The sequence below is a fragment of the Amborella trichopoda genome, chromosome 4, assembly GCF_054954075.1.
Source record: "Amborella trichopoda isolate Santa Cruz 75 chromosome 4, AtrichopodaSantaCruz75HAP2 v2.0, whole genome shotgun sequence".
NCBI lineage: Eukaryota > Viridiplantae > Streptophyta > Magnoliopsida > Amborellales > Amborellaceae > Amborella > Amborella trichopoda.
In genome coordinates, this window is record NC_142339.1 from 10401840 (window position 1) to 10473928 (window position 72089).

At 35.1% G+C, this 72089-nt stretch overlaps 2 protein-coding genes and 1 non-coding gene across 3 annotated transcripts in view; all 3 read right to left on the reverse strand.

Moving 5' to 3' along the window:
* Positions 1-7436: 7436 nt before the first annotated feature.
* LOC18437475 (7-deoxyloganetin glucosyltransferase) lies at positions 7437-21939 on the reverse strand. Its single transcript, XR_016053300.1, has 4 exons — positions 21301-21939; positions 15386-16191; positions 7850-8275; positions 7437-7677 (listed from the first exon to the last, which is right to left on the reverse strand). It is a non-coding gene; the product is annotated as a 7-deoxyloganetin glucosyltransferase (transcript).
* A 7393-nt stretch (positions 21940-29332) lies between these two features.
* Positions 29333-36380, reverse strand: LOC110006411 (7-deoxyloganetin glucosyltransferase). The gene is made up of 2 exons (XM_088863796.1): positions 35751-36380; positions 29333-30681 (listed from the first exon to the last, which is right to left on the reverse strand). The coding sequence occupies exons 1-2, from the start codon at positions 36353-36355 to the stop codon at positions 29544-29546; spliced, it is 1743 nt and encodes a 580-aa protein (XP_088719922.1). The 5' UTR covers positions 36356-36380; the 3' UTR covers positions 29333-29543.
* Positions 36381-66105: 29725 nt separating this feature from the next.
* Positions 66106-72089, reverse strand: part of LOC18442968 (7-deoxyloganetin glucosyltransferase) — a 10948-nt gene continuing 4964 nt past the window's right edge. The window contains exon 2 of the mRNA XM_088863637.1: positions 66106-67012. Within this exon, the coding sequence (XP_088719763.1) occupies positions 66867-67012 (146 nt within the window). The 3' untranslated portion in view covers positions 66106-66866. The remainder of the gene's footprint in view (positions 67013-72089) is intronic.

Below are 72089 nucleotides of genomic sequence, written 5' to 3' on the forward strand. Positions count from 1 at the left end.
AAAAGATATGTTATATATAAATTGTTATATTATTTAACAAAGAGTGTGGTTTTCAATAAGGTTGCAAGCTTAAATAATCATGGGAGTTGTAAATGTCACAAATTTTATATATATATTGCAAAACCTTCAATAATACCCAAAATATTAAATAAATTATTTATAAGTTCAATGAATCCCCTGCAAATCTACGTGACATTTAAGTAATCCTTTGTTTATGGCAGTTGTATATGGGAGTTGTATCCTATTTGCTGTTGTAAATGTCCCGAATTTTTTTTATATGTTGCAAAACCTTCAATAATACCAAAAAAACGTTAAGTAAATTATTTATACGATCAATGAATCCCCTGCAAATCTACATGGCATTTACCTAACCCATATCTTTAAATGATATGTTGTATATAAGTTATTACATTATTTAGAAAAAATTATGTAAATACCTGTTATATTTTTTGCTATTACGAAAATACTAGAAACATTATGTTATTACATAGATGATCATTTTTTCAACTTGATAATATTTTTTTAAAAAAAGTCGAAACTGCTTTTTTTTTTGTTTTTGAAAAACCGAAATTATTGTAATTTTGGTTTTTGAATAACCGATTTTGTTTTTTGGTTTTTGAATCTCTCTCTACCCTTCATCCCGCAGTTTTAGGATGCCGATCTCTATGGTGACGTTCAAGGATGCCGATGCTGCCATGAGGGCATGCCTTGATCCTTCACTTGATCGACGGCAAGAGGGCGAACTGTAACCTCGCATCGATGAGCATCACTCGATCCTGACCATCCACTCCCCAATACGGTTTTTCACATTTTTTTCTCCCCCTCTCTCTCCCCTCCAGGTCAATATGTTTATCCATTCTCTATATACATTACATTAGGTGGGTTTTCTGAAATGAAGCAATGTGGCGATCATAGAGATCCCTTATAAAGAAACGTTCTTCATTAGTATTAGAAGAGACGACATACTAGTTCAGATAATTTGAAAATGTATCGGGAGAAGCAATGAATAATAGATGACTCTTTCTCTCTGTTGGTTATTCATTGGGAGAAGCAATGAATAATCTCGACTGCACGCTCACCAGTGTCTTGGTTTTCTTCCTCCCCTTCATTGTCAGGGATCGAGAGCTTATAGCCTTCAAATCTGTTGCCTCCACCATAGAGATCGGCATCCAAAAACTGTGGAGTGAAGGTAGAGAGAGTTTCAGAAAAAAAAAAAAAAAAAAAAAAGGTTATTCAAAAACCGAAATTAAAAAAATTTAGGTTTTTCAAAAACCAAAAAATTTGCAGTTTTGTCTTTTTTAAAAAAAAACATATTATGAAGTTGAAAAACACAGATATTTGTGTAATATCGAAAAATTTTAGGTATTTTTGTAATAACAGAGAATATAATTGATATTTGTGTAATTTTCCCTATTATTTAACAAAGTATGTTTTGCATAATGTTGCAACCTTAAACAATCCAATTAACTGAAATAAATGCATGAGATCATGTGACTTTGACCCAGGTACAACTTTGGGAGCGGACTGTCAGAGGTCCAACACCATTGGCAGTGGCGTTGGCGCCATTTGGAGCTGCTTCTTGACAAAAAATATGCCACGTGTCACCCTCTGGTTGACTAATCAGAATTCACCGCACTTCCAACCTGTTTCGACGCCTTTTTGAATGGAAATCGTGTCAACTGACTGTTTGGTTTTAAAATACAGTTTGCGGCTGATTTGACGTTTCCTCGATGAATCCGAGGTCAACAACCCATTTCGGATTGACATCTAACACGTGTCAATCCACACTGACACTCAATACATGGCCATACATCCAGGCTGTTTTCTCCTTTTTTACTATCAGAAGCGTGGCACTAGTCTTAATGGTGTCCAAACTTTCTAGTTCCTGGCCGGACTTCTTACTTTCGGGCACCACTGAGAAGGGCATTGGCACCATTGGCAATGCCATTGAATCTTTCTAGAGTCATTGACAATGCCTTCAGAACTTTCTTCATCCTTACCGAAAATTCTTGCCTATTGGCGCCACCGGGAGTGGTGCTGGCCCCGTTGATAATGGCTTAGGACCTTTCTGGTTCTTGACCTAAACTTCCTGCTTCTTAGTGGGGCTAGCACCACTGATAATGCCTTCAGAACATTTTGCTTCTTGGCACCAGTGGGAGTGACACTGGTGCTATTGGCAATGGTTTCAGAACTTTTTGATGTCATTGGTAATGCCTTTGGAACTTTCTGCTTCCTGATAAGAACTTTTTGCTTCTTGATCAGAACTTTCTGCTTTCAGCTTGGTCGTTCTTGGTTATGATCTGCCTCGTTTTTTCTTTAGGTTTTTTGGGGATCATTGGGGCCAGTTTATATATGTGCTAAGATGATTGTGAGTGGTTCAAGTTCTAGGGTGGTCGCCTCGATGTACTTTAGTCTTCTACGGCTTCCTCAATCAAGATTGAGGTGTCTACATATAGTTAGATACTACTTGAGTACCATCCTCATCATCATAGAAGCGATTCATCTCAAACTACAATAGATGCATATGCTTCATGGAGGCATAAGAACATGCGTGGTAGGCATATCTTACTTTGCTCAATGAGTAACTCATACACATGTGAGTATGAGCCAATCAAGACTTCAAAAGACATGCATGAGAGGCTTGAGAAGGAATATGCAAATCCTTGTCTCATGGGGAAATCAATGACTATCAAGAAGTGCAACGATCTAAAAATGATAGAAAGTACAAAAAAATTGGAACATATGCATACTTTCTCAGCACTTGATCAAGAGATACAGGGAATCAATATGCGACCCTAGAACCGATGCAAGTGGTTGACATGCTGAGCACTCTCCCTAATTCTTGGAAGACCTTCGTCATGTCTCTCTCTCCCAAGAAATGGCTCCAAGGATGGAGCAGCTCATCACGATGCTCAAAGGCAAGGATGAATGGAGGAAAGTGCGCAATGTACCGATATCGGAGGATGTAGTACACATAGTAAAATCTCAACATTTCTTTAAGCCTTATAAGGGAAGAGAGGAAAAATAAAAGAGAAAAAGAGAATAAGGGAAGGAGAGAGACTAGAACATGCCAACTCTTCTTTTTCGCAGTAAGGTCAATCAGGTGAGATCAACCCGATTTCAATCTGGGTTCGGGTCTAGCTTTTTTACGCAAATGGTAGAAATCAGGTCTAGAAGTTTGGACTTGAGAGTCCGATATAGGTCTAGTCATGACGTAATTGATTTGGTTTGACTCAAGCCCGACCTGAAATATTGTTTTCCATATATAAACTTATGTTTAGGGCGTGTTTGATAACGAGAAGTGTCTTCCTGGAAGTTTAGAACTTCTTAATACTGTTCAAGTTTCGTGTTTGATAACAAGAAGTGTCTTCTTGGAAGTTTAGAACTTTTTAATATTGTTCAAGTTTCGTGTTTGATAAAAAAATTGAACTTCAAACAAAACTTCAAGGAACTGTTCAAGTTTCAATCTTGTTTTAAAAAAAAAAAGTTCCAACCCAAGGGTTGGAACTTAAACTTGGAACTTTTTTTTTATGAACCCCTCCCCTCCTATATATAAAATGTATATATTTTATTGCATAATATACAAAATAATTTATTGTATAATATATAATATATTTTATTTATATAATTGATAGTTATAATATTATATAATAAAAATATATACAATGTATAATATTATATATATATATATATATATATATATATATATATATATATATATATATAAAATACAAAAAAAAAGATTAATAAAATAATTTGACATGGATTCAAACTCAACAGGTTGCCTTAGTCTCATTGATCAAGCATGGAGAGGGCGCAATGAGACTTGAGTAGGTCCAGCTTGTGTCCGAATCAAATATTGGCTTCGAGTGTAGCGCCGACTCGAACCCAACCGAACCATTTACAGCCCTATTCTTCAGATGTCAGAGATTGGTCTCTCTCTGCGCCCCCCCTCTCTCTCTCTTAATTGTCCACGTTGTGCTGAAGATGCCAAAACAAGAAGCACGAGTTCTTGTATTTTGGAGTCGTTCTCGTCTTTTTATTACTGTTTTTATCTTTTGGCTAAATCGATGCGGAGGAGAAAACCGAACTAAATTTAATAATAAAAAATAAATTAGCCATGTGATAAGTATCCCTTGAAGAATTAAATATTACAACACCCACAATATGATAGTTTAGTTTGATAGTACACCTTCCATTTCGTTGTCACTCCACACTAAGAAACTAACTTCTTCCCCACCATCCGCCCTTTAAGTACTAGACATATACATTACGTAGGGGCGTAAATGGTTCGGGTTGGGTCCGACAGATCTAACCTGTGAAGTCCAAGTTCAGACTCGAACATGACCTAGACACAATCGGGTCTCACCACACTTGGTCCAATCTAGGTCAATCAGACTCGGATTCAAGATGGGTTCTTTAAGGTCCAGGTCAACAGATAAAAACAAAATAAATATTACGTAATATCAAACATGAATTTATATATAAATTATTTACCTTAAGATTTTCAGAGATGTATTTAGTCTACGACAACGAATCCTGCCCTTAATTTTTCTTGGAATTCAAAAAGATTATAATATTTGGATGATCAATAAGGGCGACCGTTTATGGGGAGCTGTGTCCTATTTCTTGATGTAAATGTCATCAATTTGGATTTTGCATTAGGATAATCTCAACATTTTGCGTCTGTGACTAAACCTTAATCTTTCTAGTTTAAATCATAGCTACCGGGAGCGGGAGCAGGAATGGCTCTGGTTCTAGAAGCGGAGCAACATTTGCCCAAAGAGTCGGAGCTCAGGGAGCGATTTCCGATGAGGGTAAAAGTAGCGGATCGAGATCCTGTATGAACAGGGAGCGCGTTCCCAATACATTGGGATCGATATCCCTATTTAACGGGAACGCTTTCCACATCAAATGGGATCGGGTTCACATATTCATTAGGATCGTGCTCTCATCGACAACAGGATCGTGCTCCTATCTAGGAATGATCGTGTTCCTATTTGGAAAGGATCGAGCTCCATTCAAGGAAGGAACGCATTCTGTACATGATTAGTCCACGCTCCCATCGCAGAACTCCACTTTTATGAAAATTTGGTTTAAAATATAATTATTTTATTTTAAAAATTAATTTTATTTAAGAAGTTCTTTTAGGATGTTTCAGGAAAATAGGGATAGAATTTCGGAAATGTAGGGATTGCGCTCCTAAAACTCTTGGAGTGGGGATCTAATTTATTCAAAAATGAGATCCAAAAATTTAAGGAATGTGTTTCGTGCAATATTGGGAGTGAGGTCCATTGTGAACTGGACCGAGAATCCTAAAAATAGGAGCGAGCTCCCAAAAAGTAAGGAACGAGTTCCGGTCGAGATCCCGGTTATAGTGCGTCGGAGCTGGGTTCTGGAGCAGAAGCACCATCAGTAGTTGGTTTTAAACCTCTCCTTGATTTCAAAATTTGCTAAAAAAATGTTTTTAAAAATGAAAGAGTCATATCTACACCTGGTAATGATGATTTGATCACACAAAAGACTGCCTTAATTCTAACTAGGGAATAAGACGCGAGAGGTACCATCTGTCTGAGACCTAATATCGCTTCAAACCTACAACCTTCTTAAAAGGGGCCCTAAACCTAGGAAACACCCTGGGTCACTCGATTGCCTACATTTCACTCGGTTGAGATATCTCCACTTTCCCACCTAAAGAACTCTCACCTCCATTTTGAAAACTCACCTTTCCTCGTAATTCTAGCATCACGACCTTAACCGAGAAATAGAGGGCCTACCGATCACCTTGTAAAATGGGTTAAGTTTACCTGCAGGTCCCCAAAGATTGGAGGCCCTACACACTGAATGATGTTTGACTTTTGAGAAACTAGGATTTTTACACCGCTCGTGCCTCCTTTTTCCCCTTTATAGTGCCCTAACTCTGTATAACAAATGTCTACTTTTTTGCTTCCCTATCTAGCATCGCGCGCAAACGATACTAGTGATAAAGCAGGTCAATTGTAGACACCCTGATCCCGATCAAAAATACCTTACGGAAACCAAAGTCCCCCAGGATGACCAGTTCATGACCTTAACCACCCAAAAAAACCCAATAGGACTTATCGAGCCACCTAACAAGAGTCTGAAATGATCCAAAACCAGAAGTCTGGAATCAAGGACTACCAATTTAGGATAAACGAGACAACAAATAGCATTGACTATACTGAGAACCTGGACGATGAGAATCCTAATGGTGTTGATAAGGAGGTCTTGGACCACCAAGGTGACACACCAATAGATGCCTTAGAATGCAGACACTGGCAAATGAGGACCGAAGGCAACAACCATAGCAACCTGGCCAACTACTCTCAATAGAGGCCGCTTCTTATTGGCCGAAATGGTGGCCCATCACTTGAAATTGGAAGGCACGAACTGAACATAATATTTTCGTCATTGCAATAAGGATGGTATCAAGCTAGTTGACATAAATAACTGTAACATTGTCTTTTCATTGGTCGAATCAACCGCCAATCGCCTAACATCGGAATACAGGGACTAAACAAAAGATATTAACGGGTGTGACACTCTCATCAACACTGTTGCCATCAATGATGGCTTCTGGCTGGCCCAATCAAGCACCCAAAGCCAAGTTTCTTAGTGAACTGATGGTGGCAGGATACAATCGTCATTACTTCGTCGAAATGCCCGCTGCATCAACAATAATGCTAATGGTGTCACGCCCGAGATTGCACACTGACGAAGCTCCTATCCCCGCCCATGATGGTCTCACTTGCGTTACACTTCCAACAGGCCCGTACCCAAAGTCATGACCGGTGACGTGTTTGGCAACCTGTAATGGTAATAGGGCAATCTGACTACCATTGCCGTTGACGGAATTACGACTGTCGTTTGCGTTAAATGGCGAAGTTGTGATCCTAGAGTTCAACTGTGATGAATACAACTTATATTTTACAAATGGGTTTCTTTCTTTTTAATAGTCAACAAATGGGAGTTTTTCTCAAATTTACAATCCAAACGTCAACACTAGAACTGGCCCAATTCAACAGCTAAGAAAAAGCCTCTGATGAACGTAGTGATATATCGATCTCTCTCTTTTTCTAAAGGAATGCAAATTGCCTGAATCTTCAGGATTGTGACCCACGATGTTGAATGGAGACCTTTGCTCCCTCCATTCCTATTTTTTTTATTTTATTTTATTTTATTTTAAGTTTTTGCTTAATTCGATGATGGGCATGAAAACTAGAAAATAAATGAAGAATTATCATAGAAAATAAAAGAAAAATCAAGTTAAGTTTCTCTCAAAACAATTAATTGAATAATTACATTAGAATTCTAAAATACAAGTAGACATAATCAAATATGCATAAAAAAAATTGATATCAGGATAATATAAAATGAAGAAATAAAAAAAAGCAAGGCAAGGTCTGTATTCAGAGTTCTAAAAATTTGAGTATTTGATTCCTGATTTGTCAAACATATTCGTCATCCACGAAAGATACACATTTCCAACGAGCTAAATAGGACCTAAAAAAAAATGTTACATAAGAATGTACTTTTTCACACTAGACAATATGCTTCGAAATTGCTTCTCATTCTCCACCTTGCTTACATATATGCAGCAACATCTTTCAATGCTCCAAATAAACTCCACGCATTATTTTTACCGCATGGGAACACCTACACATGCAGAAACAAGTGTCACACATCCATGGAATTTACAGGAGGACAGAGTTTTCATACAAGCTTTTAAAATCATTCCAGTAAAATTTGTGGAAACATTTAGATTTGATTAGTGTTTCTGTAGAAGCACTTCCTTTTATTAGCCTCTCTAAGTTATTATAAGAGCTACCTCCAAATTGAAGAGCACTTTTTGAGCTCTCCTTCCACTTCTTGGCCTTTAACTGCATCTCTTTGCCCTTCTCTCCGTCCATCAACTCTCTCACCGATGCTTCCACATCCTCCCTCTTAACATCATTGTTTATCTCCATCCCAATGCCCCAATCCTTGCAAACGTACCTGCAATTTCTTTGTTGATCGTTAAAGAAGGGCCAACACATTATCGACAGCCCACTGCTAATGCTCTCAATTATAGAATACCTGCAATTTCTTTGTTCATCGTAAAAGAAGGGCCAACACATTATCGGCAGCCCACTGCTAATGCTCTCAATTATAGAATTCCATCCATTGTGAGCTGAGAAGCCATCAAATACTCTCATTTGTAAAAAAAAATTAAAAATAAAATAGTATAGAGACAGGACATTGTGATTGGGGCAATCTTAACTCTCCATTCAAATTAGACGGTTGGATAAGGGAAGTATATAAGTTTTATGCTATAGGAGAAGCATAAAAAGCTGGCCCTAGACTATGAGCCAAACTCAACAGGTTGAGTTTGAGTCTCATTTAATCATGCCAAGAGCGGGTGTGGTGAGACCTGAGTGGGTCTAACTTATATCTGAATCAGAACTTGGGCTTATTAGTGTAGCGCAGACCGGAACCCAAATGATTGGTCTCTGTCTATGCCCCCTCTCTCTCCACATTGTATTGTTAGAAGTGTAGAAGATTCCCTTGTTTTTTTTGCAGTCGTTCTCGTCCTTTTATTACTGTTTTTATCTTTTGGCTAAATCGATGCGGAGGAGAAAACCGAACTAAATTTAATAATGAAACATAAATTAGCCATGTGATAAGTATCCCTTGAAGAATTAAATATTACAACACCCACAATATGATAGTTTAGTTTGATAGTACACCTTCCATTTCGTTGTCACTCCACACTAAGAAACTAACTTCTTCCCCACCATCTTCCCTTTTAATATTGGACACATACATTACGTAGGGGTGTAAACGGTTCAGTTTGGACCCGGGCGGCTCAAACTAGTGAAGTCCAAGTTCCAGACTCTGACGTGACCCAAACCCTCTTCGGTCTCACCACACCTGGTTCAGTTTAGGTCAGTCAGACTTGGATACAAACCTGATGGGCTCTTTAGGTTCCAAGGTCGACCTAAAAATAACATTAAAACTATGTAATATCAAACATGGATTTATATATAAAAATAATAGTTCAGGTCGGCCCAAGTTAGATACGGACTCAACTCTTAAGTCTTAGCTAGATGCGGACTTGACTTTTAAGTCCATACTTGTAGACCTAGACCCTACCCACGCAGGACCCAAACCCCTCTTTCGATCTCAGGCATTTGTTTTCCTTTGGCATTGACTAGATCTTACCCTAAGATTTTCAGAAATTTTTTTACACTAAGATGACGAATCCTACCCTAATTTTTTCTTGGAATTCAAAAAGATTATAACTTTTGAATATGGGGCCATCCTGATATTATGTCTCAAGCACATGATGTTCATATCATAAATTATAACAACCACTTGGATTGTGCATTTGGATATTCTATGAGACCGCCCGTTTATGGTGTTGTTATTTTTCTTGAATTCTCGATTCTCTAATTTCAAGGGATTGATTTCTTCTAATTTAAGTTTCCTATTTATTTTAGTAGAGCCCATTATTTACGATCTAAGTTTATGGATAAGTCCTACTTGCATTAGAATAGAGCGTTAGGTCCACATGGATAAGGATAAAGTTTGGTACTTCTTTTTAGGCTTTATTATCTCTGTATAAAGATGTTTTTCTAGAGAGAGAGCATGTGTGGAAAAGTAGGTCATACATAGGTATACTTTTGGATTTGTTCTCTCTCTACAAGAGAAAGTGCATAGGGAAAAATAGAAGGAAAGTTTTGGGAGTTTTGCAGAGAGAGAAAATTGTAGAGAATAAAGCTTTGTGAGAGATTGAGTATCCGGTTCTCAAGTAAGTTGCTTTGTAATTTTATTTCTTTGATTTAGTGAAAAACATCGATCGTCTTCGCCCGTGAATGTAGTCACAGTGGTGACGAACCACCCAAATCCTCGTGTTATTTTTTCTGCAATTTAGTTCTTGCTTTATTTTTGGTACTTGCAGCTTGTTTTTTATCGATTATTTTTCTTGTACTTAATTTGCCAAAAGTCAACCTGTCGGGTTTAGAGTTCCCGCGCTCAACAAGTGATATCAGATCCAAGTTTGGAGTTGTCGAAATGGTGATAAAAGTTTTGAATGCAAAATTCGAGGTAGAGAAATTTGATAGCAAAAATAATTTTGGAATTTGGCAAATCAATGTTCGAGATTTGCTAGTGTAACACGGTCTACATAAACCGTTGAAAGGAAAGTCGAAGAAACCAGAATCCATGTCTGATGAGGACTGGGAAGACTTAGATATGAGGGCTATGAGCACTATTCGATTGTGCTTATCGAGTGAAGTGCTATTTAATATCATCAATGAGGATTCGACATCAAATCTTTGGTTGAAGCTTGAGAGTTTGTATATGACGAAGTCCCTCACAAATCAATTGTTTTTTAAGCAAAAATTGTACACCCTGCGGATGAATGAAGGTACAGATATCCATGAAAACCTGAATTATTTTAATAAAATTATTTGTGAATTATTGAAAATTGGTGTTAATATGGGTGATGAGGATAAGACAATACTTTTGTTATCCTCACTCCCTCATTCGTATGAGCATCTAATCACAACATTGCTCTATGAAAAAGATACCATACAGATGGAGGATGTGACATCCACTCTTTTCTCTAACAATTTGAGAAAGAGACATGATAATGCTCAGCCACATGCAGATGGTTTAGTGACTAGAGGGAGATCTATTAAGAGAAGTGGAAAGAGATATGAAAGATAGAACTGGTGTAGAACCAAATCCAAATCAAGAAAAAGAAATATTTATTGAAATTATTGCAAGAAAAAAGGGCACGTTACGAACGATTGTTAGACCATCGCACCCTATCGTGGTAGAGTAAATGATACATAGATTTAACTGAATAAATCTCATTTTTGTCAATCTCCCAAACTACCTCATCAATAGTCTATGAAGAACAGCAAATTGAGAGAAAACCAAATTAGAAACCCTATTATAAGGCAGAGTAATATTCTACTCAATATTACTACCCCTGCGAACAAAAAACTCAGCAATAATGGCTTCTTGATTAGTCATCAAATGATAAATAAAAGGAAAACTTAATTTTATTGGGCAGTCCCCCAACCATTTATGATGCCAAAAAGAGTTATTGCAGTCATTGCCCACACACCACCAAATATCACGATATAAAAAGCCTTTACACGAATGGATAGCCCTCCAGCTGGCTGACATGCCCTTTACTCCATTCCTATTCGCCACCCACATACCAAACCTATCTGTTCCATACTTTGAAACAATCACTTTGTACCAAAGGTGGTCTTTAAGAGTAAGACATCTCCACCACCATTTACAGAGCAGAGCTTGATTAACCAGTTTGATTTTCTTAATCCCAAGCCCCCTTCTTTTTTAGATGTACACACTCTATCCCAACGAAGGAGATGAAAGTTTTTCTTCTCCACAGAGGACCCCACAGAAAGTTCCTCATTATAACCTCTATTTTCTTTGCTATCGAAGCAGGGATTTGTATAATAGGCATCTGATAAATAGGCATGTTTGACAGGCATGCCTTAGTGGTAATCCTCCCCCAAAAGATAAATACTTCAATTTCCACAAATCTAGCTTAACTTGGATACGCTGTAAAATTTTATCTCAAACTGCAATAGGGAGACGACCATTTGAAATACCCAAGTAGATCATAGGGAAAAATTCAATCTTACAATCAAACTCCTTTGCGAAAGCGGAAACCTCTACATCAGGGCAATTTATACCCACCATACCTTTTTTAAAAAAATTAACCTTTAAACCCAATGCAACTTGACAACGCTTCAAAAAAATAGCAATATTTGCAACCTGCGCCTGCTGTGCTTACAAAATGAAAGGTATCAACAGTATATTGCAAGTGTGAAATACACGGTCCCCCCATTGGGCATTTGAAAGCCTGCAAAATGACCATTCCTCATTACATTGGTAAGCATCAAACTGAAGCACTCTGCATATATAGTAAAAAAGAAAGGGGAAAGCGGATCCCCTTGACGTGAAAGTGTATCTTTAATTATCGATAAAATGTTACACTTATAGATATACAAGATAGTTACAGATATATATACTCCCCCTGCAGCATAGAAGATCTATGATTCTCCTACCATCCAGCAATCCAATTTTAATCAAGAGAGCCACTCACCGTTTGATCTTAAGTAAAGCCATCAGTGTTGTTTTTTTTTTTGCACCATGAGGCCAACAAATGCTATTAAGACTGTAAAACAATAGCAAACATGACCTTCCCTTTTTTTATACACATAAGCAAAAAATAAAATAGGAAATAATCTACAATTATGAGGAAGATAAAGTAAGAAGTCCCTAAGAAAAAGTAGATTTTTTATTTTATTGTTTGTTTTGTTTTAGATTAGAATAGAAAATAATAGAGGGTAATTAATAAAAGAAAATCAACGAACTAATTGACGAAAATTGAAAGAAAATATTTTTTATAAATATATTTTTTTTTATGGGAACAAAAAATGAAAGATGGAAAATTTTTATTTTATTTTTAGCGAGAATAAAACATAGAAAGGAAACAATTGAATAAAACTAAAAGGAGAAATTTCGTTTTATCTCTATTTTATTTTATTTAAGAGAGCAAGAAATATAGCAAACTAACTAAAGAAAATCAGAAAGAAGTTTTCTTTTTGGTTTTTATTTTTTCAAGAAATAAAACAAAAAAAGAAATCAATGATGGCAGTTATAAATAAACTAATTATTTTATTTTTTTGTAATGCAAGATTAAAACTAAAGGGAAAGAAAGTAGGGGAAAATATGCTAGAAAACAATTTTAAAGTGAAAGTCTAAACAATGAAAATTAAGAGGCCAAGTACATCGACAAAACAGAGGAAATACGAGCTTACATAGGGCAGAAAATGTCAAAATACAGGCACAAGAGACAAGGAACAAGTCCAAGGGAGGTCTTGGGTGCCTGTGTCAATGGCAGGGTCCCCTGCCCCACAGTCTCCTGTACAAAAGACTTCCAAACCCTGGAAGGGTTTGTATTGTGCCAAGTTGCTTCTTCGTTACTCATATGTTCTCTGTTAGGCCTCTAGCTGCAAAACTCCAGACTTTCCAAAGGAGAATATGATGTGCTTTTAACCGGACCTTGCACAAACCCAAGCTTGACGAGCCTCATGGTGGCACCAAATCGTATATACACGAATCGGACACCAATTAGACAAAGAGAAGTCCGATCCGTCTAAGAATATCTGCACAACTAGTTATTTAAAAGAGTCGTCCCATCAAATTCTGAGCTATGAAGAAATCAACATCAAAGAGGCCTATTCCTCACAAATATGTGGCCGACCCAGCTTAGATAGTGTGACATCCGAAATAAACACTAAAAACAAAAGAAAGGAAATGCAAGAAACAAGAATAGTGAATCCATAGGGATATCCAAACCATGTAAATCTAATAACTTAGGAAAATAAAGAAGAATGAAAATAAAAAGAAATTTTTTAATTAAACTAAAATAAATAAAAAGAATAATAAAAAAAATAAGTGAAAATAGGAATAATAGGTCTATTGAGAAAGTAAAGCTAAATAACTAAAGAAAACAAAGCATATAAAATCATAAAAGAAAATAAGAGGAAAAGAATAACTTAGAAGCCGGGCCCTTGGCCCTGGCATCTGAAGTTGGGCTCCGATTAGATGGCAGAGAGAAGTCCTTACTCCTTGATATTCAAAATTAATGATCCTGATTGAATGAGAGTACACCAGAGCGAAGAGAAATGCAAGGAATTCTACATCTAGTTTTTATGATGACTGAAATGAGTCATTCTTTATCTCTGAAGATGGCTGGAGTAGACTCCTGTAACTAGGGTTTTAGGGCTGCAGGGTTTCTATAACTGGAATTAGGGTTAGGGTCTTGATCCATAAAAATGGTTGGAAAATGTCTTTTTATAGGCAAAATATGCCCTAAGACAAAAAGGTAATAGTCGGGTACATAGGTGCCATGTGACATGCGACGCGATGTGAGACAATAATTTCTCTTTCCTCCTTTCAAAGAACTGCACGCCTCAATTGAATCCCCCTCTTCTTCTCCTTCTCTCTTTCCTTATCAAGATTTCAAAGCCAGTTTACGTCAACCCTTGCTTTCTTGTTGCCGCAATACTCCAAATGCCCCCTCTCTCTAACCTACTTCATTTTTTCTCTATATTTATACAAGAGACAGAGAACCCACAATTCGCAACTTGTTTCTTCCATTGTTGCAGCAGGAGCAGCAACACCAGAGCCGCATTGAGTTCTAGCTCTAAAGTAAGCTATATAGTAAGGCAAAAACTGAAAAACCCATTCAACCAATCTCCCTCCCTCCCTCCCTCTCTCTCTCCCTCTCAATTAACAGAAATGCAATAAAGTATTAAAACCAAAACAAGGAAACGGCAAAAAGCTACAGAGGGCAAAGGTGCAGGCCCACTCTAGCAGCTTCTCTCTTCCCATCATGTACATTTGCACTAAATTTAGGAGGACCCTAAGATGACAATCACAACACATAATTTACAAATGCGTTTGGTTAACAATTGGGTTTCTCTCTCTAATTTACAATCTAAACTTCAACACTGGACGTGACCCAATTCAACAACTGAGAAAAATGCCTCTTATGTAGTGATATCTCGAAGTCTTTCTCTCTCAAAGAAATGCAAAGATAGCCTGAATCTTCAGGATTGTGACCCACTAGATGCGGAATGGAAACCCTCTCTCGCTAGTAGAGGTTCCGTCCCTGTTTTTCCTTTTTCTCAATTGGATGATGGGCATGAAAACTAGAAAATAAATGGAAAATTATCGTATAAAACACATGAATAATTAAGTTACCTTTCTGTCACAAAATAAAAGAATAATTATAATAAAATCCTAATTTACACGTAGACAGTAAAATATCCAAAAAAAAAAAAAAAAATGAAGATAATATAAAATCTAGATATAAAAAAAAAAGCAACGTAAAGTCTTTATTCAGATTTCTAAAAATCTAAATATTTGTATGGTGTTTTCCAAAACATACCTAACATCTCCCAAGGATACGCATTTCCATGGTTCTTAATAATAGGGCCTAAATTTCAATATAATATGAGAATGGACACTTTTCATATTTAGTAGTTTGAAGGCAATATGAGCCAAAGTGCTTCTAATTCTCCAAATTACATACATAGATGCAACAACGTCTTTTTAAGCTCCAAATAAACGGCACACATTTTTTTTACGGCACGGACACACCGACACAAGGACAAACAAATCTCACACTTCCATGCAATTTACAGGAGGATGAATTCTTATAAATGCTTCTAAATCATTCCAATAAAATTTGTGCGAACATGTAGATCTGGTTAGTGTTTCTCTAGAAGTACTTCATTTATTAGCCTCTCTAAGTTGTTATAAGAGCTACCTCCAAATTGAAGAGCAGTTTTTGAGCTTTCCATCCATTTCTTGGCCTTTAACTGCATCTCTTTACCCTTCTCTCCTCCCATCAATTCCCTCAACAATTCTTCCACATCCTCCCTCTTAACATCATTGTTTATCTCCATACCAATGCCCAATTCATTGCAAACGTGCTAGCAATTTGTTTGCTGATCGGCAAGATACGGCCAACATATCATCGACACCCCACTGCTAATGCTCTCAATTTTAGAATTCCACCCATTGTGAGTTAGGAAGCCACCAATTGCCTGGTGTGACAGTAATTTCATTTGGTTACACCAACTCAAGATTAACCCTCTTTCTTTGGTTGCTTCGACAAATTCTTTTTCTAACATTGCGGATTCGCCAGCTACAAGATCGTCGTGAATGACCCATATGAATGGTCTTTGGCTATTAGCAAGAACCCAGGCAAACTCATTGATTTGATTGGGTGTTAAAATTGCCAAACGGCCACAATTCACATAGAGAACTGACTTAGGTTCCTTGTCATTGAGCCATTCTATACAAGCATCCTCTTCTTTCCAAAGACTCCTTGAAACTGAGTTTAAGTGGACATTGGATTCACTTTGGCTAAAGCTTACAACAGGGCCAATTGTATAGAATGGGCATGAGATTCTTTCTCTCATGGCATCGAGAACAGGTTTCTCTAAATCTTCGAATGTGTTAAGAATGAGAGCTGAAGCTTTGAGGGCATCACGGCATTTAACCTTGCAAAATTGTAGCACGATATCACTAAGAATGGTTGTCCTAATAAAGGAGGGTAAATCTCTTAGACTGATATTCGGCATGCCAGGTATCCAATCCACAACTGTTTCGAGGTCGCCGTTGGTCAAGAAATTCTCATATGCATTCCCCAAATGTCATTAAATTTTAATACAAAAATGTGCTTCATCTGAATTTTACTTCGACAAAATCACCATAAGCAATTTTGAAATATTTATCCGCAATTTGGATTTTAGTTTTATGCTTGAATATTGCATTTGACACTCTAGGTGGCAGTCTAGGGCACTACCAGTGGTGAATTCACGCACCACGAGTTGTAAGCTCCAGAAAGCTATGATGAGGTTTTCGAATTTCTAGAAATACAAAAAATGTATAGTTGTTCATTATGGAATGTGAGCCAACCAAGTTTATCACCAGGCTCAAGCTACATAATAATAAACATACTTATTATTATTAGTATCGTATTTATTAGTATTATTATTTTTTGTTTTTTATTTTATTTTTATTTTTACAAAATTACATACGAATGAAACTTGGGATATAATGCCATGAAAACCAGCTACAAACACCTTACCCCAAGCCCAATTCCTAAAGGTACCTCTTTAAAAACCATTGAAAAAATGAAACAACGTGGATAAGTTATCCAAAAAGCATTGGTAAAAAAATCCCCAATATTAGAATTTGCCAATCCAAATTGAGAAGCTTCAAGACCTTGCTAGTTGTCAGTCACTGTCAACAATTTATTTAAGGGAATTTGTTTCATCGGGCTGGATCTCATTTCTACAATGTGCGATCCAAAGATATGAAGCATCCTTCTTAAAGATGGATGCAAATAGGTGGTCCATCTGAACACAAGTGTAATTAACAATCAAAAAGTTTCCTAATATAGTTATTATTTATAGTATTCAATTTTTTTTTTTTTTTTTTTTTTAATATTAGTGATCTCCATATTAAAATTATATATTCTCTGAAAATTAGGATCATATTATATTTAATGCTGAGCCCGCAATTCTACAATATGCAAGCCAGCGACATAGAAACCATGTCCTTTATTTAATATTATACATTCATATAGTTTTTTATTACAAATAAATCTAGAGTTCTTCAAAATTTGAGGTTCATCTGCACCGTTAAAAAAGCATTGTTTTTTGGAAAAATTGCATATAACCCCAAGAATAGATTTTTTATGCACGTTACCCCCAACCAAACTATCTTCGCACTTTTTATCCCAAAATATACTTTCTTAGCAAATGCCCCCCAACCAAAAAGAAAAAAAGTCTAAATTACCGTTCCTTATTTTTACCCATACCTCTCTCTTCTCTTTCCTACGAAAAGGCGGTCCGGTAGTGTAATAACCGTCCGATAAACAACAGTGGTGCTCTGGCAATACAAGCTGCGGTCCAACACTAAAAAAGAACAGTCCTGAAATAGGCCTATGTGGTCTGGCACTGCCAAAAAGCGGCCCAGCAACAGGCCAATGCGGTCCAGCAACAGGTCCAGGCTGTCCAGCAACTGGCCGAGGCGGTCCAGTAGCAAACCCATGTAGTCCAACAACATGCCCAAAGTGTGATCCGGCAATGTCAAAGAGTGGTCCGATACTTTTTTTAGTTTAACGGCGTTCGGCAATGTCAAAGAGCGGTCCGACAACTTATATAAGCCCACGTGAAAATTAAATTTTTATGTACAAAAAAAGGGTATTTTGATCAAAAAATGTATTTTGATCAAAAAATGTATTTTTTTAACTTGAGGTATTTGCTATAAAAGTGTATTTTGGAGAAAAAAATCCGAAAAAATTTAGTTGAGATATCTTGCATAAAAAGCCAGTCTTAAAGTTATTAGTAATATTCCCTTGTTTTCTTAGGTTAAAAAAGCAATGGGGCTCCTACAACAGGCCCTCGGTATAAGGACAAGATGCCTCCCAAAAGCCTCCACATTTAATGTTATGTAATCACTCATTGTAATATATATCATATTATCTATGTTTTTCTAAACAAAATTTTAGATTGGCGATCTAGAACGATCCACCCCATGGATCCGTTCTTGAAAAGGACAAAAAAAAAAAGCAAGTGGAATGGACATGGTAAGTTTCCATAACAAAACATATTTCTTGTAAATTACTTTTGAAGTTCTACTGTTTTAATCATGTATCCTTTACATCGGCGCCACCCACATACATATAGCCATATATCATTGATATCTTAGTCATCCAATCTAGATGATAACTTCCATCTCGTATGGCCTAGTATTTTTTTTTACCTAGTATTTTTTTTTATAATTGACAAATCATTGAGATATCAGAATTGGGGCAACTACTCATTTTAAAGGTGCACCCAATAAAGAGAAAAAGAAATATTTATGACAACATAAATAACCAAAATACCTGTAAACGTTACAAGGGTATTGTGAGCTCTTGCTCTTGAAAGAAAGACTTTTTCCCTCTTTTTATTAGGTGCATCAAGGGAAGGAAGGGATGGCACAAATTCAATCTCAAAATTATTTGTAAAAGATAAATAAAAATAAAAAATTCTGAACGGTCCAATCAAGATTAGACGTTCAAAAGCTCTAACATTTGACATTACGAGTGAAGCTATCCAAAGTGTCTAATTCATATTCGTAATTTAAAATTTTACTCATTTTATAGAACACAAATTTGATCGGGGCGTCCTACATCATCGTGCTTTGACAACATAGCGAAGTTACATTTTTTGTACAAGTGAACCATGTTGAGGTACTTTCAAAATTACAGTAAACTGCTTGTCGTTAATAAATTATTGCTTCAAATAAAGGGTTTGGATTTTATAAGGCTGACGCCCTAATCGAAGAGGGGTGCAAAATCAAATATTGTTGAAAGATGTCATTTTCGTATAAAATCTTTTTATGTGGCCTGAAATTAATTTTAATCTCTAATTATAAATTTTAAGGCTTAAAAAATAATATAGATCAAATAGAACTACAAACACTTGAAAATTGCCAATTTAGAAAATGCATTAAAATAGGCACTATTTTCAAGACTTGAAGTTCTGTTTTTTTTGTTCATTTATTTTTTGGTGTTCATGTATATTAAAGTTGAGACGATCGGATTTGAGTGGTTTTCGGCATCAAAACATCTTCTTCTAGTGAATTTTTGAGGAACGCTCAATTTGGCTGTATAGAGTCAACTTTATAAAACCGTTTTCCTCAAATAAAAAATATGTGCTTGTTGGTATGTGTTGCCAAAATAACTTCCATATGGCGTTCCCTCTTTTGTGAGGGATAGAAAAATGAACTTTTATGGACGCCCATAACAACAAATTTTAGGGGGAGAAAACATAAGAAAAATGTATATATATTTTGGTAGGTGGACATCAGGGGATTCTTACACAACCCTTAGAACTATTGTGGCCTTCTATTAAGCCGGATTTCATTAGGATTTCTTTGCAGTAACGGTGTCAGTTGATTGAGACAAAAGGAGTCGATTGGTGGTGTTATTATGGTAGGAAAATCAATTTGAGCTTTCTTTATCAATGTATGAGGTAATCACTGCAGAACCCCTAAAGTTTTAAATTTCTTCTATTGATAATGAATTATTTCCTTGTCGGTTGCCCATGGAAGCAGCCTGATTTTGGGTGACGTATGTATATTATGTGTTTATGGTACTTTGATTATGGTTTGTAATGTGTGGTTGTGCCATTAGAGTTCATATTTTAGTTTCTCTTGATTTCATCATATTTTGACCAAATTCATTGCACCATATATTTGATTATTGGGTATTGGATTTCTTTGAATAAATTTGCAAGTGAAGGGTGAGTTAATTTCAAGGTGTTAGATTTGGTGTAGTAAGGGGTTCACCGTAACAAGGGGGTAATCGAGATAGCTTTGGTTCCTAATAAGTGGTATCATAGAAAGTGTGTAATAATTTGTGAGAAATGGCAACTTACAAATTTGAAGTAGAGAAGTCCGATGGATGGAATGATTTTGAACATTGGAAAACAAAAACTCATGATATATGGGTACAACAAGGCTTTTATAAAACACTACATAAAATATCCAAGAAAAAAAAAAAAAAATGAAGGATGATGATTGGGAAGAAAAACATAGGAAGGCGCTACCACAATTCGCTTATGCTTAGCGAATGAAATACCATTTAGTATAGTAGTTGAAAGGGTGATGGTAGATTTATGGGCAAAGCTAGAAAGCTTGTGCCAAACTAGTGATATGTATTTGGAACCACTCATTGAAGTATAGTATGTGAAGGGGTCGCGTGGTTCAAAATTTATATCAGTATTGTAATTTAAATATTTTTTCCATAAATCAAATTAAGATGAAATTTTAAGTGTACATACCTAACACTATTGCGCACCATATAAAAATATTGAAAACTTAATTTCAATAATTTAAAAGGATCAAATTAGCCCCATCATTTTCAGGTGTATTTCGGTCATTTTGTATTTTAGGAAATATGTTTTATATACTTTTTTATTATGTTTCCTTTTTTTTAGTACACACTTCCAAAATTTCATTACGATCTAATTTCTAGAAAAATATGAAAATTCAGATAGTGATATGAATTTTGAACCTCCCGATGAAGATCTGACGGCTCGAAGTTAGTAGCTTATACTATTCATTATAGCTTGTAGCTTATACATCATTGTTTTCTATGTGGATCATTTTTTTTATTAAGAGTATTTTTTGTTATTAGGATGGGTATAACATCATCCACATAGGATGTGGCATGATGAAGGGTGATCGGACATCCCATGTGGATCAGTCGCATATCTCTTAATGACTAAAAATATCTTTACTAAAAAAGTGCTCCATGTACAAAACAAAGATATATGAGTGTCCAAAATTTATTTAGTACAATTAAATCCAATTATCATAGTTTTTAGTGCCCCTAGTTCCCATAATTCACCCAAAAAAATCAAAAAAATTACCAGACACATGTGCGCGCCCAAACCCTCGTCACAGTGTGTGAAAACGTGTTTAAGGAGGCAACAGTTTTATCTGTCTCTCTTCTGGTGAACTAGGCAACAATGGAAAAAAAATATGAGAGAGAGAGAAGGCGCCTAGATTCAGTCTAGTTTTTGATTCGATGGTTGCAGATTTAGACATCTCGCCCTCCCCCTCTTTCTCTCTGTCTCTCTTGCATGTATGCGTGCCCACACGCACATAGAAATTGGCTATTTACAGTTGCTGTTTATTGGGTAAACGTTTTCAAGTGCTTTTCTTTGAACTACGAACCAAGTAATAAGTGTTTGAGATAGAGAAAGCTGTGTATTTGTATGAGGAAGGGAGAGAGAGAGACCTTTGAAAGGCAGGATTCCTCTTTCGATGATCTCCGGGTACTGCAAGAATCCCCAGTAACCACAAGTACTCGTCGTCCACAGAGAAATCCTTGGGATCCCATTCTCTTCTACAACTTGCTGTGTAAAGTTCCGAAGGCCATCGGAAATTATGCATGGAACCCGAGGGACTTCCATGGAACCATTGAGTTTTGAAACCAGATCCTTGAAAGGACTCAAGAAATACTTCGTTGTTGCATCGAAAAGGCTTTCTTGGGTCCGGCAATCGTCCGGTGGCAAGCCATCAGTGATCGATTCCAAGTTAAAATCCTCTAAATGCTTCAATTCGATAGCTCCTGCTGAACTAGTAACACGCTCATGGTTAAATTCAGTGTTGACAAAAGTTATGTAAAAGCCTCTAGCAAGGAGAAGCTTGGCAAGGTGCATCATGGGGTTAATGTGGCCTTGTGCTGGATATGGAATGCACAGGGCATGAGGTTTCTCTGCACTTTTAGAACCCATACTTCCTCTCGCCCACTCTCTCTAGCAATGGGATATATCTATTGCTCTGTCTTGGGCCCAAGGGCCAGATTAGGATCCAGTGCCGGCTTGATTTAGCCCAGCTCCACCATCTTTTTTTTCTTGTTTTTACTTCTATTTTTCTTCATTTGTGGCCCCGCCCAGCCCTACGGCAATAAGGGCCAGGCCAAGGCCAAGGCTGGCCCCACCCAAGCCTCCCCAATTGTCATCCGACCATGGGACCTGACTACAACAATTGAAAATAGAGTTTTTTTTTTTTTTTAACAACATGCGGACAACTTTTGTATTCTTTTATTATCATTTGATGTTATTTATAAAAAAGTTTACCAAGAGCAACCCTCCCCCAGCGTCGCTTTATTTTTTCTTTCTAAATTGCCTTCTTGTTCCACACACTTCTTAAATAAATAGTGATTGAATAAAAATGGAGACATACTCCTGTGGGAGTATAATATAAGTTTATTCTTTTAGTAAAAAGACCTACTTAGGAGGATCTTTTCAATTTGAAATTTTTGAGATCAACTAATTATGATTAGATGATTATTTTCAAATTTTAAAATTCGAGTTTTTCAATCATAGATCTTACCTTCTAAAAATTGGACAGTCTCTCTACAATCTTGAGGCAATTTTTTTTTTTTTTTTTTTTTATGGCAGGGAAAGAGAGAGATTTTATTTTTTTAATTTTTTGTGGTTTAAACTTTCAACCCCCTGCAGTAAACTCGAATGAAATATATTTTTCGAGCCCGCAAGAGTTAAGGATCCTAGGGAACTTACTCCCCACTTTGTGCGGTGGGGATTTCTTTTTACACGATTTGCTCCTTCTAGGAGCTCAGACAATAGTTTTCATCATATGAAAAATATTTTATGACGCAAGTTTTCATACAAACCAAACTAGCGCTGAGATGACGAATCCTGCCCTTAATTTTTCTTGGAATTCATAAACTTACATCTTTGATTATGGGACCATCCTGATACACTGTGTCAAGCGCATGCTGTTCATATGATAAATTATGACCACCACTTGGATTGTGCATTTGGATGGGTCTATAAGGCGCCCGTTTATGGGAGTTATGCCCATTTTGTTAATGTAAATGTCTCAAAATTTTTATATTTATTGCAAAACCTTTGAATAATATCAATAAATAGTAAATAAATTCTTTATACGTTCAACGAATTCCCTGCAAATCTAAGTGACATTTAACCCACATCTTTAAGACCTATGTTGTATATAAGTTGCGGGATTGTATATAATAGAACATTTACCTTTTATACAAGGTAGTCACAATTACTTACAACCATTTGCTGTGAAATATGATAGTTTGGATATATCACAAAGTTCGAACAAATTTCTTGTGAAGTTTGAGATTGATCAATCGCATAATTGCAGCCACCCAACTTTACATCTAATAGTCAAGATTATTATGGCCACCTTGTATAAAAGGTAATAAATGATCTCATTCTATATTTTCCCAGTTATTATATCATTTAACAAAGGGTGCAGTTTGTATAGAGCCTAGGCTCTAAACAATCAAATTACAGCCTACATTCAAATAGTGTCGAGAAATTTCATATTGGAAATCTTTGTGATAGCCTTAAAATATATTTTTATATTTATTTATAAAATTTAAAGCTTAAAAAATAGTATAGATTGACATATCAATGAAAACTTGAAAATCTTAGAAATTGACGGTCCAAAATGTGTTAAAAATACACTATTTCTTAAGCTTGAAATCCATTTTTTTCTCATGTCCAAGCATCTTGATGTCGAGATGGTCCATTTGAAGATATTTGGATGTCAAAACAGCCTCTTCTAGTGAAATTTTTAGGGTAGGATCAAATTTGATTGTTTAGAGCTTCGGCTCTATATAAACTTTTCCCTTTAACAAAATCCCTCATGTTGGGTGGCAATAAATGTTAGATGGCTATGACGTGGCTCTCTCACATGAGAATAACAGATAAAAAATTTGAGTTTTAAAAAAATGCTCATGGTTCGGTCGGGTCAATTATCACCCGTAAGTGACTCACCCAAAAAAATTAGCTAAAACAAAATAATATATGTCGCTTACTGATATTAAGTTTTTTTTTTTTTGTTTTATTGTGACAAGACCATATAACTTTTATTAGAAGAAATAAGAGAACAATACAACAGTTACAGCAAATCAGAGGAACTAACTAGAGAATTAAGACACTCCTTTCTTAGCCAAGCCATCTACAACCCTGTTTGCTTCTTTTAAGACTTGTTGAAAAGTAACCACTCGAGAAAAGAGAGAATATCCATAACCTTCAACCATAGAGATAACAGTTAATCACCATAACCTTCAACCATAACCTAAATCGCAAAGGAGGTTTTGAGATAACAGAATACCAGTTAATATCATTAAGAGAATCCCCTTCAATAATCAAAGATCTCCCGTTTGTTTCTCCATCCAAATCCTTAACCACGGTAACAATCCCTCCAATTCAACTTGAGTAGCAGTTATTAAACCACACAGACCAATATAACGAAATAATGATAGTAAATTCTAGAGGCAAATTTGTCTTCCAGATATAAAGAAATAGAAGAATGAAATACGATATTACATATATAAATGTATTAAGGATAACAAGATCTAGAGTACTATAGTGACATCTTTTCTCAAGAGGAAGTTCCATAAAAACTTACTTCGCAAAAAGTGAAATTCATGTCCCATTTATAGAATGAGACAATATCCTTTCACCTTCATCCAACGTGGAGTAGGGGCATACTGGATATATCCTAACTTATCTCACCTTTGGAGTACAATTATATTCAAAAGCACACTTTTTGGATCTATAAAAAAAAGGTGTGGTGCCCTTGTTTGCGAAAATTTCACAGGAAAAATGATTTTACTACAAAAAAAAATTTTGAGTCAGAAACCATATTGGACACTATTGTTGAAGCTATTCCATCTGTCTATTCAAATTAAAGGCTAAAACCAGTTTTACATGATTTATGTATCGTTGACACTATGCATAAAGGTTTCTCATGAGGACAATCCTCAAGGAAGTAACGAGTAGGAATTCAGTAAAGTTTTCCAGAGAACCTTGCTCTGAGATGCTTTTTTTTTTTTTTAACTATAAATGGCTTAGTATTATAATAAATTACCAGGTATATAGTGATTCCATATGTAAAACGAGTATTCAGAGTATTCTTAAACACAGTACCAACAAATTTTTAATTTCAAATAATCTCTTTCCCCAACTCTATTCTACGACAATTTACTGGTATATGTCATACTTAGCAAGCCTTTTAACAAAAGAAGATCTTTTAGAAAAAAACTTTTGGGTTTTTTGAAATCTATTAAAGACTTTGAGTTCATTAAAAGACCCACAAGAGATGTAGCTTTTTATTGAACCAATATAAATACATAATTATTTTTTCAAAATAAGTTTTTCATAAAAAAAACTTCTTACCTATAATTTTCTTTAAACTTCCCTTATCTTTAGTGATTTGATATACTTGAATTTTGTTATTGAGATAAACAGATTAAAAGTGGGATTAAACTAAGATCCTTGACTTAACAAAGAATTTCAAAAAAAAAAAAAGGATTTCATCAATATATTCCCATTAAAAATTGTACTAAAATACAATACCACCAAAGTATTCCTAAAAAAAAAATATTTTCCGAAAACATCAATATGTCTCAAAATAATAGGCAAAAGTTAGTGGAAGAGTAACTCAACAAAAAATCTTGTTTTATCTAAATCATGAGAATCATTACAAAAAAAAAATTTAAACGAGAGAGATATTTAGTCACAACTAAAGATTTAGGTAACTAGGAATTAGGGCATGATATAAATATTCGGTTTACTTTTAGGGATTTTTTAGTAAAAGAAATAATTTTGTTACTTCCTCTTTATCTGCAAAAGTTCGAGTAATTGACCTTTTTTTATTTTTTTGTTATTTCATCGGTTATAAAATGCAATCATATGGATGAAACATTTTTTCACGTTTTTGGGTGTTTTAAGTTTAAGTTAACTATTATCCTATAATGAAGGTCGTATTTTTCCCTTTATACTAATAATGCAATACCATAGGTTATAGTTATTGTTATTTGTTAATGTAATTGTTCTATTAGAGTATTGTTGTTTTTGTTTCATTCTACACCCCAAATAAAATAATATCTTTTTTTATCGTGAAAATGAAGGAAGATTATTGTTGCATATTAGATAAAAAATTTGAAAAATTTGTCAAGTAGGACAGGATCGTAAATGTTTTCAGGTATGGACAAAATATTATAGCAAAATAAAATTTAATGTAGCCTAAAATAACTACAATTTCTATTTTCAACTTATATTATCTTTATATATCTGATTTTCACTCCATTTTTTTTAGCCAAATTCAAAATACTCAAAAATTCATTAACTTATCTAATGTGTTGGAAAGAAAGATGTTACTCTTGCCAAATTAATCCATTGAAATCTATCCAATGGCATTAAGCAATGACATTTTACATACAGAATTTCAAATTAAAAAAATAAAGCCATTTTATTTGAACGGAAAGGGAAATACTTAATAGGATTTTACGATTCACTTTTACTTTCTCATTTCATGGTTTCATCTCATCTACTACTGTTCTTGTTCCTCCTTCCTCTTCCTTCATGTTCTGCTTCCTCTTCCTTTCTCATCTGTCCTGTTACAAGTACAAAAACCTAATCCAAAAACCTAAAAACTACTTCTTCTTTCCTACTTCAGCTCAAGGAAATAGGATGAGACGCCAGTCCATCTCTCTACAGGTAAATAATCTTTATTTATTTTTGGTTAAATTGGTAAATAATCTTTTCCTCTCAAAAACATGGTGCCCTAGTATTGGGTGTCTCTCTCACTAAAAGAAATAATTCTATATTTATATTTTTTCCTTTTTTCCTACTCTTCTAATTAATTAAAAAACGTTAATTATGTAAAGGAAGCATGAAATTATGCAGTGTAAATCATGATAAATGTTTTTTTTGGTTATTTATTGTCTGGGTAGATGTAGCGTAAAATTTTAAAACGTAAAAAATACGCGGTTTGTATGTGCCTTTGCGGGCGCTCATCTTACTAGTAAATCGTTATTTATTAGATATCTAGAGGCCCCCTCTCTATCTCTCTCACTCCCACTCTCTCCACACCAAAACCTGTTTTTTGGCATTTCCAAGACCCATGGATTTCACTCATTGGCTCCCTCAGACCCGAAATATAGGGAGCATTGGGTGGTTACGATAATTTTAGAGAGAAAAAATACCTAATTTTTTTTAAAGAGATAAAATATCTCAACATTTTTAGAGAAAAAAACTATCTCAAATTTAAACTATTAAAGATAGAGAGTATGCTAAAATTTTAGAGGGAAAAAGTACCAAATTTTTTTAGAGGGATGAACTATCTCAAAATTTTAGAGAGAGAAAATATCTCAAATTTTAACTTTTAGAAAGAGAAAATATGTTAAAATTTTAGAGTGAGAAAGTACCAATTTTGTTTAGAGAGATGAACTAACTCAAAATTTTATAGAGAGAAACTATTTCAAATTTTAACTTTTAAAGATAAAAAGTATGTTAAAATTTTAAAAGAGAGAAAGTATGTTAAAATTTTAAAGAGAGAAAGTACAATTTTTTTTTAGAGAGATAAACTATCTCAAAATTTTAGGAGAGAAACTATTTTAAATTTAAGTTTTAGAGAGAAACTATTATATTTTAGAGAGAGAAAGTACATACAAAAATTTTAGAGAAATAAACTATCTCAATTTTTTAGATAGAGAAACTATTTCAAAACTTTTAGAGAGAAACAATTTCATATTTTAATTTAGAGAGAGAAACTATATCAAATCTTAAGTTTTAGCGAGAGAAAGTATTCTTAAAATTTTAGAGAGAGAAAGTATTCTTAAACTTTTAGAGAGAAATTATTATAAATTCTAGAAAGAGAAACTTCCAAAAAAATTTAGAGAGAGAAATTTCACATTTCTTAGATAGAGAAACTATCTCGAATTTTGAGTTTTAGAGAGAAACTATCTCGAATTTGAAAGTTTAGAAAGAGAAAATATATTAAAATTTTAAAGATAAAAATTATATCAAATTTTAGAGAGAAAAACTACCTAGAAAATTTTAGAGATAAAAATTATCTCAAAATTTTTGGAGAAAGAAACTATCGCAAAATTTATGTTTTAGAGAGAAAAAGTATTTTAAAATTTTGGAGAGAGACTAAATTATATTTTACTTAGAGAAAGCACATGAAATTTTTTGAGAGAGAAACTATCTCAAAAATTTTTAGAGAGAAACTATCTCAAAAGTTAAGTATTAGAGAGAGAAAGTATCTCAAATTTTAAACTTTAGAGAGAGAAAGTATCTCAATTTTTTTAAACTTTAGAGAGAGAAAGTATCTCAAATTTTAGAGAGACACTATATCAAATTTTTAAGGGAGAAACTATTTCAAAATTTTGGATAGAGAAGCTTTCTCAAACCTGACGTTTTAGAGAGAGAAAGTATCGTATAACTTACGAGAATAACTATATCAAATTTTAGAGAGAGAGAGTACATAAAAAGATTTAGAAAAAAACTATCGCAATATTTTTAGAGAGAAATTATCTCAAATTTTAACCTTTAAAAAGAGAAAGTATCTTAAAATTTGGGAGAACAACTATATCATATTTTAGAGAGTAAGACTATTTAATGTTTAGAGAGAAAAACTATCTCAAAATTATCAAAGAGGGGAACTATCAAAGATTTCTTTAGGATTTCAAATATCTAAGATTCTTAATTTCTTCCTATCCAAACGAACCCTTAGAAAAATTGGACTCCATCAATAAAGATGAGCGGCGGAAGGGAGAGAGAGACGAAAAGTTGAAAAAGAGAGGGGGGCCGCACGTACACTTTATCTTAGGGATTGGAGTTGTGTTTTTTTGTTTTCTTTTAGGGGTTGAAGTCTTGAATGTGGAAATTGTGAAAATCTCAGTATATTTGGAAATATATGTGTAGTTGGAGGTAGGACTTTCAAAAAACTTTGCAAGCTTGATAAGTGTAAGGTTTTTTAAAGTAAAGGAAAAAGTTTATAAAAGGATGCAACCATATAACGTAGAACTACGGATGTCCCTCAAAAATCCATTGGAAAATGTAGTTTTAATGTTGAACAACTGTTTGATTGATCATCTCGACATCGAGATGTATGACTATAAAAATAAAAAGAGTTTTTCTCAAAAATAGTATATTTTACAACATATTATCTACACCATTTATTTTCAAGATTTTCCTATGTTTATAGATCTACTTGATTTTAACCATTTTTAAGATTTAAAATTTTATAATTAGATATAAAAATAGATTTTGAGATAGATGGATCCGTATGCCAAGTGCACCCTAAAGTAAATTTTCCAAAATTAAATTACACAATAATAGATGTGGCTTTTTATAAATAGTACTCACAAGACATCTAACTCTCAACATTATTCACATACTTGCATCAACATCTGTGAGAGAACCAATTAAGCCCTGCCTACTGTTTGTAGCACACGTGCACATCGACACATACACAAACAAGGCTCACACTTGTGTGCAATCTACATAAGCAAATGACTGGTTATACATTAAACAAGTATTTGTGTGAACAAGTAGATTTGATCAGCGTTTCTCTGGAAGCACTTGCTTTATAAGCCTCTCTAAGTTATTGTAAGAGCTGCCTCCTAATTGAACAACAGTTTTTGAGATCTCTTTCCATTTCTTGGCCTTTAACTGCATCTCTTTACCCTTCTCTCCTTCCATCAACTCCCTCACCAATGCTTCCACCTCCTCCCTCTTAACATCATTGTTTATTTCCATCCCAATGCCCCATTCCTTGCAAACGTACCTGCAAATTGTTGGATGATCAGCAAAGAAGGGCCAACATAACATCGGCACACCATTGCTAATGCTCTCAATTGTCGAATTCCATCCACTGTGAGTTAGGAAGCACCCAACTGCAGGGTGTGACAGTACTTTAATCTGGTTACACCAACTCAGGATTAGCCTTCTTTCTTTGGTTTCTTCGACAAATGTTTTTTCTAACGTTGCCGATTTGCCGAATACGAGATCTTCACGAATGACCCATATGAAAGGCCTTTGGCTATTTGCAAGACCCCAAGCGAATTCGTTGAGTTGAATGGGTGTTGCAACTGTCGCACTGCCAAAATTCACATACACAACTGACTTAGGTTCCTTGTCATTGAGCCATCCTACACAAGTATCCTCCTCATTCCAAAGACTCATTGAAACCGACTTTAAACGGTCATTGGATTCAAATTGGCTAAAGCTTACAACCGGGCCAATTGTGTAGATTGGGCGACCGATTCTTTCTCTCATGGCATCAAGAACAGGTTTATCTAAATCTTCGAATGTGTTGAGAATGATAGCCCAAGACTTGAGAGTATTAGGGCTTTCGATTGTACAAACCTGTAACATGGGATCATTAAGATTGGTTGTCCTGATGAAGGAGGGTAAGTCCCTTAGACGGATATCGGGCATGCCGGGTATCCAATCCACAATTGCTTCTAGGTCACCGTTGGTCATGAAATTCTCATTGGCATTTGCCAATACCACAACATCTACAATATGAGTTTTCTCTAGGGGTGGCAATCGGTTAGGGCCGACCTGACGGCCTGGGCAGTCGCCCCGATCTGAGTCTGAATCAAGGTCCAAGTTTCGGATTGGCTCAAAGGATCCATGCCCATAGCCTTGAATTCGAATCGGATCTAGCTCGGATTTGGGTCTAGGTCGACCCCAGCTGGATCGGACCCAAACCTATCTATATACGCACATACACATAGTACATACATCAATATAATTATAATGTATGTGTTTGATCTTATGCCACCATGTCATTGCAATATAATGAAACCAAACTTCTACAAAATATGGTCAAAATGAGTCCCCTCCAATAATAAATCAAAACTATGGATTTGGTAAATTTCAATGTCTAGTCATTTATAATCTAACGATAGTAAAGCTATTTAAAAAAATTAGAAAGGAAAATTTTTCATTTTAAGGCCTAGATCTTAGCATCTCACTAAATCAATGGCCCATGGAATATGGCTAAAACAAATCCTTTTAGGGTGTATTTTTAATTTTAGATCTTTTGGGGTTGTTAATTAGAATAAAAAAAATGTATATTTAAAAATTGGAGTAAAATAAATGCCCCTAATATGGTTTTTGAAGATTGTCTCATTATATTAGTATAAAATAATATATAGATATATATATATATATATATATATATATATATATATATATATATATATATATATATATATATATATATATATATATATATATATATATATATGTGTGTGTGTGTGTGTGTGTGTGTGTGTGTGTGTGTGTGTGTGTGTGTGTGTTTGGATGACTTATATATTTGAAATATTTTTTTTTGAATATTTTTCAAAAAATGTTTGTTAGGTTCTTATACGTCACCCGGGTCTAAACCAGGTTGTTTTGAATCCGATGGGTCAAATCCAGCACAAAAACCTTGAACTCGAGTTGGGTCCAGTCAGGTCAAGATCTAGGCTATGTAAACAGTTTGATGGGTCGCCAGATTTGCTAGATCTGTTAGAACCTTAAGAATTTCCCAAATATCGTCAAATTTTGAAACTGAAATGTGCTTCATCTAAATTTGTTTTGTAAAAAATCATCATAACCAATTTTGAATTATTTTCACATAGTTTGTATTTTAGTCCTAAGCTTGTGTTTTCTATTTGAAACTCTTAGTGGCGGTCTCGGACCCTACCAAGGATGAGTCCATACACCTAAGAGTTGTAAGCTCCAAAAAGCTGCGACGAGTTTTTCGAACTATTAGAAATATTAAAAATTCATAATTGCTTACGAAGAAATGCGAACCAAGTTTATTTATTTGTTTATTTATTTAACTTTTATTAGCATAATGGTCCAAGAACTATGTTCATTTTAAAAAGTTAAAATGGGGGTGGAAGTGGTGCATGGGTTGTTAGGCCGGTGGATGCCTCAACATAATATCTAAAATGGGGGTGGAAGTGGTGCATGGGTTGTTAGGCCGGTGGATGCCTCAACATAATATCCCGCCTTCCATTCGAATGGTTGACATATCAAAATAATAAATAAGTTCATCACCATGCTCATTCTACTTCATCAATTACTCTTTGGCCGAGTTAGGGTCGGGAAGACCAAGCCGGACTCAAACCAGCCCCATAGGGACAAGAGCTGGGCTAGCCCAAGACTAGCCTGGCCCTTTTCCATATATATATATATATATATATATATATATATGGGTTATATGGGCAGGAATAAAACCTGAAGAGTTAAAATGAGATAGTTTTTTCTTTTTTTTTTACTTGACTTTAAATAATTGGGTGCTTTGATAATGATGATGATGATATGACATCGCGGTGAGATGTTAAGCTGAACCACCCTCTTCATACAAGAAAGCCTCAGTAGGCCATTGGCCTTCTTGATCACGGACTAGCCTCGTCTAGATGAGTACGATAGCAAACCTCTACCTGAAAAATAAAATTTAAGAGAACTGCTTAATTCGCCTAAAGGGACCCTATACTGGGATTGACGGAGTCATTACAAATCCTAAAGTTAGCAAGTAAGATAAACGTGACCCTTTTCTTACTAAAAAGAAATAGGATTGTATACAATGAGACAATTTACTTTTGATATGAGGAGGTCACAATTACTTACAACCATATAATGTAAAATCTCACAGCTTCGATGTGTAACAATGTTTGAAAAAATTTCTTTTGAAGTTTGAGCTTGGTCAATGAAATAAATGCAACCATCTAATATTATATCCAATGGTCATGAAAAATTGGGACCACTTTGTATCAAAAATAAATAATGTCATTGTATATTTTTCTAAAAGAAATGCCGCCTCCTTGTCATCAAAAAGAAAAAATAAAAAATGATGTTCATCGAGTTTCCTCCCATATGAGCATGTTAAAGAATTGCTTCCTCAAGCAAAATAACTCTTTTAGTGTATTTTCTTATAAAAAATTTTTGGATTTACTTTAAAATCACTAGTTGAATATTGAAAAAAAAAAAAAAAATGAATTTATAAAAATTTTCGGTCTAGCAGTCTCGAAAAACTGGATGGTTAGTAGTCATTCTTGGGATTTTAACTTTTCAGGGATGTACAAAGTGCACCGACTTCTCCACGTTCTCTGAGGGTGATATAAGGACGTTACATACCCAAATTTTTTAGGTCACGAAAATATTTCTAGGTCTTGTTTGGAAGTCCATGTTTTTTGCTCTTAGTACGAATGACAAACAGGTCGAGCCGACGCGATCCAAGTCTAGGTTCGAGTCTGAGTTCATGTTTTGGACTTGGGTCGGGTTCATGTTCAAACTTCTAGACCTAAGTCAGATTTGGGTCGGGTCTGTATCGACCTGGACCCGATTGAAGATATGTATACATGTACACACACATATATAAATATATATATAAAGGGAAACGTTTATATAAGATTGCAACCTTAAAATATGGAATTAAAGTGCACCTCAAAAATCCATCGTAGAAGGTTGATTTGTTATTGGAAAACCTCTAATTGATCATCTCGACATCGAGATACATGAATACGAAAAGAAAAAAAAAATTGAGTCCCAATAAATGTGTATCTTGAAACAAATTATCTAGACCATCAATTTTCAAGATTTTCAAGTGTTTATAGATCTATTTGATTTGAACCATTTTTGGTGTTTTATGAATTTATATTTAGAGATAAAAATAGATTTTCAAGCTATGCTAAGAATTTTTAAACCCAAAATTATATGTTTATGATAAAATTTGGAGGTGCACCTTAATTTGATTATTTTAGGTAGCAACCTTATACAAACCACACCTTTTTTGGAATGGTGCGGCTTTTGTTCGGTTGTAACGGTATTTATAGAAATAAGGTTGTAATACTCTATACTATTTAATATACTTGAAGATGTAGATTTGACACGTTTTTTAATAAAATATAACACGTTTTTTAATAAAATATAAACACATGACATGTTTTTTATAATAATATCCAATCTGCATCGTCCAAATAAAATCGATAATATAGATTACTGCAACTTTACTTCTACAAATAAGGCTACAACCTTTTATAAACCCTTTTTTTTGTTTTTTTTTCAAGTGTAATACTTTGCCTATATATGTAGGAAATGCATATAATGAGAGTATTTATGTTTGATACATTGAGGTCACAATCATCGTTGACCGTTAGATTCGAAATCAAGTGGTTGAGGATGTTCATTGATTGGGCACAAAGTCCAAAATCAAAATTTCTTAATATTATGACGCACTTTCATTAATTAGATTTCACATCCAATGGCTAAAAATGATTGTGACCTACTTGTACTAAAAATAAGCAGTCTCATAGTATACGATCTCATAGAGGGATCACATACCATTTAATCATAGTACAAGGAGGTCACAATCACTTTTAGCTATTTTTTTTTTTTTTTAATATTTTCATTTAGGTTCTAGATCAGAAACCAAACTGACCCAAACCCGAACCGGGTCGGTTCTGAGACCAAATTTTGGACCCATTGGATCATATCCGGGTCCAAAAACATAGACTCAAGTTGGGTTGACCTAACCCATTATACCGAGGTCCCAGCCCATTACCACCAAGAAAATTCTTTAGGGAAAGTATATGAAGAGACCATTTACCTTTGGTACAAGGTAGTCACAATTAATATTGCCCATTAGATGGGAAATTGGGTGGTTGTATTTATTTCATTGATCAAATTTAAAGTTCAAGATATTTTTTTTTTTAATATTGTGATACACCCAAGCTATCAGATTTCACATCAGATGATTGTAAATAACTATGACATCCCTATACAAAAAGTAAATGATCTCATTGTATACAACCCTAATTTTTCAATAGTTACACCTAAATAGGTGGCAGGTTGCTTGGTGCACCATTATACGGAGGCGCAACACCAGATCCCCGAAATCATAAAAGTAGACAGTAAAAATAGTTATTATTTCGAGTGTTCAAATCGAATGTTGCGCGACTATTTTCATGAGTACCCTCAAAGCTAGGAAAGATAAAAATGGGAGGTGGCCATTGGGACGTCCAAAGAAGTTCTAGTTGTAATATAAATCTACGACTGCTTTTTATACTTCGTCATAATTACTTGGCAGAATTAAATTATGAGTAACCATTTTTTTACATGGTAAATCATTCACCTTAGAAACCACGTTGTGATTTTTATTTCTACCACTAACATCACTTCACTAATACTTTCGAAAAGATAATTCCTAATCTATTTAGAGAAATCACTTCACTAATACTTTCGAAAAGATAATTCCTAATCTATTTAGAGAAATGGAAAGGGTGTTTCCATTCTCACCGCTAACATTACCCCGCTAATACCTTTAAAAGACTAATTTCTAATCTACTTGGAGAAATGGAAAGGGGGCATGCCTTCTTTCCCCACAGAATTACCCCAAAAAAACAAAAAATAAAGCCCAACCTCTATTGTGCCCTGTTTAATACTTCCCCTAAAGAAGTGGCCCATGGCTCTTGTGACGAATTTTTTTTTTTGGTTTTTTTTTCTTTTTGGTCTGGTAGTAAGGATTTGGTCTCATACCATTTGGTGAAAATGAAGAATGGAGTACGAGACTGAATTCATAAGGCCGGATGGTACTATCAACCCAACACATTCTCTGTCACTGTGAGGACCTATAGGGGGAAGGTATAGTTTTATCTTTTCTTTTGAAGTGAACTACACGAGAATGACAAGAAAACAAGAGAACGAGGGCACCAAGATTTGAGAATCTCTCTCTCAAGCTCACACACACACATAATAGATGTTGCCTACTTACGGTTTTGTTTTGGATAAGGGTTCTGAAGGGCATTTCTTGTAACTAAGATCGAGTAATTAGTGTTATATTGAGAGAATGTGTGTGAGAGAGAGGGAGAGAGACCTTTGAATGGCACAATTCCTCTTTTGATAAGTTCGGAGTAGTGCAAGAAACCCCAAAAAGCAGCACTACTTGTCACCCACAAACAAATCCTTGGGATCCCGAGCTCTTCTGCAACAACCTGCGTAAAGTTGAGATCCGAAATTATGCATGTAAGCGGAGGGACTTGTATGGAGTCATTGAGTTTTGAAACCAAATCCCTGAAAGGACTGAAGAAATTCTTCATCGTTGCATCAATGAGGCCTGCGGCATCTTGGGTCCGGCCATGGTTTGGCGGCAAGCCATCAGGGATCGATTCCAACTTAAAATCCTCCAAATTGTTCAATTCCATGGCTCCTCCTGATCTAGTAATACGCTCATGGTTAAATTCAGTGTTGACAAAAGTAATGTAAAAGCCTCTGGCATGGAGAAGCTTAGCAAGGTGCATCATGGGGTTAATATGGCCTTGAGCGGGAAGTGGGAAACACAGGGCATGAGGTTTCTCTACCCTTGTAGACTCCATTCTCTCTCTCTCAAAAGCAATGAGATGTATTGCTCTCTGGCTTGGGCCAGGGCCTTGCCTTCAATTTATAGAAAGAGATAGAGGCCAAGGGACATCAAGTACCCCTTGGGACCACCTGCAATAATTTCAACTAATAATAATAATAATAATCAAATTAGGGAAACCCAAAAAAAAATTAGTTGGTCTTTGGAGACTAAAACAAGGAAGCAAAAAACTTATCCAATTTTGAAATCTGGATGACTGAAATATGAGTACTAGAGTACCCGCTCATGTGTTTGATTTACGCTGGAATTTTGTAATTAGAAAATCCTTGAATTTATCAGTTTTGATCAGGGTTTGAATACTCATCGAGTCGAGCCGGACTCGTCCGGTTCGACTAGAGAATCGCCGGCAACCGAGCCGATTCCACAAAAAAACCGGGAATCGCCCGTGTCAAGAGAGAACCGGGCAATTCCCAAAAGTGAATCGCGAGTCTCCCCGAAAAAACCTGGGCATTCTAATAATTTTTTGGGTTTACACGTGGCCGCCTCTCGGGAGCAACACGTGGCACCTAAAAATCCTCCACATGTGATAATTCACCTCACATGTCTGCCCCCTCGCTTTTCTACACGCGCAATGCAACATCTATTGCACATGAATTTGTAGAGAACAAAGCGACGTTCATCCTTCGATGTGCGATAATTCCCACAAAAAATCATTAAAGTATGATGATTGAATATATATTATTATAGAAGCTAATAAAATCACATTAGGCGACATGGCGGTGTTGATTGACATCTCCAATTTTTTGGTGGCTGTCTAGAGTTCGAACCTTTTAGCATGCATCATCGTTTATATTTTTGTTGTCAAAAAAATAAACAAAGGCAGAAAATATTATTTTAAAAAAATAGAAAAAATAAAAAATAAAAAGCTTTTCAAGATAAAGATAAAAAAGATTATACAACATTTTTTTATTTTTTTTGTAAAAAAAATACAAAGTAATATAACAAGTATTTCTTGCAAAAAAATAAAACAAAAGGCATAAAAAAATAAAATATACTTTGGCAGAATCATTTTTTTATTTTTCTTGTAAAAAAAAATAAAAGGTAATACAACAAGCAAAAAAAAAAGTAGTACAACATCTTCTTCTTTTGTCAAAAAAAGAAGAAGAAGATAATCAACAAGTATCATATTTTTCTTGTAAAAAAAAAACACAATAAGTATTTAGTGTCAAAAAAATAAAAGGTATTTCTTAATACAACCTAGGAATAAATGGTCTAATTATATTTTTTATTTTTATAACATGATGGTCTTTAACATAAAGTTAAAAATATTAATTTAAAAATAGAATTCATACAATGAGGCCATTTGAAATCTCTCTCTTTCTACTAACAGTCTCTTCCACAAATTTATTCTAGAAACCCAAAATTTAAATAAAATTGATACGCATTCTAATAATTTTTATATTGATAACCAAATCTTTTATTTCATTTATTAATTTTTGTATAATAAATCATGTAGTGTACTATTTTTCTTACAGTTGTCAATAATAAATTAGATGAGATTATGAATTATTTTGGATTTGTTATTATTTATATAATAAAATAATTATAAAATATTGTTGGTATATAATATTATAGTTATTTAGGTTGTAATAATTTGGGTTTTTATAGCAGATTAGGGTTTTCCGCCAATTCGAGATTTTTGTGGCCAATTTTTCATCGATTTAGTCAACTCTTTATTGTAGTCCATATATGATTATATACTTAATCCATAATAATTCTATGATTTCTTTTGTGTGATGTAAATTTAATAGTCAACATAAGTTCATATAGGGAAAGAATATCTCAATATTCATAAATTGATGAAAACAATGAAAGTTAATAATATAGTACCCTTATTTTTTATTGGATTCCTAAAAAACAACATTTATAATGAATTTTAATAATTTTTTTGAATTTTTTTAAAGCTTAATCCTAGCGATTCGACCCGATTCCCGATATGGATCGTCGATTCGCCAATCCAGATCGGTTTTTGGGATGCCCAATCCGGATCACCGATCCATTTTTTAAACCCCTGGTTTTTACTATTCATCAAGGCTTTCAAAACGAGATATTGATGTTTGTTAGAGAAATGAGATTTTGAAATCATTTCTGATTCATGGTAGTTCTAACAAAATGGGCAATGTAGATCACATAAAGAACAAAAAAGTTGTTGAATGAGGCTTGTACACTTCCTACCCTAACACACCTCCAAAACAATAAATAGAAAAAGCAATTTGGAGAGAAAAATTGGTTGTCTATGCTTCGTGCCTTAGTTACTCTTAAAAAATATTCAAAATATACTTTGGAAAGTACAATCTGTAAAGGGATTGTATACAATGAGATCTTTTACGGATTGTACAAGGAGGTGATAATGGGATGTGAAATTTGATAACATGAGTATGCCACAAAGTTCAAAAAACAAATTTTTTAATTTTGTGTTTGGTCAATGGAATAAATGCAACCACCCAATTTCATATTCAAATGTCAAGATTAATTATGACCACATTATACAAATAAATGATCTTATTATATACTTTTCCATATCTAAAACACCCGTAAATGTCAAAAGATTATAGCTCACCTAAAACAATGTCGATCTCAATCTTCAGATCTCGGCCAGGCAGCAGCATGATTTAGTTTTGTGCTGAAATTATGGGCGTCAACATTTAAACTCGTGCACCTCTAAAATAATTGAAAAAAATACAAATCTATCGAAATTGAAATGATTGAAATTATGGGCATAAGTTTGAAGGGGTGCTTTACTTTGAATGTTTAGAGCCTCGGCTTTATACACACTACACCCATCATATAACGCTATCTTGCTGCCTAGGCTCCATCGATTGTATCTATACGGTTGCTTTTTTTCTTACTTGTTTTTTTTTCTTTTTTTTGAAGTCATTAGGATTGGAGGATGGGATGTTATGATTTTTTTTTTTTTTTTTTGTGATTGTATACTACGAGACCATATATCTTTAGTACAAAGCTCACAACCAGTCCTAGCAATTAAATGTCTGATTGGATAGTTTAAGGTGTATCGAGAAGTTCTAGATAATCTTTTTTGGGAAAGGTTTCTATACTTGCCCTACAACATAGAGGAACTATCTTCCCCCTACCATCGAGCTGTCCAATTTTGATCAAAAGAGCCACTCACAGTTTGGTCTTAGATCCAACGTCTCAAAGTATTTTATTTTTACTTTTTTTATATAAATTGTATGAATATAAAATTTGGAATGTGCCATCTTCTCATTGGGGCACACTTATAAAAAATATTAAAAATAATTTTTTGATAAAATATAATGACCAAAATACCCCTTGAAGCTTTCAAGAGTATTTTGATCATTTTATTTTATTGGAAATATTTGTTTATATTTTTCACTAGTGTGAGTTTAATAGAGGATTGGACGTCCAAAATTTAGTGTCAAAATAGTTTATAGAAAAAATATTAAAAATAAAATAGTGTAGAGACATGACATTGTGATGGGGGCAATCTTAGCCTTCCATTCAAAATGGACGGTTGGATAAAGGGAAGTATATAAGTTTTATGCTCTAGGGGAAGCATAGAAAGCATGCCCATCTTTTTTGGGCTTTGTATTTAGTCTCTAGTTTGCTTAGAACTATCCGATTTGAAATTTGGTAGATAAAAATAATTGTGATATCTTTGTACGTAAATGATCTCTTTATTTTTTTTAGATTTTACAAGTCAACATGAATGGAGCTTGATTTTTATTTTATTTTTATTTATTTGTTTATTTATTACAAGTGAACATCAATAATGGTGGGTGGGACGTTACGTCGTGGCTCGTGCGCCCCACAACAACCCAGCCTTTGGCCCAGCGCCAGCCCTATTCCACTGATCTTTATAATTACTTCCCCTAAAATATATCCCTCGTGCCTTCACTAATTAAGTAGTTGGAAATAATATAAACTATATACCCTTCAAAACAAGCGGATCAACAATCACTAATTAATATTTTCTCATAAATAACATTTTTAATGCCAGTTGACTTTCCTAGTGTTTTGCTAACTACTTCATGTGACGGTGATTGGTGACTCTCTATAAAGTGTTCAAATTGCATTGTTAGTTACTTGCGTAAAGGAATCTTTAGCTGAAAAAATATTTTATAATATCAAATATACATTTATAGATAAAAAAGAAAGTTTAGGTCTGGTCCGGTTTAATCCTGACTTGATTAGGTCTTGGCTAGACCTGACTAAGGTCCATAATTTTAGGCCCCAAACTTAACTGCCATGTCATGGAACTGGACCCAAACCCAGATCTAAGTTAGTTTGATTGGTTGGGTCCGAGGTTCACATGATAAATTATGACAGCTAGTTGAAATGTTAAAAAAAAAATAAAAAATAACCAATTAAAATGCGTAGGGGAAATAGTTAATTTTTTTTATTTTTTTAGTACTTTAGTGGGAAAGACGGACCCTACTAGTAGAAATGAAAACCATAAGGTGATTACTAAAATGCCAGGGTGCTAACATCTTGCACCCTAGGCTCATGCTGAGAGGCTTCGAAGTAGATCATGTTAACTATGTCCAAATCGACAAAACGGTTTTTTTGGCCTATTCATAAAGTGGTGACTTTTTATCGAAAAGCGGTATGCAATTCTACATTTACATTCAGCAAACATCCATCTTTAAGATGGATGTAAGTTGTGGTCCTCTTGGGAACATAGAATGTAAAGATTCAAATTATTTTTCAAAAAAAAATAATTTTTAACTTTTTTTAAAAAAAATTATTTACATATTGGTGATCTACATGTTATAGATTACATGTACCTAAAAAAATTAGTTCCAAAATCTATATCAAAAAAATATATAAAAGATCGATGCTAGCTCTATGTGGGTCCTATGACTCACAAAAAGTATATTATAAAGCCTTTGGTACATAAATTAATTAATGAAATATATACTTAAAGATGTGTTTCAAAAATCCATCAGAAAAAGTGGTTTTAATGTTGGAAAACCCTCTAATTGATCATCTCCACATGGAGATGTGTGAATAATAATAATGAAGATGATGATGATGATGATGATGATGATAATAATAATAAAACTTTGAATCCTAGAAATAATGCATTTTTCAACACATTATTTAGACCGTCCATTTTCAAGATTTTCATATGTTTATAGATCAATTTGATTTTAACCATTTTTTGGACTTTAAAATGTTGTAATTGGATATGAAAATAGATTTTCAGATAATCCTTGTAATTTTTTACACCAAAATTATATGTTATGATAAAATTTCGAGGTGCACCTTAATTGGATTGTTTAACGTTGCAACCTCATAGAAACCACACCCATTAATTTATCATTCAGCAAGTCCAGAAAACCTAAGTGACCTTTATAACTCAAATCTTTAGAAGCTATGAATTGTTATATAATTCAACATACTCCCTCATGTCGCGTGACAAAAAATGTTCCATAAAAATAGTAGAGACGCAACGTTCACTAACGCATGTTTGAAATTCAATCTTCGAAAGGGCAAAAGATTGAAGTTCTTAGACACGAGGGTAACAAGAGGAACCAACGGTTTGCCTATTTTCAAAACTTCGTTACAAGGCAACATCGGGCAAGAATCAATGCATCTAACTTCTTCGCTACAAGGCAACATCGGGTCAAGAATCAATGCATCTAACTTCTTCAGGCAAATTTGTCCTCTCGATATAAGGAAACAAAAAAATAAAATACCATCTTGTGTACAAATGGACCACTACAACAAGATATAGAGCACTATAATTTGTTTTCACTTTTATTCCAACTTTGTAATACTGAGTATTACTTGTATATGTGATTTTTGTCTCACGCACACATTGGACCCCTCTCTCTCACATGCGCACAAAAAATTTTCTATTTTTATGTGTGATTTCTTTTTATTTTTTCTTTTTTTTTATTGTAAAATGCTCATTTAGCAACACTTTCCTCGTTTCCTATGGAGCATTAGTACTATCATACTATGCAACTGTGGTAAGTGTTGTTTCTCCATTTTTTATAAAAAACATAAAATTCTCTTATTTTCACGTTGCAAAGGAAAAAGGCACACATTTTTTAAATAGCGAGTGGTATCATTGAACGGCTTTTTTTAGGGTGAATCAGTGAGATATCGGGCCCCTACTCGTTTTATCGAAGAATCAAAAGAGATATTAGATGAACAGTTCTTATACAACCTTTGGCAAGGGAACACTAGCAACATTAGATACAATGAAAATTATTACAAAATCAAGGGGGCGAGCATGCCACACAGTTGCTTCATTCAAAGAGACCGTTGCTTCAGCCAAGGAGTCTGAAGCCATATTGGCCCCTCTATAAACGTGACATTTGGGCCGCTACCCTTTGATGAGAATGTAGTCCAGACCTCATCATGGGGCTCAGCAATAACTTTTTAAAAAGTATCATGCTTTAAATTTTAAAAAGCACCATGATTTGGTCCCAAATTGTAAGTATGGGTAGATAAGGGGAGCCTAAAAGACTTAAAAACACATTGCAATCTTGAATATCAAATCAGCAAGGCGGCTAAAATCTCTCCCATGCATGTGACATGCGGCAGTGGGCTAGAGCCATAAGTAAATACAAATATAAGTTTTGAAAATAAATAAATAAATAAATAAATATTATTTTTTAAATTAGTGAGGTAACCTAGTTCTTTGATAAAACCAGTAATTTTTGGATCGGCTAGTTTCGTTTCGGATCATCGATTTTTAGAACACTAGTTTATGCCATCAACTATGTCCCCATCCTCTGTTATTAGTGGAATATCTTCCTTTGAACGACAATATTTATCAAGTTTTGATAAATCTAACTTCATATCATTGGATCAATATGTTTTCTTCTCTAACCTAATGTTGAAAGAAATAAGTTGGCTAAGAAATCTACCATCTGTGTGTTTTTTGGTTATGATGTTCAATAGAAAGGATTTTGATGTTATGTTCCAATTTCGTATTTCCCGTCATGTGACCTTCTAGGAACAAATACCTTTTTACTCTTCAAAAATATTGGATCTTTTCTGATTCATCTTCTATGCTCTTTCAGTTTCTTTATCTGTTCACGGATTCAATTCATAGTGAACCTAGTCCATCCAATGTTGACCCTGTCACAAGTAGTGTACCTCCTCCAAAGGACATTCAGATGACTAACCCTATTGATTATGTACTTGAAGGGCCCCTTCCTGATTCCAATCCTGCTAATTTGGTATCTGATGGGCCCCATCCTAATTATGTGCCTCATGACAAGCTGTGGCCCATACTTAGTGAATATTACTATCCTATATGGGTGCAATCTGCACCTCAATGTTTTTTAGATTATAATTATTTCTTGACTACTGTTCTTTCTCTTCAAGTGCCAATATCCTATATATATATATATATATATATATATATATATATATATATATATATATATATATATATATATATATATATATATATATATATATATAAATAAAGAGCCTTTGATCCAAATTGGAAACAAATTATGTAAATAAACCTTTCACAAAACCCATACTTGGGATCTTAGTGATCAACCTCCTAGTAAGTTTGTAGTAGGTTGTCAGTGGGTTGATAAAACTACGACCAACTCTGACCATTTAGTATCTCAGTTAGTTGCCAAAAGGTTCACTCAAGAATAAGGAGTTGGCTATGACAAGACCTTTGCATCAGTTTCTCGTCTAACATCTGTCAAGACCTTAATTGTTGCTTCTGATTGCCAATGGCTCTTTTTTCATATGGATGTGAAAAATGACTTTTTTCATGTTGGTTTTGTTGAAGAAGCATACATGAAACCTCATCCCGATCTGCCCCATCAGCCCTATCAAGTCTGTTAGTTTCACAATGCTTTTATGGAATTAAATAGGTACCTTGTACTTGTTTTGAGAAGTTTTACTTTGTCATCCTTGTTCTCGATTCATTCAAAATGCCCATTATTTTGCCCTCTTTGTTTGAGGATCTCCTTGAGGGAATATTTCGTTTGCCCCTTTATGTTGTTCATATGGTGATCACCAGTAATTATTCTGTAGGCCACGATACTCAACTTCACCTAAGTGTTTTGAAAAGAAATACCTTGGCCAACTTTGATGTTTTCTTCCAACTTCATCTAAGTCTTTCGAAAGGAAATACCTTGACCAACTTTGGTATTTTGTGGATTCATCAGGTTGCAGGTATATTCTCTCCCAAATCAAGTATGTATAAGATGTCCAAAGCGGGCTACCTTAATAGACGATAATATTGTTGATCCTACTCTTTAATTGAATATGAAACTTAATCCTACAGATGAAGAGCTGCTTTTTTATCCTAATCAATACTGATAGATTGTTGGTAATCTTAAATATTTAACCATTAATCACCGTGATATTAGTCATTCCATTCATGTGTTAGTCAGTTTATGTTTATGCTCCATTCTACTCATTATGCCGATGTGCTTCAAAGCTTGTGCTATGTTCAAAGTACAATGTTTCAACGCTTGTTTGTCTCCAATGCATCTGCTCTTGAACTTTATGCTTATTGTTATATGTATTGGGCACGAGATGTTACCGATTGTCATTCTATTACTTGTTTCTTTATGTTTCCTAGGTGATTCTCTTATCTCATGGAAAACTAAGAAACAATATGTGCTTGATCATTTCAGTATTAAAGCTGAGTATCAGGCTCTTGCACATACTGTGATGGAAATTCTTTGGATGCGATGACTTCTTCGAGGGCATGGGCTTTGTTCAATTTGCCCCTAGTCCATGCTTTTGAGATAATAAGAGTGCAATTTAAGATTGATTATAGGAACGTGCCAAGGCAAGGATGAAACATATTGAAATTTTTTGTCACTTTGTTCGCTGTCATTTTCTTCAAGGTACCCTTACTCTGCCCTTTGTTACTTCGAAGTTCTCACAAAGGCTCACCCAACCGGTTGTCTTTGTTGGTTAAGGTCCAATCTCTAGTTGCTCTTTCTTAAGGCATATTGAATTTGAGGGGGCTGTTAAGTACATGTTGCCTGTAGGATTACCATGGAAAGTGTATACTATAATCAACATGTATGAGAAAGTTGGGGGTATAATCCTATATTTTAAGATAGGAATTAGCATTGTATATGTGTTCATGAGTTTTTTCAATTCTTACCATTCGTTGGATATAGATATATATTCCCGAGATAATTAATAATATGCAAGAGAAATCTCTTGAAAAATGCTTAAGACGAGCATAGATAGATAGAGAGAGTGAGTGCAAGGAAGTTAAAAGAGAGAGAAGGGCGGGTGGGGTGGTATACTGTATTTTACGGTTAGGGACTTGGGGTGTGAAGGGGGGAAAAGGGATGGCAGTTTAGATGAAAAATAGACCTTATTTAGAAATATATGTGGAATTTCTTTTTAATGTGAGGCTTTTATTTTACCCATATTTTATGGGGGGAGGGTTTATTAAGTAAATTTCCAAAAATTAATCACAAGGTCCAGTTTGGCTCCCTGAAAAGGTTTGATGCCCTCCCAATGCAAGAGCCTCATTTATGCTAGGAGATTGATTTCCACATTTTCACATTTTTCAGAATTGAAAGAGAGCCAGAAGCCCCAAAAATATCCAATAAGTTATATTTTATAAAGTGGAATCATGCCCACCCAAAAAAGGACCTCAAACCCTAGGGTCACTATATGGGAATTCGTGTGTCCTATTTGGGTCACCATATGTGAATGGTGGTTCATCGGGAGAGAGAGGGAGCTAGAGCCTCCTATGCATATGCAATTTCCTCTTAGAGAGAAGAAAGCTTCATTGGGACAGAAATATTGTGATGGTGCCTCTTTTAGACTCCCGAAGATTAAGAAGCTTGTTTGTTTCTTGTAGAGAAGCGGTTCCCATAGAGATTTTGGGTTGTTCCCCTTTTAGTTAGAGAGAAATTAAGTTTCTCACTGCTCTCACGTCTCTATTTGGTGTTGTTGGTAATGGTTGTCAAAAGTAAAGAGAAAGAAGGGAGAGTGGTTTAAAAGAGTTTGCTCAACTTGGGTTTTTGTCGAGGATTGTCCCAAAATATTTTATATAACTTTCATTGGTACAGTGGATTTCAGTTTCTCGTGCTCGTAGATGTAGCCCTTCTAGGGTGAACCACATAAATCTTTGTGTTCTTGTTATAGTTTTGCCATGCTTTATTTCTCATTCTTTATTTGTCAAACATCAGACCATGAGGTTTAGAGCTTCCGCACACAACAAGTGGTATCAGAGCCCGGTTTGGGTTTTTCGGTATGGCAGTAAAAGTTTCAAATGCAAGGTTCGAGGTGGAGAAATTTAATGGCAAATAGTATATTTCAACAAGAATGATGAAAGAATATATTTGGCAAAAGATGAATAATCCATTAAGCTATCCAATGGATGTTGGCATGGTGAGAAGTTGATTTTGATATCAAGGTAGAGATTGTTGGATTTGGTGCTATCCAAAATCACCAACATTGAGATATTCTCAAATTATGAGATATTCCCATATTATGTGGGATTGAGATATTCCCTTAAAGATTGAGATTAATATTGATATGTTTCCTAAAAGAAATGAAAATCCAAAAAGATTAAGACTCTTGGAATTATCTCTTGATCTTTTGAGATATATGTTATATCAATAAGAAGTTTACTATTTTGTGTAGATTCCTAAATATATATATGATAAAAGTGTAGAGAATTCGTATGCCTTATTTGGGTCACCATATGGGAATGGTGGTTCCTCTAGAGACAGAGGGAGCTAGAGCCTCTTAGTATAAGATGCAATTTTCCTCTTAGAGATAAGAAAGCTTCATTTGGATAAAAAAATTGTGATGTTGCCTCTTTTAAACTCCCGAAGATTGAGGTGCTTGTTTGTTTCTTGTAGGGAAACGGTTCCCATAGAGATTTTAAGTTGTTCCCCTTTTAATTTGAGAGAAAGTAAGTTTGTCGTTGCTCTTGCGTCTGTATCTGGTGTTGTTGGTAATGGTTGCCAGAAGTAAAGTAAAAGAAGGAAGAGTGGTTTAAAAAAGTTTTCTCGACTTGAGTTTTTATCAAGGTTTGTTCCAAAATCTTTTATGTAACTTTCATTGGTATCGTGGATTTCAGTTTGTCGTGCTCATTGAGATAGCCCTTCTAAGGTGAACCACGTAAGTCTTCATGTTCTTGTTGTATGTGTTTCACACTTTCTTTCTCATTCTTTATTTGCCAAACATCAACCCATCGGATTTAGAACTTCTGCACACAACAAGTGGTATCAAAGCACTACAGGTTTTTCAACATTAAAACAACTTTTTTCGATGGAGTTTTGACATGCTTCTGTCATTCAAAATTTTAAGGTTGCAACCTTATATAAACTTTTTCCTTATATAATTATGTTAATTATATTAATTATATGTTATACTTTTATTTAACTATATATTACTATAAGTAAGTAATTTACGTATATTATAATTATATATGATATTATCTTATAATATTTTAATATATAAAATAATCATATATAATAATGCCTAATTAACATTAACTATATATAATAATTTTTTAATTATAATATAATATGTCTAACAACGATGAAGATCTTAAATTTTCACTTAATCTGTCCCATATCTTTGGCAACCAGCATAATACTTTGACAAAAATTTCAATGAATATTTAATAGCGGACCCCACATACTTGGAAAAGGCTATGATGCTGAATATATTATAGTATCATAATATAATATACTACCACAATATAATTCTAGGGAGGCACGTCTTCGAGGAAATTTCAATAGTGGACAAGCGTCTTTTGAGTCTCTTGACAGATGCTATCCAAATAGCGGACACCTGTATTAGGAGATGGTAATTTTAGAAGAAAACAATTCTAAGAAAGACATCTCTCTGGGATACCCATTTCCAGGGAGCTAAATAAGTCCTAAGAATCAATGTGTGCTTTGTATATTTAGTAGTCTCAAGATAACTTGTGCAAAAGGGCTTCTCATTCTCCACATTACTTACATATATGCAGCAACATCTTTCAAAGCTCCAAATAAACGCCACACATTATTTTTTCTGCTCGGGCAGGCAAACAAATGCACAGACAAGTCTCAAGCTTCCATGCAATTAATAGGAGGATAAGTTCTCATACAACCTTCTAAAATTATTCAAGTAAAATTTGTGATATCTAAATTTGGTAATAAGAAGTGTCTGCCTGGAAGTTTAGAACCCCTCCCCTCCTATATATAAAATGTATATATTTTATTGTATAATATACAATATAATACCAGATGCTCGAATGTATTTGAAGTGGGTGTAAATATTATAATTCTATTATTTGGAACATTACTTGTAGGTATAATCGAGTTCCTGAGGTGGTGGAGGATCAAATTGTGGGCCTTCTCAACGTTTTGGCAGATGTTTATTTGTCTCTAGTGGCAGAGGATAAAGTTGTATGGGAACTTGAAGTAGATGGTATATTTTCAGTGTTCTTGACATATTAACTGCTTTTTCATGATCGAATTAGATGGAGCCAGTTAGCGCTTCAAGATATTTGGAAGTGGAAGATTCGCCTTAAAGTTAAAGGTTTTATTTGGATTACACTACAAGTTAAAGTGCTAACTGTGGAGAATTAGAGAAAAAAGGGGAAGATTTTAGTTAATGTTTGTTTGTTTTGTAAAAATGATCAAGAATCTTGTGCTCATCTGTTTTTGTTTTGCCCATTTTCTTTTCATATTTGGCAATGGGCTTTAAAGAAAATAGGGGCCTCCATGATTATGCCTGATTCTTTAATTCATTTTTTGAAACATATCTCTTTGGTTGGCCTTCCTAAAATTGGTTTTATAATTTGGAATATTATGAGTGGTGCCATTATTTGGGAATTATGGTTGGAAAGACAGAAGAGTTTTCGATGGTGTGGTTTTAGAGGTCCAGGAACTCAAATATAAAATTCTTAATGCGGCGTGGAATTGGTTCAGGATTACTAAGGAAGACTTTGGAGTTTCTAAAGTTGATGTTTTCCATAATTTGGAAATTTCCTTAAGTATCAATTTTTTAAACAAACACCAAGATTAAGTTGGGCTCCTCGGCCTTTGGGTAGCTACAAGATTAATTTTAATGGCTCTTGTTTTGAAAACCCAAGTAATACTGGTTTTGGGGGCGTTTGTAAAGACAATATAGGTGCTATTTTGTTTTGTTATTCTAATCCATGTGGTGTAACAACTGCTAATCATGCTGAATTGGAAGGATTGTCACAAGGGTTAAGGATTTGGACAGAGAAACGAACAAGGCATCTTTGATTATTGAAGGGGATTCTCTTAATGTTATTAACTGGTGTTCTGTTATCTCTAAACCTACTTGACAATTAAGATCTCTATGGTTGTAGGTTATAGATTTTCTCTCTTCTCGAGAGGTTACTTTCCAACATGTTTTAAAGGAAGCAAACGAGGTTACAGATGGCTTGGCAAAGAAAGGAGTGTGTCTTAATTCTCTAGTTATTTCTTTTGATTGGTTGTGACTAATATATTGTTTTTCTATTTCTTCTAGTAAAAGTTAAGTACTCTTGTCTAAAAAAAAACAAAAAACATTCATTCAAACGTGAAACACGGGGTACACAAAGGCATTACAATCTTGACACACAAGATTAACCTTAAAACATGTAACCTCAGGGTACACAAAATCAATACAATCTTGACACTCAAGATTAACCTTAAACATGTGTCCCAATTTTCTCATTGCACATCTCTCTTTAAATAGAGGTTTTTAGTTTTTATAACCATATTTCCTACAATAACTACCCACTTGCAACTATAACTACCACCACCTAGTAGATTTACAACTTCCTACCACACAAACTTACAAGTGGAACCTTACTACATCACTCATGATAAAATAACATCTAGAAAGCAAACTTTAACAATTTTAACTGGACCAATTTTGAGAGATAAGGGAGTTAAAGTCTGGAAAATGACGAAACCCCATAGTTGGTTGTTCTCCTCATAATGTCCCCCCATTGAAAAGTCTATCTCATCTATTGCCTCAAAATATATTTTTTTTCTTACTTAACCCAAAATGACTGTTAGCTATACCAACCTATAAAAGACAAAATGACCATTCATATTTCTCTCTTTTCCCTTCTCTCTCTATGCGTCCATTTCGCTCGTATTCATCTCTCTCTAAAAATGTAAATGGGCTTGTTGGTTTCTCTATCTAAAGTTGTTTCTGGCTTATTCTAAAAATGTGAATAGGTTTGTTGGTTTTTTTCTCTAAAACTCTCTCTTAAAGCATTAATATATTCATTGGTTTCTCTCTATAAAAATATAAATGGGTTTGTTTGTTTCGTTCTCTTTCTTTCCCTATTTTTATCTAAGTAGATCCTACACTCATTCTGTCTCTAGAGAGAGAAACTAACTTGTTTATAACTTTTTATGGAGAAGACTGAAAAATACCTAGGGGTTAGGAACAAAAAAAAAAGTATGTTGGGCTAGTGCGTGAGATGAAATGAAATATAAATCAGCTAAACATGAAGTAAAATATTCAAGCACTAAACTTTTAATAAAAGGGAAATGGTTTTATATGAACCCAACAACATATAAGTTATATGTAACCCAACTTTTTAGTCGTTCAATCAGAATGGAATGGTTCATACCGTAATGTCATGCTAAACACTGTTTTATTTTTCATTTTTTTCTATAAAGATATTTTTTGATGAAATTTTGGATGTCCCATCATAAAATTACGGAGAACATGGAAAAAATTTAAAGAAATATTTTATGTAAAAATAAATGACCAAAATGCCCCTGCAATTTTCAAGGGTATTTTGGTAATTTTTATAATTAAATATATATATATATATCTTAAAGTTTTATGTATTTATTTATTTTCTATTATGTGCACTCTTGTCAGATTTATGCACGCTCCAAATTTTGTTTCAAAATTATTTGTAGAATAAAAATAGAAAATATAGAACTACGTATTGCCTTATCAAAATTTGACGGTTAAGAGTTAGCTTGTGACATTGTGACTCAAGCCATCTCAGCCATCTACTCAGATCTGATGGCTGAGACCAAGGATCACATATACCATATATATGTGGGTGCGGTCACATAGAAGCCCTCTCTATGTTAATAACTTCTTGGCAAGCCAAAGTCGAACATATGAACATACACGTGATGGGCATTCTAGTCCGCTATAAGATGTGCTTTTTATTCCAATATAAATCATGCATTGGACATCCATATAGGGAAAAAATATGGCACTCTAACTCCATGCCCCGATCCATTCTATCTGTATACTTGTTTCCTTAAAATATATCATCCCAACTGAATAAATGAAGGAAAATGATTTATATTGTCCAGAAAGTGTAAAGCATTCATTTTAATGAAGGATGTAAGTAGGTGTTTCATCAAAAAACAATGAAAACTAACGGTCCTAATTTTTTTTATTAAAATTATTATTTCTAATTTTTAAAATTTATTTATTTTTTTATATTCATGATCTTCATATTAGAGATTACATATCTTTAAATTAAGTTTTAAAAATCCATCTCAAAAATAAATTTATTAAGAAGCCCACATTTCAACTTATGCGGGTTTGGCAGCATAGAAACTACATAAATGAAATCAAACTTGCTTTCCCCTCTCTAAGAATGCATATAAAAAAAATTTTAATCTTCCGATGTTCATGACCAGTGGATGCACTGCCTCACTCCAAATCCCCACGATTCTGAGGACATATTTTTTTTGGAAGAAGAAAATAAAAAGAAAGAAGGGGTGTTTGGTTCCAGCTAATTTTCTTAAGCTTTTGGCTTTTTGCTAGCTCTTCTTCTTCACAGTAGGGTCAATAAGGTCAGTTTGACTGGATTTCAGTCCGGTTTGGAGTCTAGCTTTTTGACTTAATAGCTATGGTCGGGGCCTCGACGTTTGGACTTGAAAGTATGGTTCGGATCTGGCCAGTTGAGTCGGGTCAGACTCAGGCTTGACCTGAACTGTTATTTTTTATATATAAATTTATGTTTAATATTACAAATAAATTTTTTTTTTTTTTTTCCAACGGTAAATAGAAAGTTTCGTTGAGTGAATGTAGAGTTACAAAGAAACAGGAAGAAAGTAACGCAAAAAAAGGTACAAATTGCATCAGTGCTCCCTCTTTGGCAAATCTGACGATATGGTTGAAGACAACTTCCTTGCCATGCAGAGCCGAAACAATAATGTCCATGGTTGAAGTTAGAACCCAAGGCACTGAATCTAGAGATTTACATCAAAAGATGACATTGGATGAATCCCCGTCAATGATGAGTCGAGCAATATCAGGGCAAAGTTTCCAAGATTGATTGAGTTACTGGACCGAATAAACCCAACAGGTTGAATTTCAGTCAATCTTGGATTTACTGTTGTAATTTTTATCCCTTCCAAGATTGACTGAGATTTAACCTATTGGGTTTAAATTGACTTGACCTAATAAACCCAACAGGTTGAACCTCAGTCTGATTGAATGAGCTTGGAGCGGGTGTGGTGAGACCCGAGCATGTCTAGTTGTGTCCCAATTAGAACTTCAGCTTCATGGGTTGGGCCTACCCGGATCCCAGCGAACCTCTGTCTCTTACCCTGGTTCCCTTTCTCTCTCTGAAGTGTCCATGTTGTTTTGTCGGTTATGTCAAGAAGATGCCAAAACGAGAAGCACGAGTGATTGTTTTCTGGAATGCCTTATCTTTGTATTCATTTCGTTTTTTTTCTTTGGCCCTTCAAGTATTAAATAAATATTACATATGATAGTTTAGTTTGATGATACACCTTCCATTTCGTTGTCGCGAAAGATACTTCATCCTCACCATCCGCATATATGAGATCTGATCTAATGAGCTCCGCAGATCAAATGAAAAGCATATGTTTGTCTTTCTTAATAGGGTGCCTCAACAACACAGCAGAGCGCCAAGAAAAACCTTGGAACAGCGAAGTGGAATCATTTTCAACCAACGACACAATAGACACGCACATTACGTATGGGTGTAAAGGGTTCAGGTCGGGTCTAGGTCGGTTCCAACCTGTCAAGTCTGATGGACATGACCCGGACCTGCTTGGGTCTCACCACACGCGATTCGGTCTCAGTCAATTGGACTTAGACTCAACCTGTTGGTTCGTTCGGATCAAGGTCAAGATATATTTTTAAAAAAATTATATAAGATCAAACACAAATTTATACATAAAAAATAGAGTAAATTACATACCAACCCGAATAATTATCTAAAATATGAAATAATCTGATTATATGCAGAAATTACAAAGAAGGTTGGTCAACCTACTTTTTTTTATTTATTTTTTTTACAAAATTGCTTCTCGATCTGAGGATGGAATCTTTGAACCGTATTTTAATTATTATCATTATTTTTAGTTTTGTTGGTAGTAGGCCAGTGCCATAAGCTTTAGGGGCAATACTCAATTAGTCCGAGGTTAGAATTCTCATACCGCCCTGCGAACACAGCAAAACCTCAGTAGAGCAGTCTGATGCCCCTGTCTTTAGACCGTTGTTTTTCTCAGAAAATAAGAAATAAATCGCAGTTTGAGGATGGGGATATTAGACCATTTTGGAACTGAGTTCTACTTAGTCTAGAGAGTTGTCTGAGCTCCCCTTCTTCGGACCGTTGTTTTTCTCAAAAAATAAAAAATAAAGCACAGTCCGAGGATAGGGATTTTGGACCACTGTTTTTTTCAAATTATAGAGCATTCTGAGGATGGGGACCTCTGACCGCTCGGGAATTAAGGCCTGCTCAGTCCAAAGAGCGGTCTGATAATTCTAACCTCAAACCGCCTTGGCACTGACCCTAAAGCTTGGGGCACTACCCTACTAATAAAAAAGTAAAAAGGGTTAAATTAATTTGCGGTCCAAGAATTCCATCCTCATGAGAAAATTTAAAAAAACAATAAAAAAATACAGGTTGATCGACTTTCTTTGTAATTTTCACCAAAAATATTCCCATTTATTTTTACCCAAAATAGCCCCATTTCGTATTTCAAGTCGGGCACTAGGTAGACCGCACCCAATTAGATCTTGGTTAGATCCGGACTCAACACCTTAAGTCCGTACTTCTAGACTCTGACCCTACCCCGACAGGTCGAAATGTTAGACCCAAACTCATCTCCCTTTACAACATTTGCCACCCCAGGCATTTGTCTTCAGAAATTTTTTTACACTAAAACAACGAATCCTGCACTTACTTGTTCTCGGAATTCAAAAGGATTATAACTTTGGAATATGGCAGAAGCCAAGAAAACTTGGGCCCATCCTGATATTTTGTGTGAAGCACATGCTGTTCATATGATAAATTAAGACAATCACTTGGATTGTGCATTTGGATGGTCTATAAGGCCGCCCATTTGTGGGAATTGTGTGCTATTTGTTGATGTAAATGTCTTCAATATTTTAATATATATTGCAAAACCTTTGAATAATACCAAAAATATGAAAAACGTTAAATAAATTATTTATACGTTCAATGAATACCCTGCAGATCTAAGTGACATTTACGTAACCAACATGTTTAAATGATATGTTGTATATAGATTATGATATTATTTAACAAAAGATGTTTGCATAAGGCTGCAATTTTAAACAAACCAATGTTTATGGAAGTTGTATATGGGAGTTGTGTCCTATTTGTTGATGTAAATGTCACAGATTTTTTATATATATTGCAAAACTTTTGAATAATACCAAACACATTAAATAAATTATTTATACGTTCAATGAATGTCTGCACATCTAAGTGACATTTACGTAACCCACATCTTTAAAAGATATGTTATATATAAATTGTTATATTATTTAACAAAGAGTGTGGTTTTCAATAAGGTTGCAAGCTTAAATAATCATGGGAGTTGTAAATGTCACAAATTTTATATATATATTGCAAAACCTTCAATAATACCCAAAATATTAAATAAATTATTTATAAGTTCAATGAATCCCCTGCAAATCTACGTGACATTTAAGTAATCCTTTGTTTATGGCAGTTGTATATGGGAGTTGTATCCTATTTGCTGTTGTAAATGTCCCGAATTTTTTTTATATGTTGCAAAACCTTCAATAATACCAAAAAAACGTTAAGTAAATTATTTATACGATCAATGAATCCCCTGCAAATCTACATGGCATTTACCTAACCCATATCTTTAAATGATATGTTGTATATAAGTTATTACATTATTTAGAAAAAATTATGTAAATACCTGTTATATTTTTTGCTATTACGAAAATACTAGAAACATTATGTTATTACATAGATGATCATTTTTTCAACTTGATAATATTTTTTTAAAAAAAGTCGAAACTGCTTTTTTTTTTGTTTTTGAAAAACCGAAATTATTGTAATTTTGGTTTTTGAATAACCGATTTTGTTTTTTGGTTTTTGAATCTCTCTCTACCCTTCATCCCGCAGTTTTAGGATGCCGATCTCTATGGTGACGTTCAAGGATGCCGATGCTGCCATGAGGGCATGCCTTGATCCTTCACTTGATCGACGGCAAGAGGGCGAACTGTAACCTCGCATCGATGAGCATCACTCGATCCTGACCATCCACTCCCCAATACGGTTTTTCACATTTTTTTCTCCCCCTCTCTCTCCCCTCCAGGTCAATATGTTTATCCATTCTCTCTATACATTACATTAGGTGGGTTTTCTGAAATGAAGCAATGTGGCGATCATAGAGATCCCTTATAAAGAAACGTTCTTCATTAGTATTAGAAGAGACGACATACTAGTTCAGATAATTTGAAAATGTATCGGGAGAAGCAATGAATAATAGATGACTCTTTCTCTCTGTTGGTTATTCATTGGGAGAAGCAATGAATAATCTCGACTGCACGCTCACCAGTGTCTTGGTTTTCTTCCTCCCCTTCATTGTCAGGGATCGAGAGCTTATAGCCTTCAAATCTGTTGCCTCCACCATAGAGATCGGCATCCAAAAACTGTGGAGTGAAGGTAGAGAGAGTTTCAGAAAAAAAAAAAAAAAAAAAAAAAGGTTATTCAAAAACCGAAATTAAAAAAATTTAGGTTTTTCAAAAACCAAAAAATTTGCAGTTTTGTCTTTTTTTAAAAAAAACATATTATGAAGTTGAAAAACACAGATATTTGTGTAATATCGAAAAATTTTAGGTATTTTTGTAATAACAGAGAATATAATTGATATTTGTGTAATTTTCCCTATTATTTAACAAAGTATGTTTTGCATAATGTTGCAACCTTAAACAATCCAATTAACTGAAATAAATGCATGAGATCATGTGACTTTGACCCAGGTACAACTTTGGGAGCGGACTGTCAGAGGTCCAACACCATTGGCAGTGGCGTTGGCGCCATTTGGAGCTGCTTCTTGACAAAAAATATGCCACGTGTCACCCTCTGGTTGACTAATCAGAATTCACCGCACTTCCAACCTGTTTCGACGCCTTTTTGAATGGAAATCGTGTCAACTGACTGTTTGGTTTTAAAATACAGTTTGCGGCTGATTTGACGTTTCCTCGATGAATCCGAGGTCAACAACCCATTTCGGATTGACATCTAACACGTGTCAATCCACACTGACACTCAATACATGGCCATACATCCAGGCTGTTTTCTCCTTTTTTACTATCAGAAGCGTGGCACTAGTCTTAATGGTGTCCAAACTTTCTAGTTCCTGGCCGGACTTCTTACTTTCGAGCACCACTGAGAAGGGCATTGGCACCATTGGCAATGCCATTGAATCTTTCTAGAGTCATTGACAATGCCTTCAGAACTTTCTTCATCCTTACCGAAAATTCTTGCCTATTGGCGCCACCGGGAGTGGTGCTGGCGCCGTTGATAATGGCTTAGGACCTTTCTGGTTCTTGACCTAAACTTCCTGCTTCTTAGTGGGGCTAGCACCACTGATAATGCCTTCAGAACATTTTGCTTCTTGGCACCAGTGGGAGTGACACTGGTGCTATTGGCAATGGTTTCAGAACTTTTTGATGTCATTGGTAATGCCTTTGGAACTTTCTGCTTCCTGATAAGAACTTTTTGCTTCTTGATCAGAACTTTCTGCTTTCAGCTTGGTCGTTCTTGGTTATGATCTGCCTCGTTTTTTCTTTAGGTTTTTTGGGGATCATTGGGGCCAGTTTATATATGTGCTAAGATGATTGTGAGTGGTTCAAGTTCTAGGGTGGTCGCCTCGATGTACTTTAGTCTTCTACGGCTTCCTCAATCAAGATTGAGGTGTCTACATATAGTTAGATACTACTTGAGTATCATCCTCATCATCATAGAAGCGATTCATCTCAAACTACAATAGATGCATATGCTTCATGGAGGCATAAGAACATGCGTGGTAGGCATATCTTACTTTGCTCAATGAGTAACTCATACACATGTGAGTATGAGCCAATCAAGACTTCAAAAGACATGCATGAGAGGCTTGAGAAGGAATATGCAAATCCTTGTCTCATGGGGAAATCAATGACTATCAAGAAGTGCAACGATCTAAAAATGATAGAAAGTACAAAAAAATTGGAACATATGCATACTTTCTCAGCACTTGATCAAGAGATACAGGGAATCAATATGCGACCCTAGAACCGATGCAAGTGGTTGACATGCTGAGCACTCTCCCTAATTCTTGGAAGACCTTCGTCATGTCTCTCTCTCCCAAGAAATGGCTCCAAGGATGGAGCAGCTCATCACGATGCTCAAAGGCAAGGATGAATGGAGGAAAGTGCGCAATGTACCGATATCGGAGGATGTAGTACACATAGTAAAATCTCAACATTTCTTTAAGCCTTATAAGGGAAGAGAGGAAAAATAAAAGAGAAAAAGAGAATAAGGGAAGGAGAGAGACTAGAACATGCCAACTCTTCTTTTTCGCAGTAAGGTCAATCAGGTGAGATCAACCCGATTTCAATCTGGGTTCGGGTCTAGCTTTTTTACGCAAATGGTAGAAATCAGGTCTAGAAGTTTGGACTTGAGAGTCCGATATAGGTCTAGTCATGACGTAATTGATTTGGTTTGACTCAAGCCCGACCTGAAATATTGTTTTCCATATATAAACTTATGTTTAGGGCGTGTTTGATAACAAGAAAATTCTTCCTGGAAGTTTAGAACTTCTTAATACTGTTCAAGTTTCGTGTTTGATAACAAGAAGTGTCTTCTTGGAAGTTTAGAACTTTTTAATATTGTTCAAGTTTTGTGTTTGATAAAAAAATTGAACTTCAAACAAAACTTCAAGGAACTGTTCAAGTTTCAATCTTGTTTTAAAAAAAAAAAGTTCCAACCCAAGGGTTGGAACTTAAACTTGGAACTTTTTTTTTATGAACCCCTCCCCTCCTATATATAAAATGTATATATTTTATTGCATAATATACAAAATAATTTATTGTATAATATATAATATATTTTATTTATATAATTGATAGTTATAATATTATATAATAAAAATATATACAATGTATAATATTATATATATATATATATATATATATATATATATATATATATATATATATATATATATATATATATATAAAATACAAAAAAAAAGATTAATAAAATAATTTGACATGGATTCAAACTCAACAGGTTGCCTTAGTCTCATTGATCAAGCATGGAGAGGGCGCAATGAGACTTGAGTAGGTCCAGCTTGTGTCCGAATCAAATATTGGCTTCGAGTGTAGCGCCGACTCGAACCCAACCGAACCATTTACAGCCCTATTCTTCAGATGTCAGAGATTGGTCTCTCTCTGCGCCCCCCCTCTCTCTCTCTTAATTGTCCACGTTGTGCTGAAGATGCCAAAACAAGAAGCACGAGTTCTTGTATTTTGGAGTCGTTCTCGTCTTTTTATTACTGTTTTTATCTTTTGGCTAAATCGATGCGGAGGAGAAAACCGAACTAAATTTAATAATAAAAAATAAATTAGCCATGTGATAAGTATCCCTTGAAGAATTAAATATTACAACACCCACAATATGATAGTTTAGTTTGATAGTACACCTTCCATTTCGTTGTCACTCCACACTAAGAAACTAACTTCTTCCCCACCATCCGCCCTTTAAGTACTAGACATATACATTACGTAGGGGCGTAAATGGTTCGGGTTGGGTCCGACAGATCTAACCTGTGAAGTCCAAGTTCAGACTCGAACATGACCTAGACACAATCGGGTCTCACCACACTTGGTCCAATCTAGGTCAATCAGACTCGGATTCAAGATGGGTTCTTTAAGGTCCAGGTCAACAGATAAAAACAAAATAAATATTACGTAATATCAAACATGAATTTATATATAAATTATTTACCTTAAGATTTTCAGAGATGTATTTAGTCTACGACAACGAATCCTGCCCTTAATTTTTCTTGGAATTCAAAAAGATTATAATATTTGGATGATCAATAAGGGCGACCGTTTATGGGGAGCTGTGTCCTATTTCTTGATGTAAATGTCATCAATTTGGATTTTGCATTAGGATAATCTCAACATTTTGCGTCTGTGACTAAACCTTAATCTTTCTAGTTTAAATCATAGCTACCGGGAGCGGGAGCAGGAATGGCTCTGGTTCTAGAAGCGGAGCAACATTTGCCCAAAGAGTCGGAGCTCAGGGAGCGATTTCCGATGAGGGTAAAAGTAGCGGATCGAGATCCTGTATGAACAGGGAGCGCGTTCCCAATACATTGGGATCGATATCCCTATTTAACGGGAACGCTTTCCACATCAAATGGGATCGTGTTCACATATTCATTAGGATCGTGCTCTCATCGACAACAGGATCGTGCTCCTATCTAGGAATGATCGTGTTCCTATTTGGAAAGGATCGAGCTCCATTCAAGGAAGGAACGCATTCTGTACATGATTAGTCCACGCTCCCATCGCAGAACTCCACTTTTATGAAAATTTGGTTTAAAATACAATTATTTTATTTTAAAAATTAATTTTATTTAAGAAGTTCTTTTAGGATGTTTCAGGAAAATAGGGATAGAATTTCGGAAATGTAGGGATTGCGCTCCTAAAACTCTTGGAGTGGGGATCTAATTTATTCAAAAATGAGATCCAAAAATTTAAGGAATGTGTTTCGTGCAATATTGGGAGTGAGGTCCATTGTGAACTGGACCGAGAATCCTAAAAATAGGAGCGAGCTCCCAAAAAGTAAGGAACGAGTTCCGGTCGAGATCCCGGTTATAGTGCGTCGGAGCTGGGTTCTGGAGCAGAAGCACCATCAGTAGTTGGTTTTAAACCTCTCCTTGATTTCAAAATTTGCTAAAAAAATGTTTTTAAAAATGAAAGAGTCATATCTACACCTGGTAATGATGATTTGATCACACAAAAGACTGCCTTAATTCTAACTAGGGAATAAGACGCGAGAGGTACCATCTGTCTGAGACCTAATATCGCTTCAAACCTACAACCTTCTTAAAAGGGGCCCTAAACCTAGGAAACACCCTGGGTCACTCGATTGCCTACATTTCACTCGGTTGAGATATCTCCACTTTCCCACCTAAAGAACTCTCACCTCCATTTTGAAAACTCACCTTTCCTCGTAATTCTAGCATCACGACCTTAACCGAGAAATAGAGGGCCTACCGATCACCTTGTAAAATGGGTTAAGTTTACCTGCAGGTCCCCAAAGATTGGAGGCCCTACACACTGAATGATGTTTGACTTTTGAGAAACTAGGATTTTTACACCGCTCGTGCCTCCTTTTTCCCCTTTATAGTGCCCTAACTCTGTATAACAAATGTCTACTTTTTTGCTTCCCTATCTAGCATCGCGCGCAAACGATACTAGTGATAAAGCAGGTCAATTGTAGACACCCTGATCCCGATCAAAAATACCTTACGGAAACCAAAGTCCCCCAGGATGACCAGTTCATGACCTTAACCACCCAAAAAAACCCAATAGGACTTATCGAGCCACCTAACAAGAGTCTGAAATGATCCAAAACCAGAAGTCTGGAATCAAGGACTACCAATTTAGGATAAACGAGACAACAAATAGCATTGACTATACTGAGAACCTGGACGATGAGAATCCTAATGGTGTTGATAAGGAGGTCTTGGACCACCAAGGTGACACACCAATAGATGCCTTAGAATGCAGACACTGGCAAATGAGGACCGAAGGCAACAACCATAGCAACCTGGCCAACTACTCTCAATAGAGGCCGCTTCTTATTGGCCGAAATGGTGGCCCATCACTTGAAATTGGAAGGCACGAACTGAACATAATATTTTCGTCATTGCAATAAGGATGGTATCAAGCTAGTTGACATAAATAACTGTAACATTGTCTTTTCATTGGTCGAATCAACCGCCAATCGCCTAACATCGGAATACAGGGACTAAACAAAAGATATTAACGGGTGTGACACTCTCATCAACACTGTTGCCATCAATGATGGCTTCTGGCTGGCCCAATCAAGCACCCAAAGCCAAGTTTCTTAGTGAACTGATGGTGGCAGGATACAATCGTCATTACTTCGTCGAAATGCCCGCTGCATCAACAATAATGCTAATGGTGTCACGCCCGAGATTGCACACTGACGAAGCTCCTATCCCCGCCCATGATGGTCTCACTTGCGTTACACTTCCAACAGGCCCGTACCCAAAGTCATGACCGGTGACGTGTTTGGCAACCTGTAATGGTAATAGGGCAATCTGACTACCATTGCCGTTGACGGAATTACGACTGTCGTTTGCGTTAAATGGCGAAGTTGTGATCCTAGAGTTCAACTGTGATGAATACAACTTATATTTTACAAATGGGTTTCTTTCTTTTTAATAGTCAACAAATGGGAGTTTTTCTCAAATTTACAATCCAAACGTCAACACTAGAACTGGCCCAATTCAACAGCTAAGAAAAAGCCTCTGATGAACGTAGTGATATATCGATCTCTCTCTTTTTCTAAAGGAATGCAAATTGCCTGAATCTTCAGGATTGTGACCCACGATGTTGAATGGAGACCTTTGCTCCCTCCATTCCTATTTTTTTTATTTTATTTTATTTTATTTTAAGTTTTTGCTTAATTCGATGATGGGCATGAAAACTAGAAAATAAATGAAGAATTATCATAGAAAATAAAAGAAAAATCAAGTTAAGTTTCTCTCAAAACAATTAATTGAATAATTACATTAGAATTCTAAAATACAAGTAGACATAATCAAATATGCATAAAAAAAATTGATATCAGGATAATATAAAATGAAGAAATAAAAAAAAGCAAGGCAAGGTCTGTATTCAGAGTTCTAAAAATTTGAGTATTTGATTCCTGATTTGTCAAACATATTCGTCATCCACGAAAGATACACATTTCCAACGAGCTAAATAGGACCTAAAAAAAAATGTTACATAAGAATGTACTTTTTCACACTAGACAATATGCTTCGAAATTGCTTCTCATTCTCCACCTTGCTTACATATATGCAGCAACATCTTTCAATGCTCCAAATAAACTCCACGCATTATTTTTACCGCATGGGAACACCTACACATGCAGAAACAAGTGTCACACATCCATGGAATTTACAGGAGGACAGAGTTTTCATACAAGCTTTTAAAATCATTCCAGTAAAATTTGTGGAAACATTTAGATTTGATTAGTGTTTCTGTAGAAGCACTTCCTTTTATTAGCCTCTCTAAGTTATTATAAGAGCTACCTCCAAATTGAAGAGCACTTTTTGAGCTCTCCTTCCACTTCTTGGCCTTTAACTGCATCTCTTTGCCCTTCTCTCCGTCCATCAACTCTCTCACCGATGCTTCCACATCCTCCCTCTTAACATCATTGTTTATCTCCATCCCAATGCCCCAATCCTTGCAAACGTACCTGCAATTTCTTTGTTGATCGTTAAAGAAGGGCCAACACATTATCGACAGCCCACTGCTAATGCTCTCAATTATAGAATACCTGCAATTTCTTTGTTCATCGTAAAAGAAGGGCCAACACATTATCGGCAGCCCACTGCTAATGCTCTCAATTATAGAATTCCATCCATTGTGAGCTGAGAAGCCATCAAATACTCTCATTTGTAAAAAAAAATTAAAAATAAAATAGTATAGAGACAGGACATTGTGATTGGGGCAATCTTAACTCTCCATTCAAATTAGACGGTTGGATAAGGGAAGTATATAAGTTTTATGCTATAGGAGAAGCATAAAAAGCTGGCCCTAGACTATGAGCCAAACTCAACAGGTTGAGTTTGAGTCTCATTTAATCATGCCAAGAGCGGGTGTGGTGAGACCTGAGTGGGTCTAACTTATATCTGAATCAGAACTTGGGCTTATTAGTGTAGCGCAGACCGGAACCCAAATGATTGGTCTCTGTCTATGCCCCCTCTCTCTCCACATTGTATTGTTAGAAGTGTAGAAGATTCCCTTGTTTTTTTTGCAGTCGTTCTCGTCCTTTTATTACTGTTTTTATCTTTTGGCTAAATCGATGCGGAGGAGAAAACCGAACTAAATTTAATAATGAAACATAAATTAGCCATGTGATAAGTATCCCTTGAAGAATTAAATATTACAACACCCACAATATGATAGTTTAGTTTGATAGTACACCTTCCATTTCGTTGTCACTCCACACTAAGAAACTAACTTCTTCCCCACCATCTTCCCTTTTAATATTGGACACATACATTACGTAGGGGTGTAAACGGTTCAGTTTGGACCCGGGCGGCTCAAACTAGTGAAGTCCAAGTTCCAGACTCTGACGTGACCCAAACCCTCTTCGGTCTCACCACACCTGGTTCAGTTTAGGTCAGTCAGACTTGGATACAAACCTGATGGGCTCTTTAGGTTCCAAGGTCGACCTAAAAATAACATTAAAACTATGTAATATCAAACATGGATTTATATATAAAAATAATAGTTCAGGTCGGCCCAAGTTAGATACGGACTCAACTCTTAAGTCTTAGCTAGATGCGGACTTGACTTTTAAGTCCATACTTGTAGACCTAGACCCTACCCACGCAGGACCCAAACCCCTCTTTCGATCTCAGGCATTTGTTTTCCTTTGGCATTGACTAGATCTTACCCTAAGATTTTCAGAAATTTTTTTACACTAAGATGACGAATCCTACCCTAATTTTTTCTTGGAATTCAAAAAGATTATAACTTTTGAATATGGGGCCATCCTGATATTATGTCTCAAGCACATGATGTTCATATCATAAATTATAACAACCACTTGGATTGTGCATTTGGATATTCTATGAGACCGCCCGTTTATGGTGTTGTTATTTTTCTTGAATTCTCGATTCTCTAATTTCAAGGGATTGATTTCTTCTAATTTAAGTTTCCTATTTATTTTAGTAGAGCCCATTATTTACGATCTAAGTTTATGGATAAGTCCTACTTGCATTAGAATAGAGCGTTAGGTCCACATGGATAAGGATAAAGTTTGGTACTTCTTTTTAGGCTTTATTATCTCTGTATAAAGATGTTTTTCTAGAGAGAGAGCATGTGTGGAAAAGTAGGTCATACATAGGTATACTTTTGGATTTGTTCTCTCTCTACAAGAGAAAGTGCATAGGGAAAAATAGAAGGAAAGTTTTGGGAGTTTTGCAGAGAGAGAAAATTGTAGAGAATAAAGCTTTGTGAGAGATTGAGTATCCGGTTCTCAAGTAAGTTGCTTTGTAATTTTATTTCTTTGATTTAGTGAAAAACATCGATCGTCTTCGCCCGTGAATGTAGTCACAGTGGTGACGAACCACCCAAATCCTCGTGTTATTTTTTCTGCAATTTAGTTCTTGCTTTATTTTTGGTACTTGCAGCTTGTTTTTTATCGATTATTTTTCTTGTACTTAATTTGCCAAAAGTCAACCTGTCGGGTTTAGAGTTCCCGCGCTCAACAAGTGATATCAGATCCAAGTTTGGAGTTGTCGAAATGGTGATAAAAGTTTTGAATGCAAAATTCGAGGTAGAGAAATTTGATAGCAAAAATAATTTTGGAATTTGGCAAATCAATGTTCGAGATTTGCTAGTGTAACACGGTCTACATAAACCGTTGAAAGGAAAGTCGAAGAAACCAGAATCCATGTCTGATGAGGACTGGGAAGACTTAGATATGAGGGCTATGAGCACTATTCGATTGTGCTTATCGAGTGAAGTGCTATTTAATATCATCAATGAGGATTCGACATCAAATCTTTGGTTGAAGCTTGAGAGTTTGTATATGACGAAGTCCCTCACAAATCAATTGTTTTTTAAGCAAAAATTGTACACCCTGCGGATGAATGAAGGTACAGATATCCATGAAAACCTGAATTATTTTAATAAAATTATTTGTGAATTATTGAAAATTGGTGTTAATATGGGTGATGAGGATAAGACAATACTTTTGTTATCCTCACTCCCTCATTCGTATGAGCATCTAATCACAACATTGCTCTATGAAAAAGATACCATACAGATGGAGGATGTGACATCCACTCTTTTCTCTAACAATTTGAGAAAGAGACATGATAATGCTCAGCCACATGCAGATGGTTTAGTGACTAGAGGGAGATCTATTAAGAGAAGTGGAAAGAGATATGAAAGATAGAACTGGTGTAGAACTAAATCCAAATCAAGAAAAAGAAATATTTATTGAAATTATTGCAAGAAAAAAGGGCACGTTACGAACGATTGTTAGACCATCGCACCCTATCGTGGTAGAGTAAATGATACATAGATTTAACTGAATAAATCTCATTTTTGTCAATCTCCCAAACTACCTCATCAATAGTCTATGAAGAACAGCAAATTGAGAGAAAACCAAATTAGAAACCCTATTATAAGGCAGAGTAATATTCTACTCAATATTACTACCCCTGCGAACAAAAAACTCAGCAATAATGGCTTCTTGATTAGTCATCAAATGATAAATAAAAGGAAAACTTAATTTTATTGGGCAGTCCCCCAACCATTTATGATGCCAAAAAGAGTTATTGCAGTCATTGCCCACACACCACCAAATATCACGATATAAAAAGCCTTTACACGAATGGATAGCCCTCCAGCTGGCTGACATGCCCTTTACTCCATTCCTATTCGCCACCCACATACCAAACCTATCTGTTCCATACTTTGAAACAATCACTTTGTACCAAAGGTGGTCTTTAAGAGTAAGACATCTCCACCACCATTTACAGAGCAGAGCTTGATTAACCAGTTTGATTTTCTTAATCCCAAGCCCCCTTCTTTTTTAGATGTACACACTCTATCCCAACGAAGGAGATGAAAGTTTTTCTTCTCCACAGAGGACCCCACAGAAAGTTCCTCATTATAACCTCTATTTTCTTTGCTATCGAAGCAGGGATTTGTATAATAGGCATCTGATAAATAGGCATGTTTGACAGGCATGCCTTAGTGGTAATCCTCCCCCAAAAGATAAATACTTCAATTTCCACAAATCTAGCTTAACTTGGATACGCTGTAAAATTTTATCTCAAACTGCAATAGGGAGACGACCATTTGAAATACCCAAGTAGATCATAGGGAAAAATTCAATCTTACAATCAAACTCCTTTGCGAAAGCGGAAACCTCTACATCAGGGCAATTTATACCCACCATACCTTTTTTAAAAAAATTAACCTTTAAACCCAATGCAACTTGACAACGCTTCAAAAAAATAGCAATATTTGCAACCTGCGCCTGCTGTGCTTACAAAATGAAAGGTATCAACAGTATATTGCAAGTGTGAAATACACGGTCCCCCATTGGGCATTTGAAAGCCTGCAAAATGACCATTCCTCATTACATTGGTAAGCATCAAACTGAAGCACTCTGCATATATAGTAAAAAAGAAAGGGGAAAGCGGATCCCCTTGACGTGAAAGTGTATCTTTAATTATCGATAAAATGTTACACTTATAGATATACAAGATAGTTACAGATATATATACTCCCCCTGCAGCATAGAAGATCTATGATTCTCCTACCATCCAGCAATCCAATTTTAATCAAGAGAGCCACTCACCGTTTGATCTTAAGTAAAGCCATCAGTGTTGTTTTTTTTTTTGCACCATGAGGCCAACAAATGCTATTAAGACTGTAAAACAATAGCAAACATGACCTTCCCTTTTTTTATACACATAAGCAAAAAATAAAATAGGAAATAATCTACAATTATGAGGAAGATAAAGTAAGAAGTCCCTAAGAAAAAGTAGATTTTTTATTTTATTGTTTGTTTTGTTTTAGATTAGAATAGAAAATAATAGAGGGTAATTAATAAAAGAAAATCAACGAACTAATTGACGAAAATTGAAAGAAAATATTTTTTATAAATATATTTTTTTTTATGGGAACAAAAAATGAAAGATGGAAAATTTTTATTTTATTTTTAGCGAGAATAAAACATAGAAAGGAAACAATTGAATAAAACTAAAAGGAGAAATTTCGTTTTATCTCTATTTTATTTTATTTAAGAGAGCAAGAAATATAGCAAACTAACTAAAGAAAATCAGAAAGAAGTTTTCTTTTTGGTTTTTATTTTTTCAAGAAATAAAACAAAAAAAGAAATCAATGATGGCAGTTATAAATAAACTAATTATTTTATTTTTTTGTAATGCAAGATTAAAACTAAAGGGAAAGAAAGTAGGGGAAAATATGCTAGAAAACAATTTTAAAGTGAAAGTCTAAACAATGAAAATTAAGAGGCCAAGTACATCGACAAAACAGAGGAAATACGAGCTTACATAGGGCAGAAAATGTCAAAATACAGGCACAAGAGACAAGGAACAAGTCCAAGGGAGGTCTTGGGTGCCTGTGTCAATGGCAGGGTCCCCTGCCCCACAGTCTCCTGTACAAAAGACTTCCAAACCCTGGAAGGGTTTGTATTGTGCCAAGTTGCTTCTTCGTTACTCATATGTTCTCTGTTAGGCCTCTAGCTGCAAAACTCCAGACTTTCCAAAGGAGAATATGATGTGCTTTTAACCGGACCTTGCACAAACCCAAGCTTGACGAGCCTCATGGTGGCACCAAATCGTATATACACGAATCGGACACCAATTAGACAAAGAGAAGTCCGATCCGTCTAAGAATATCTGCACAACTAGTTATTTAAAAGAGTCGTCCCATCAAATTCTGAGCTATGAAGAAATCAACATCAAAGAGGCCTATTCCTCACAAATATGTGGCCGACCCAGCTTAGATAGTGTGACATCCGAAATAAACACTAAAAACAAAAGAAAGGAAATGCAAGAAACAAGAATAGTGAATCCATAGGGATATCCAAACCATGTAAATCTAATAACTTAGGAAAATAAAGAAGAATGAAAATAAAAAGAAATTTTTTAATTAAACTAAAATAAATAAAAAGAATAATAAAAAAAATAAGTGAAAATAGGAATAATAGGTCTATTGAGAAAGTAAAGCTAAATAACTAAAGAAAACAAAGCATATAAAATCATAAAAGAAAATAAGAGGAAAAGAATAACTTAGAAGCCGGGCCCTTGGCCCTGGCATCTGAAGTTGGGCTCCGATTAGATGGCAGAGAGAAGTCCTTACTCCTTGATATTCAAAATTAATGATCCTGATTGAATGAGAGTACACCAGAGCGAAGAGAAATGCAAGGAATTCTACATCTAGTTTTTATGATGACTGAAATGAGTCATTCTTTATCTCTGAAGATGGCTGGAGTAGACTCCTGTAACTAGGGTTTTAGGGCTGCAGGGTTTCTATAACTGGAATTAGGGTTAGGGTCTTGATCCATAAAAATGGTTGGAAAATGTCTTTTTATAGGCAAAATATGCCCTAAGACAAAAAGGTAATAGTCGGGTACATAGGTGCCATGTGACATGCGACGCGATGTGAGACAATAATTTCTCTTTCCTCCTTTCAAAGAACTGCACGCCTCAATTGAATCCCCCTCTTCTTCTCCTTCTCTCTTTCCTTATCAAGATTTCAAAGCCAGTTTACGTCAACCCTTGCTTTCTTGTTGCCGCAATACTCCAAATGCCCCCTCTCTCTAACCTACTTCATTTTTTCTCTATATTTATACAAGAGACAGAGAACCCACAATTCGCAACTTGTTTCTTCCATTGTTGCAGCAGGAGCAGCAACACCAGAGCCGCATTGAGTTCTAGCTCTAAAGTAAGCTATATAGTAAGGCAAAAACTGAAAAACCCATTCAACCAATCTCCCTCCCTCCCTCCCTCTCTCTCTCCCTCTCAATTAACAGAAATGCAATAAAGTATTAAAACCAAAACAAGGAAACGGCAAAAAGCTACAGAGGGCAAAGGTGCAGGCCCACTCTAGCAGCTTCTCTCTTCCCATCATGTACATTTGCACTAAATTTAGGAGGACCCTAAGATGACAATCACAACACATAATTTACAAATGCGTTTGGTTAACAATTGGGTTTCTCTCTCTAATTTACAATCTAAACTTCAACACTGGACGTGACCCAATTCAACAACTGAGAAAAATGCCTCTTATGTAGTGATATCTCGAAGTCTTTCTCTCTCAAAGAAATGCAAAGATAGCCTGAATCTTCAGGATTGTGACCCACTAGATGCGGAATGGAAACCCTCTCTCGCTAGTAGAGGTTCCGTCCCTGTTTTTCCTTTTTCTCAATTGGATGATGGGCATGAAAACTAGAAAATAAATGGAAAATTATCGTATAAAACACATGAATAATTAAGTTACCTTTCTGTCACAAAATAAAAGAATAATTATAATAAAATCCTAATTTACACGTAGACAGTAAAATATCCAAAAAAAAAAAAAAAAATGAAGATAATATAAAATCTAGATATAAAAAAAAAAGCAACGTAAAGTCTTTATTCAGATTTCTAAAAATCTAAATATTTGTATGGTGTTTTCCAAAACATACCTAACATCTCCCAAGGATACGCATTTCCATGGTTCTTAATAATAGGGCCTAAATTTCAATATAATATGAGAATGGACACTTTTCATATTTAGTAGTTTGAAGGCAATATGAGCCAAAGTGCTTCTAATTCTCCAAATTACATACATAGATGCAACAACGTCTTTTTAAGCTCCAAATAAACGGCACACATTTTTTTTACGGCACGGACACACCGACACAAGGACAAACAAATCTCACACTTCCATGCAATTTACAGGAGGATGAATTCTTATAAATGCTTCTAAAATCATTCCAATAAAATTTGTGCGAACATGTAGATCTGGTTAGTGTTTCTCTAGAAGTACTTCATTTATTAGCCTCTCTAAGTTGTTATAAGAGCTACCTCCAAATTGAAGAGCAGTTTTTGAGCTTTCCATCCATTTCTTGGCCTTTAACTGCATCTCTTTACCCTTCTCTCCTCCCATCAATTCCCTCAACAATTCTTCCACATCCTCCCTCTTAACATCATTGTTTATCTCCATACCAATGCCCAATTCATTGCAAACGTGCTAGCAATTTGTTTGCTGATCGGCAAGATACGGCCAACATATCATCGACACCCCACTGCTAATGCTCTCAATTTTAGAATTCCACCCATTGTGAGTTAGGAAGCCACCAATTGCCTGGTGTGACAGTAATTTCATTTGGTTACACCAACTCAAGATTAACCCTCTTTCTTTGGTTGCTTCGACAAATTCTTTTTCTAACATTGCGGATTCGCCAGCTACAAGATCGTCGTGAATGACCCATATGAATGGTCTTTGGCTATTAGCAAGAACCCAGGCAAACTCATTGATTTGATTGGGTGTTAAAATTGCCAAACGGCCACAATTCACATAGAGAACTGACTTAGGTTCCTTGTCATTGAGCCATTCTATACAAGCATCCTCTTCTTTCCAAAGACTCCTTGAAACTGAGTTTAAGTGGACATTGGATTCACTTTGGCTAAAGCTTACAACAGGGCCAATTGTATAGAATGGGCATGAGATTCTTTCTCTCATGGCATCGAGAACAGGTTTCTCTAAATCTTCGAATGTGTTAAGAATGAGAGCTGAAGCTTTGAGGGCATCACGGCATTTAACCTTGCAAAATTGTAGCACGATATCACTAAGAATGGTTGTCCTAATAAAGGAGGGTAAATCTCTTAGACTGATATTCGGCATGCCAGGTATCCAATCCACAACTGTTTCGAGGTCGCCGTTGGTCAAGAAATTCTCATATGCATTCCCCAAATGTCATTAAATTTTAATACAAAAATGTGCTTCATCTGAATTTTACTTCGACAAAATCACCATAAGCAATTTTGAAATATTTATCCGCAATTTGGATTTTAGTTTTATGCTTGAATATTGCATTTGACACTCTAGGTGGCAGTCTAGGGCACTACCAGTGGTGAATTCACGCACCACGAGTTGTAAGCTCCAGAAAGCTATGATGAGGTTTTCGAATTTCTAGAAATACAAAAAATGTATAGTTGTTCATTATGGAATGTGAGCCAACCAAGTTTATCACCAGGCTCAAGCTACATAATAATAAACATACTTATTATTATTAGTATCGTATTTATTAGTATTATTATTTTTTGTTTTTTATTTTATTTTTATTTTTACAAAATTACATACGAATGAAACTTGGGATATAATGCCATGAAAACCAGCTACAAACACCTTACCCCAAGCCCAATTCCTAAAGGTACCTCTTTAAAAACCATTGAAAAAATGAAACAACGTGGATAAGTTATCCAAAAAGCATTGGTAAAAAAATCCCCAATATTAGAATTTGCCAATCCAAATTGAGAAGCTTCAAGACCTTGCTAGTTGTCAGTCACTGTCAACAATTTATTTAAGGGAATTTGTTTCATCGGGCTGGATCTCATTTCTACAATGTGCGATCCAAAGATATGAAGCATCCTTCTTAAAGATGGATGCAAATAGGTGGT

What these genes read in the sequence shown, in the direction of transcription:
- LOC110006411 (XM_088863796.1), bottom strand. Translation starts at nt 36,355, where the DNA reads ATGGAGTCTACAAGGGTAGAGAAACCTCATGCCCTGTGTTTCCCACTT. An exon ending in TATCCAAAACAAAACCGTAA is followed by an intron (nt 30,682 to 35,750) that starts GTAGGCAACATC and finishes GGTCCGATCCAG; the next exon opens with CTGGGGTCGACCTAGACCCA.